Raw genomic sequence first — 50,744 nt, 5'->3', positions numbered from 1 at the left:
ATGAACACCTATACTCTCACATTTTCATACAGTGTGACTCACCTTAATATTGTCATTGAAGCTAAAGTCTTATTGACCAATATCAAGGGCCGTTAGACATAATATGTCTACCGTGTTAGAATATGAGAGAATCATCGCTTTTCAAAATTAATCTTTTTACTATGTTGAAAGTTGAAATTTGATCTAAATAAAAGATTAGTCGCTTTTTAACTATTATTTGGTCACATTATTAGGATGAAATGAAAATTCAATTCTTTATATTCAATCAATAATAAGTTTACATACTAGCAATATTACAAAAGTTAGGATGATTCACACTTGGTGCAAAAATATTGGCAAGTGAGATTTCGATGCGTATTGCGAATGAGCAACATGGTTACGACTATATTACAAAAGAGACTGGTAGTGATGTTGGTCGATTAATTGTTCTCGAGAAGCCTCCACTGTTTGTGAGACACATATATTTTAATCTTGTTCTAAATTTCTTTTCTTACCATTTAAAAAAATAATCTTAAGTAATCACTTTGACCACGATGTTATTAGGTAAAGAGACTAGAATCATAATTAAACTAATCAAATACATTATGTATTTTCCCTTGAACCCAAGTTTTAACTTTTGACTTATTTGATTGGGTTTTTGTAAATATTAATTTTAACATTAACATAAAATATAAAAAAACCAAAGTCAAATAATGAAAGTTTGAAAGTGAAAGTTGGTAAAGTTATGTACCATCATTAACAAACAACTTCACTTTCAAACATTAACCTAAAAGGCCCACCCTTTTTTTTTTTTGACCCGAAATTTTGATATTCCGAAAATCATATTAAATTTCGATTAAATTTAAAATTAAGTAATCTAAATTGAAACAAATCTCTTTTAAAATTATTTTCAATATTTATAAAACTTAAACCCAATAATTAATAAGGTTAAATTAACTATATATGCCGTTTTTTTTATTTGGGGTGGGTTTGGATGGGCGATTGGGTGCGGTACGGTGCGTTTAGCTTACTTTTTGTCTCACGCTACAGTATCACTACAGTATCTAATCTCACCACCACCGTTGCTTTTACACTAACCACATGTAAACGCACCGCCCATCCAAACTCACCCTTCGTCTTTTAGGCCGTCTCTTTTACGTTTAAGAAAATAGACAATATTTAGAGAGAGAGAAAAGAGAAAACCCGTCCATCCAAATTATGTAAAATAAGAAAGAACAAAGAAGACAATAGTTTTATGTATTTCACGCGTGGAAGGGGAAGCAGGACGTGGACCACATTGCAAAGTAATCAATCTCTTTGTTTCTTTACTTAATCCCTCCAATATTTCCACATGTGGTCATATTTGTGGCAACTTTTTGCATGTGTTTGTTCCTTTGTGCTATTGTTCACTTGATATATCGGTCCGGATAAATAGATTAAATCAGTCTATGAGTAAAATCGTTCGAAATCGGTAAAAAGCGAAAATTAAAAGAAATTTTTTCTTTTTGGGTACAAGAAGCAGGATAAAATCTTAACTAGACTAGGCGAGTCCAAATCATTTCAGAGCAGTCATCATGTAGCATTTGAAGAGAAAAAAATTTGTGATGAATTGATTTATAATTTTTTAATTGTTTATTTAATTATTGTTGGATTAAAAATCGAATTAGGAAGAGGCGATTTAGCTGATTCGACCATCAATTCGATTTTTAATATATTGATCTTGACTCAACCCTTGCACTTTGGGCTATGTAACTTAGGTTATCAGCATTGCATATCCTAAGGCCTAAGCACCTAACTGGTTTATCCGTGTAGTGTTGTGTTTAATGATGTTTGAATCAAATCGGTTAGATCGTGAATTGATCGAGATATGAGTCTAGAAAATGATATTAAACTGATTGAATCCGAAATTGATACAAATCGACTAAAAAATCGGTTGAGTCGACAACTGAACCATAATTTTTTTATTTCTAATATTTTCTAATCAAATCGATTAGATTGACGAACCAATAGCCCACCGATTTAGATATAAAATTAGTGGTTGTGCTATGCTTTTATAGCATATGTCCAAAAAAGTTAATGTTTACAAAACCAGATCAAATTAAAAACTATACATCAATTCAAAACAATGTAAAAACAATGTAAAGAACTGATTTATCCCATGAACTAAAACGAGTCAATTAAACCAATAGTTAAATTGATTGACTGGATTTATGTTTTATCAATTTATTTAATTTAAATAAATCAAACAGATCGAATCGATAACCAAAGAATTGATTAGTTCGATTCCAAAACATTAAAATAAAACTGGGTTTTTTATATATAAAATCTGACAATCATAGACAGCTCAAAAGGATGTTTCATATGTCTATCACACAATTTTCTGGGTTTCTTTTTCACTTTGGTACTAAAAAGCCAGTGAAAATATTGTATTTTTGTACTGTATTTGCATGTATTATGGTAATATATTTTCATTAGCACAATACAAACCAGTGAAACTGCACATAATTCAACTTAAAAGCTACTAAGAGTTTTTTAACTTGAAATTAACCAAAATTTATTGTCCCTTTTTTCTTTTGTCACCCTTAATATTAGTGATATGCAACTAGGATGATGGTTGCAGTAACGATGAGGACGATGCGAGAGGCTCGTGAACGACAGAATTCGAAGAAATCGAGATCGGGTTGCCTTCTAACTGCAGCATGACGCTCCCTAAGATCTCCGTCAATAGTTTCTTGAACTCATCTTCTTTAACCGCTTTCCCGTCGTCCGCGTTTATCATGTCAAAAGCCTCAGCAACGACCTTGTCGATCTGGAGAGATTACGATAACTTTTAGTTAAGTTTACAGCTACGTCCATTGTGTAGAAGATTATACATGTAATATATGTCATTTGCATGTAAAAGTATTATGGAGGTCGAGTCTGATTATATTTTGCCCTATCAACTAAAAAAATAGACAATTTAGTTCATATACATTAGATCAAAAAGTAAATTGGTCCTTCTATTAAAAGTTTTATGTACTTTTACTGTTAAAAAATTATCCTTGTACATCAACATGAGGTACACGTGGCATGCCACGTCACTATTTAATTATTCTGTCAATCATGCTAGTTTTTAACAGTAAAAATAGATAAAAAAATTTAGTAGAAAGGACCGGTTTGCTCTTTGATCAAATGTACAATAACTAATTTGCCTATTTTTTGAGTAAAGGGAACAAAATGCAATATTACACCTAGTACAAGGGTCTCTATAGTATTTTTACTTTCATTTGCATTACCTGTTCAACTGCACCTATTGGAGGTAAACTGGCAGATGGTGCCACTACGTCTAGCACGACGCGCAAGTACTCCTTTGATACTTTACCGTTACGATCTTTCGGGACATTTTCTAAAGCCGTATTAAGCAACTGCGATCACGAAAAGACGCAAGGATCGATTAGAAACAGTAGCAACACGAGAGGATTGCGTTTCTTTCATAAGTCTTAACATATATTACCTTGTCTAGTTCGAACTTGTTGGATAGTAGTCTTTTAATGCCGCTCCCATCGAAAGTGTTCTCACTATGGGCGACGATTACGGGTTGTTCCTTGAGATTTTGAGCCACACGTTCCGCAACTTTCTTGAATTCTTCCAAGAAGGTTTCTTGGGAAACAAGTTTCTCTTGATTGTTGCCATCCCACAATTGCAAAGCCGGTTCGATTATGTTACTTGTAACCTAAGCAACCAAAAACAAGCCACAAACAAGTGGGAAAACACAATTCCCTAATATATTACAAATTGAAGATTTGAACTATTCATGTGGAAAAAAAGTTAGATTACCCAAGAATCCGGAGAAGGCGGCATTCCTTGATCGACCGTAAGTTTCTCCAAGGCCTTAACGATGCAATCACGCATCGGTAGTACAGCATCATCCGACACAATCTGCGAAAATACGGACAACATCTCCACTTCATAACTCGGACCGTTAATGAACTCCAAAAGATCTTCACCGTCGATACGGAGGATCACGATAGGGTCTCGCTTCAAACCCGCCGCCATACCTAATAGAATATCTGAAAGAACCTCTTTAAACTCGGTCTTGCTCACTTTTTCTTGTTTCCCTTGAGTGAATTCATTCAATACCTGGGGAAAAAAATGTCCTAATGTCAGCTTCTATATCCCATTACCGGTCTGATGAAACCATCAGACGCCCACCCCCGCCTAGACCAAAGCCTTCAAAAATAAATTGATAAATTACACATTGACCCCTCAAAAATTAAAAAAATTTATTAATCCCTTCAAAAATTATGAAATTATATTTTTAACTTCTCGAAAAATTTATAATTCGATCCTGACCCCACCCCTGCCTAGACCAAAGCCTTAGGCATGGGAATATGGCTCCATTGTTGGTGTACATTACTATAATTATATCTGCAAATGGTTAGCAAGTTAGGTGTGCAAAAAAGTTAATTCTAGTCCAAAATTGAAGGAATTATATTCATTTTGGTCCCCACTAACAAGAGTTCATTTAATTAACTTAATTGGACCCTCAAAAAATATATATTTACATATACAATTATTACATATATAAGAGCAGCTTGACTTTTTCTTAAGTGACTTATATGAACAGCAAAGTTTCAAAACGACAGCAAAAAGCTTCCACACCATTCGTCACAAAGGAAAATAAATAAAAGACCAAGTGGGGAAAAAGCTAGAAAGTCGACCATAACACCGACCCTGTTGAACCATTGGTTCTCTCGAGCTACCTAGAAGCTAGAAATGGCAATGATCCCTTTATTGAATGGTATAATTCCATTTTTAGTGTTTCTCTAATATAAATAATTTAAAATTAATCTTTTTTAACCTTTTCTAGTGGAAAAATTATAATTTTGTCCCTTTATTTTTTTTAGTTTCATCCCAACCCCTCACATAATTCACAACTTATCCCCCCCCCAAAAAAAACATAAAATTATGGTTCAATCCTCTGGAAATTGAAAAATTACAAGCTCATACAATAGATTTTGACCGTAACGAACCGAACACCGGTCCTCAAAGGCAAAGCAAACGACTAACAGATATAGAAGGGGTTCATATGCAAACCCCTTTATGCCTTATGGCATGAACATGCGAAGCTATTAAAGCTGAAAAAAGAAAAAGAAGCAGACTACAAACGAAGAAAAGAAAATGGGAAATTTAAAAGAGAGACAAAAGTGACAAACCTCAGAGTAAATATGGTCAGAATCAGGTGAAGAACCTTGAGCAGGCAAACCGAGAGCAGCACCAATATCAGCCACAGCAGGTTGTAATTCTTTCACAGAGAGGTGACCATCACTGTCTTTATCAAGCTCTTTGAACTTATGGTCCACGAAACTAGTGAACACCTCTTGGTTTTCAACCAACTCCATTATATCCGAACCGTCTAGGACTTGCTCACTTTTCTTCTTTAAAGAGGATGTGTTTGTCGCCATTAAATTCACCCAACTGGTTTCCTTGTGAGTCTTGTGATTTAGCCCAAAGGAGTAGGGTTTTTTGTATTAAGTAGAGATTGAGTAGACCCGTGAGTGGAACACGAGTTAAAGGTGATGATGGGAGTGGGGGTTTTTTGGGGAGGTGAGTGAGTTACCGAGTTGAATGTTCTAGTTTGGGTGAGTGGGACACGAGTTGGATATTTGGGGTTTAGCTTGTTATATATATAGAGAATAGATCTGGATGGGGAAAGTGTGGTTTTTTGTTTTGGTTTAATCGAAGTAAGTAAAAGATAGGGCATGCTTGGTTTCATTTTCATGAAAAATCAAACTTTTTGGGTTACTTTAATTACGAAAACAATCATTCTTTTCCGGTTAACGAAGATTAATCTTCTTATTTTTAACAATATTATTTTTTTGATTATTTTAATTTAATTCTTCCTTAAAACTATAATGTGATTAATATTATTTAAATTAATTGAGTTGATTGAACTTAAAATCAGCTGCTATATTGATTTGAATGTAGAAGCAAACCGCTTGCAGCCGCGAAGCATAGTATAACCTAAAATCATAAATTTTAATTTAAATCCTTTATAATTTTAAATTTTAAATTATTAATAAAACATATGCTATTAAAATAATGAAATTATCGTAAAAATATACAATTTAATTCTTCCCAAATTTTCTGACTCCACTACGGACTGCTTGTAATCAATAAAATTTTAGAAACCAAGATAAAAAATATCAGTGATTGAAGAGGTTTTAATTTTTAATTTTTATGTTTTAAATAATTAATTATTATTAGACTGGTGGTTGAATCATTTAAACAAAAATTTAGTGGCATAATCAATTCAACCATTAATTTAATTAAAATATTGAATGTGACTTCCTACTACATCCGAGGCTTGTTGTTTTTATTATTGATAAAATCAATAATACGGTAAAAAAATAGTAAATTGACGTTAGAAAATTCTTTTAACCCATAATTTCTTGTATTATGATTGTCAAAATAATTATTTTTCAATTAAATAATAATAATTTGGCATTCATCCAAAAGCAAGAATGCCTGCTACAACTAACAAAATCATGCAAGCCATATATAAAAAGATAAATTAAATTATTAAAATTAAAATCTAAATTAATAATTGAAATCTTTTATTATATTATAAATTAAAATAATTAATTCAATTCAAATTAGCAAATAAAAAAATCAAATGTGATATTTTGGTATTTGTCCATATTAATTTTGGTTTTCGATTTTCAGATTTATTCTAGAAAAATAAATTTTATTTTATAACTTTTGAATATTATTTAACATTAAAATATTGTTATTTTCATTATTATAAATATAAAATATTTATTTTATATCATAAAATTATAATTAATTATATATTAAATAAAACAAAATTCGTTTCGATTTCGAATAATTATCTAAATATCTGGTTTGGATTTATTTTTCGATTTTTCTTACTTAATCCTTTTAATAAATTTATAGATTAGACACGTGGGGCGGTTAGGGAGCCTCCAAAAAATGAAACAAGATATTACATTTATATCTGAACAGGCGAGCGAACCACACAAAAAAGTCCAATCCTCGACCCAACCTTTTGCTTTTAGAGCTTGTCGGCCCCTACCTAAATAATGACACGTGGATATGTGGACCCTACTCCGCTTAAGCTTTTTGATTTATTGGAGTCTGTATCCTGTCTCCATCAATGCTACGTGGCCACCATCTGATGGTAAGACATTTATTCAATTTTATCTTTACATGTAATGGAAACGGATTCAGCGTATAAAATTACCCTCTGTTTTTTTTTTTTAAATAGGACATTTATCACCAACAATTTTGTATAAATTATCCTGCATATTTTAAATAATAATTTAATTGAAGTTTAAAAATAATTTTTTCCCAATTTGATTACTTAAATTTAGATTTACTGTTCAATTTGATACCAAAATTAAACAATATTACGTGACCCAATAAAATTATAGATTTTTATTGGGACAAAAGATAAATTTAGGTACCAAATTGAAACGAAAAATTTAAATTCCAAACTGAACATTGAAGCCAAAATCAAGTACTAAATTGGACTAAAAATACTCAGGTATCAAATTGAACATTGAAACCAAATATAAGTACCAAATAGTATATCAACATTTATTAATATTGTAAATTATCAGATTTTTTATCAATTACTAGTCAATTTAAATATTAAATATTAATTAAGATTTGACTTTGTGAATATTTGTCTATTTATTGTATGAATAGCTTAATTTGATATGTTAAAGAAATAAACTGTGTTGATGAAATTTAGAAGGTTATATCTTTTGTTATTATTATCCCGTTAGAATCAAATTGTTTGTGTAATAGGTATATATTTATACTTTATTCGTGTGTTTTAAATATGTTCGATGTCACATTTGAATCGATTTTTAACGCTCGAACTAACAATTAAGTTTAACAATATGACTTAATTGATACAATACGTTAATGCTCGATGACTAAATTAAAATATTTTAAGCATTTAAATCATAATTTAAAAAGTTTGATGGGATTAATTCTATATAATATTAAAAACATTGGATTAGTTTATATTTTTTTAAATGAAATATTACTCAATACAAACACAATAATACGTAACAAAATAAAACATAATATACAACACAATATAATATTATTTGATCGGATCAATGATTGGATTGAGAATTGATTGAAGTATCAATTTGAAGAAAAGATTGAACCATTTGAATCATACTAAAAATTGTTCAATGGGTGAATCGAGTTGGTTTTAAATTTTTGTGTCATTTTAATTAGATTAGTTTTGAATTTTCGGTTGTATTTGGGTATTTTAGATTTATATTGTTTTGGGTTCGGATTAGTTTTAAATTCATGTAATTCAAAGTTAAAATTTAAGTTTTTTTCAGTTTGGTGCATTACATGCTCAAATAATTTTGGATTTTAGTCTTCTTTTATTTTAACCATTTAGAGTATAAATTGTTTGAGTTAATTTTAAGAGGTAAATTCATATTAATCTTTTTCTCTCTTAACTTTACTTTAAATTATTGAATTTATCATTATTAAATAATTGTTTAATTGACATTAATATTATTATAAATTTGTGAAAATCATGGATTCAAGTGAAATTAAATGAGTAATAACTTTTCATGTGTATATCGTTGATCAAATAATTACTCAATTGACATTAATATCATCATAAATTCAGTAGAAATGGTAGATTCAATTGACATTAGTACTATCATAAATTCGTAGAAATGGTGGATTCAAGTGAAATTAAATAAGTAATATCTTTTTGAAGTAATTATAATTATTTGATGTTACAATCTCAATTGGTTTTGATGCTCACATGGCTTTGCTCAAAAACCCCACTCTTTTTCCCACACTTTTTCATCATTTTTAATCATCCACCAAAATTTTGATAAAACAAAAAGAAACCAATCTTGTAATTTGATAAATAAAAATATATTAAAATTGGAGTTTATTATGAAATAAATAATAAAAAGAATAAAAGAATAAAACTCACACCTGCAGTACACCACTAGTTTATTTTTTGTATTTTTGTTGATTCATAGCCCCAATGCACGCACACCAGGTGGCAGTCAGTAACTATTCAAATAAATAAATGACCAAATGATGAAGTTTGATCAATAAAATCTTAGCATTGATATATTAATTTTTTTGGAGCTTTCAACTGATTTTGTACTATTAAATATAACAACAATATTGATGTGTTTCAGTACCAATTTTGCACTACCATATTTTGTAGTACTAAATATTGTAACAATATTGGTTTGTTTCAATATCAAATAAAATAAATATTTTTTATCTTAAAAATAGTATTCATTGTTACATTGTCAGGGAGACATATATATATTTATATTTTCTTTAAAGAATATTAATATAATTGGACAAAAATGTTTGGACATACAAACAATAGGTATGTGACCAATGATCGTATCATATCACATTGATAATATAAGTTGCACCTACCATTTGAAGGATTATCTTGAAAACTTTTATTATTATGTTTTCACTTCTAGTGATTATCGCTATGTCACTTATCGCGTCCATGATTATATCCTCTAAACTATTTTTAATACTTGCATTCTCTTTGGCGAATGCAACAGACCTAGTAAGGTGGACTTCTAAAGGTTTCCAATATATTCTTTGTTTAATCCTCAATTTAAGATACATATAAATCTTCAAGGAGTTGCGCGGTTAAAGTCAATGTTGAAAATTTAGGTGACGCAAGTTTGAATCTTTTGGTGGATTAAGAGTTTTTTTAAGAATTTTGTGTGGGTATATGAAATAACTTAAAAAGAAGAAAGTTTAGAGAAAAATCGTGTTGATAACATGTTATGAAATAAATAATAAAAAGAGTAAAATAATAGAAAATAGGAGAACAAAAGAAAACATATTTTTTATTGTTCAATAGCGATGTCTACAATACTTCTTCAAAATTTATATTTATAATCTCTACAATACTTCATGAGGGAAAGTTACATTTTTCAATAAAGGTGTTCATGTCGGTTGGACTTGTTTGAGTTGGATTTAAATTTAGTATTTTCAACCTCGAGTCCATTTGGTTCAATCTGTTTTACCATTCAAAAATAAAAATATGTAAAAAGATAATTTACAAAAATATATAATATTTTTATAGGGGTTAAATATAAAAATTATACATGAACTTTGATTTTATACGATTTTAAAGATTTGATTCAATTTTCACAAATCACTAACAATGTTATCGAATTAGCCTCATTTTATCTTGATATATTACATACATAAACAATTATATCAATCCAATATGAAAATAAATGTATGCATTGAATCAAAATTAAAGTTTCATGTTTATATACTGAATTACAATTCAAATTTCATGTGTATAATTGCACCAAATCAAAATTCATACATTAAATTACATATTCAACCAAAATTCATGTATAAATTTGATATATATATTTTATAATTAAAATTTTAAAAATATTTTTATTATTTTAAACAGTGAAATAGACAATTGGGTATTGGTAGGCGTGCAGTAGGGGCATGTCCATGTGAGTAGCATGTTGCGCAGCAAAAGCTGACCCTTTGGACCCGCTGCTTTTGGGTATGACGTAAGTGGAATTTGAGCTTTTTTTGCATTATTTGATAATGTTGGTTATTATTATTTTAATTTTATATCAATTTTGAGTTTAATTTTTTTTAATTCAAATTATTTCGAGTTTATGTCATTTTAAGATATTTATTGGGGCCATTTTTTATTCGAATTATTTGAAGTTTGAATCATTTTAAGTGAAGATTACTTTGGGTTCAAGTACGGTTTGAGTTGTTGTCTTTTTTTATAATAAGAAAAAGCATAATAATTTTTTGGCCCTTTAACTTTATAAAATGTTATTTTAGCCCTACATCTAATTTTTGTCTCTTTTAATCCTTTAAGTGGTATTTTTTGTCAAATCATCCTTAAAATAGATGGAAAAATTAACGTATGTTAACTTTGCTAACGTAGAATACACATAAATTGTCATGTGGATGACACATTAACATTTAATATATATTTTAATAATTTTAATGATGTTTAATTTTTAAAAATAGTTTTTTATAATTTTTATTTTTAAATTTTAAAAAATTAATTAAATGCTAAAATGTCATTCACATGTATGTAACGTCAACAAAATTAATAAAACATTAATTTTTTATTTATTTTAGGGTGATTCTAAAAATAAATTTAAGGCTTAAAAAATGAAATATTAAATGAATGGCTAAAATGATTTGAGCCAAATAAATCATTATGCGTAAAAAAATTAGATTATGTTTGGATTCAAATTAATTGAGTCACATTCCATGGTAGAACATAAGATAAGCCACCCTAAAAAATTGAAAATTTGTCACTAAGCCATTCAAAATTTTTAAAATTTACTTAAATCTCTCATTTAAAAAAATTTAATTAAGCCCTCTAAATTTTTTTGACAATTTTCATTAATTTCCTTAAAATTTTAACTAGACCCCTTTTTCTGAAATTTCTCATTAAACTCCAAATTTTTTAAAATTTTTAATTAAATCCCAAAATTCTAATGCCACGTTTGGGTCGAAATTTACATGTTTGCATCTTCATCAATCAATCATACATGATAGGAACAATGGAAAGCAAACATTCACAAACTCAAGAACCAATATTGAAGAGAGTTATGTATATGATTCAGAAGCCAACAATTTTCATTATAATTTCAAACAATAAGCTATCTACATTTTACATTTCTTACATCCTAGAAATAAAAATAATCTGAAATCTGGTTAATTAACTTAAGCATTTATGGTTTTGGTTTTCATACTTGAGTAGCCATGCAACCGAGAAGTGAGATCGATAAAGGCATCTTCGTCACACGGGATCGTAAGACCGCCGATTGGGTGATTGAACCCGAACTCTTGCTCGGCCCGACCGAGCAAATCTAGAAAACAAGGGTGGTTTAAGTATGAAATAGGAACCACAAACCTTGTCTTCTTCATTTCTCCAACATAAACTGCAATGTGGCCTTTGGGCACATGTAGCTGGTTCCTTGATTGGAACTTAAGAACTTGCTTGGCATGAAGGATCATTGAAGGTAAATGGATACCCATATTTGATTTTTGAAGGTTGATGAAAGTGTATTTTGTAATTGGAAAAGCTGGTTGGGTGGTGTTTGTATTTATAGGCAAGTGTTTAAGTCTTGGGATGAAATTGGAAAATTTTCAACATAGAAATAATCAAATATGGACCCACCTTTTGGAAGAATCACATGGGGTCTGCCTTATTAGATCAACTATTTATAAATCTTAATTAACAATTAAAGACCCAAGGGGTACAATAGATGGTCAATTTTGCATGTTGTTAATGTGATGAGGTTGTTTTTGAATGATAATTTTGAATAACATCAACATTCATGTGAGTGCAACCCCCATTGCTTTCTCTACGATCTCATCAAATACGTCATATAACATTGTGTAAGCCATTGATGATTTTGGTTATGTTTCGAAAATTTTAATAGTCTATATTTGAGTTTTATTATCTGCAAATGTTATGTATGAATATTTTTTTTAAATTTATTATGGGATTAAGTATTATAATGTATGAGTCTTGTTTGGACGTATTTCGATTTTTAGATCTTACCGATAACTCAATTTGGATTAGACAGCACTTAATAACGACTTTGGTTTCTTTACTTAATTTTTTTTACCTCAATGCCTAAAACTACTTGTAGTCCTCTAACTCATAAATAAGATGATAATGTATATTATTCAAAAAATTTCAAAAACCTAACCAAACTTCCCTAACTACCAACTTGCCATGATTTTATTTTTGAAATAAAAAAAAAAAAAGTAAAACATGAATCTCAATGGATTCTCGGATCTAGAGCAACTGATATGAAGAACATGCCCAAAATACTTGGAGAATATTCCTTTTATAATTATAGAGATAAATATACAAATCAAATATGCTCTAAAGATTATATTCTTTCTACATTTGTAATTTAGTACTTTACTTTTATTTTAAGAAATTTAAATTTGCCGATTGAGTCTTAACTTAATTGGTATGTGTATTATTGTCTATGTAGGAAGACGTGGGTTACTTCGAGTAAGTTGAAGTGCATTATCCTCCTAATTTTGGGTAAGCAATGTGTAAAAAAAAAACAAATATGACTAGAACCTATAATGAGATGTATTATGAATAGTTTAGGTAAATTCAAATTTTAAACTTTTTTAATTATTTTGAATTTTAAGTTATCTTTAGTCGAGTCATTTTGAGTTTAGGCCATTTAAGTTTGTTAATCAAGTTTTTCGAGTTGGATCCTTTTAAGTTCTTGTCATTTCAATTTATTTGTTCGGATCATTTTCAATTTGAGTTATTTTGAATTTTAATCATTTCAAAATTTGATTAATCTTATTTAAAAAAAAACCAACATCGAAAATTCACAAAACCAAAAATTTCATTATCATTTCATAACAAGTTATGTTAATGAAACTAAAGCTATCTACATTTACATTTCTTACATCCTACAAAGGAGCAGAAGAAACTAAAATCAACTAAAAACTTCTAAAATCTGGCTTAAACTAAGCATTCATGGTCCTCATATTTCAGCAACAATGCAACCGAGAAGTGAGATCGATAAAGGCATCTTTGTCACACGGGATTGTAAGACCGCCCACCGGGTGATTGAACCCGAACTCTTCCTCGGCCTGACCGAGCAAATCTAGAAAACAAGGATGGTTCAAGTATGAAATTGGAACCACAAACCTTGTCTTCTTCGTTTCTCCAACATAAACAGCAATGTGGCCTTTGGGCACATGTAGTTGGTTCCTTGATTGAAACTTAAGAACTTGTTTGGCATGGAGGATCATTGAAGGTAAATGAATACCCATATATGAAATGAAATTAAAGAAAAAAGCACACACTAAAAACAGTATTAACTTGATGAAAGTGTGTCTTGCAATTGGAAAAGCTTGTTGGGGTTTGCTTTATATTTATAGGCAAGGGTTCTAATAAAATAATCAAAATATGGACCCACCTCTTGAAAGAATCACATGGGGTTGCCTTATTAGATCAACTATTTATAAATCTTAATTAACAATTAAAGACCCAAAAGAGATCAATGGATGGTCAATTTGCAGGTTGTTCATGTGATGCGGTTGTTTTTGAATGATAATTTTTTATTTAAAAAAAAAAATCAACAATCATGTGTGTGCAACCCCATTGCTATCTCAACAATCTCATCAAATACGTCATATAAGATCGTGTAAGCCATTGATGATTTGGTTGTCTTAGTGAAATTGAGGTTTGCGGGTTTTATAACTTATGTTCGAGTTTTATTATGTGCAAATGTCATGTATATAATTTCTTTCAAATTATTATAGGTTTAAATTTTACAATATGCAAATGTCATGTATACATTTCGATTTTCAATAGGTTGTGCTTTATATTGAATTACTTCTAGTTTTAATTTCGGAACAGATGCAAGAAAGCATAGAAAACTAATGAAAACAAAGAAATCTCCACTTCTACTCCAAATTAGGCGGAGGGAAGGGTAAAATGGGAGGAAGAGAAGATGAGGCTGGGAGAGTGGTGGTGAATTTTCTAGTTTGTTTGTTGACTGGTGCAGTGCAGATTTCGGCAAAGAAAGGTGGAAAGGGGAAAGATCAAAGATGAATACCGGCGACTGGTGTTGAGAATTGTTGCTGGATGGCGGCAAGCACTGGATCGAGGTCACAACGAAGGGGGAAGGGGAAGGGGAAGAGGGTTTTTCTTTGTTCGGGATATGAAGAAGAGAAAGATTGAAAAATGTTTTATCGAAAAAAAGGTAATACATTTTATTAAAAAAAAGCCTCATTTTCCCATGTTTTGAATAATGATTTACTGTACGAATTCGTTTTCCACCAAACAAACATGGGAAAAACATTGTTTTTCGTTAAACCTTTTACAGGTAAATAAACGGACTCTTATTAATGTTTTATTGTAAATTTCGTAATAGGAATTTTAAATATTAATCATTCAATTTAGATTAGGAAGCATTCTTTTGGGTATGGGTTTTTTTTGGCTTAGGGGTCCATTTGCTTAGATTTAAATTTTAGTCTCTATATTTTGATTTGATATAATCTGATCTTTTTCAGAATTTATGATTGTTAACAAAGGCATCTTCTCGGCAAGGAATTGTCAAACCACCCATCGGGTGATCAAACCTGAACTCTTCCTCGGCTCGCTTCAACAAGTCCTTGAATGATGGTTCAATACCATGATTGGAACTACGAACCTTTTCCTTGGTGTCTCCCCAACATAAACCGCGACGTGGCCTTTCGGGACAATATCGGCCTTTTCTCGTGTAATAAAAGATTGAAGCTTGAGAATTTGCTTGGCGCCGGAGATCATCCACGGTAAACGAGCACCCATTTAATGTCGTCTCTAGTGTGCTTTTTGGATAAGAACATGGAAAGCTAAAGAGATAAAATGGCTATATTTATAGATATATTTTTTTAATGATTGGTAGTACCACAGTTTTCAATATCCACGAAAGCCCGGCTTTGAGTTATTAGATTAACCCGTTGACTAAGATGTATAGGATGAGTTGATTGATTTGATTTTTTATTTAGAATTTTTTAGGTGATTTTGGCGTTTGAATGTTTTAAGTTTGGATTATTTTGGGTTTGAGTTATTTTGGATTTGGATTATTCAAAATTGAGATTTTGAGTTTTTAAGGTTAAATTATTTTAGGTTCAAATCATTTTAGATTTTGATTATTTGTTCAGGTTTAAGTTATTTCGAGTTATTTGTTCAGCTCACTTTAAGTTTGGGTATTTTATATTTCGATCATTGGATGATAGATTTTTTAGTGATTTCAGTTAGGGTCAATCTCAAGTTTAAGTCAATTTTATGTTTTAAAAATTTGGGGTTCAGATCATATTGAGTCTGAATTATTTTAAATTTTGGTCATTCGAGATTGAGGCTTAAGTCTTTACAGAATTCATTTTATTGTATGTTCTGATGACTTCAAGTTCATATAATCTCGAGTTATTTATTCAACTCATTTCAATTTCATATCAATTCGAAATCTAATCAAATCAGCAAATGTGAGTTCTTAGAGGACCCACTGTAGTAATGAATCACATGGCTTTGCTCAACCCCTTTTTGGAGCCATATATTGCCCAACTTCAATGTATATCTTATCTACAAATCTAAAAAGTTGGACCGAACCAGTTGTGCAGTAGCACCCAGCAGCTCCTACGTCCAATCAAACATGCTCACTCCAAACGTTGGTTAGCGATTATCATTTATATTCGACTTACTGTCTATAAAAATTGGTTAAATTCCACAATTAATCCTTGTACTTTGCAAAATTTGTAGATTTAACCCATATATTATTATTTGATCATTTTTAATCCCTATACTTTTCAAATTTTAAAATTATAGTCCTCACCAATCAATAACTATTAAATTCATTAAATAAAGTTATATTATTTCTAAAATCTGATACACAAAACATATTATCATATGTATAAATCCATGTCAACTTATTATTTCCATATATTATTCACTAAAACCTAGTTAATGGAATAACGACCGTCATTTGTATCACAATAGAAATTTTAGAATTCAAAAGTATAGGGACTTAGAATGATCTAATTGGAGAAAACAGATTATATCTATAATTATCGACATCTGTAAGACTAGTAATTGAATATAACCGCATTTAATTTAATTGCTAAAGTATAGAGACTAAAAGTGGCCAATTCAAAAATATAGAAACTAAAATTAATCAAATAAAAGTATAAAAATTAATAGCAGAATTTAACCATAAAAATTAAATCAGTTCGTAGTTATCTTTTTCAACAATATATTTCGAAAATTCACAGCAAAATATTCCAATTGACGGTTTGTTTTTCTTCCGAAAGTGAAAACAAGACAACGACATGTTTTGATAGTTGATATGTATTAATTGGTAGTGCCAAATAACAATGACTGAGATATGTTCGCCGGAATCTTTAATTATTAGAAATTATTAAAATATTATAAAATTTAAATGAAATAAAAAAATTATAGGAAAATTTATATAAATTAATAAATATTATAAAATTTTAAAAATTATTACTCCTTTTATGAATTTTAGTTAATTTTATAAATTTTCCTATAATTTTATTTAATCATTTTATTAAGTTATATATATTTATAACTTTTTTATAGTTTTTTTTAAATAATTTTTTTTATAATTTTTAAAAATCAATTAAGCCCTTCACGTAAGTCTTTTTCACTTCAAACACCACATCAACTAGCACATCTTGAAGGTCTGACACTGGCACATCTTGAAGGCTTTTCAGACAAAAGCCTATATTTTAAAGGTTTTGATTGCTAATTTTCATTTTAAAAGGAAATAAAGTATATAATTAATTTTAAGAGGGGTCAAAAATAGAAAATTATCATTTATTCAAATGACTAAAAAACTTAAATTGAATGATTAATACTTAAGGGGGACTAGTAATAAAAATTTCCCACTTTGACCGGGGAGTTGCCTACCCCAGCCTCCAAAGTTTCAGCTTTGAGCATATGTTAAAATTATAACCGTGCATACATTGGTTCCCAACAGTTCGCTCAAAACTTGGTTCAACCCTTTTGTCTGAACCAGTATATCAGCCGATCCGGTTCGCTCAAACTGTTGTTTTCCTTTACGAGTAACAGTTCACGTTGGCACCATCAGAAGGACCAGACAGTCAGAAGCACGACGATGGCAATGGCGCTTTTGTCTTGCATGTAACATGTTTCATTATCAAAATAGGCCATTTTTGATACACTACGTAAATCCTGAACTCAAATTTAAAAGGGATAATCAACGACGTGGCAACACAAAACATGCCGGAAAAAGACTACTCTTATCTCCTATCATTTTCTGTCATAATAATTTGCTTCATAAATTAGATCATCTCATGTGAGTAAACTCGGTGCTTTTTTTTTTTGCAATAAGATCCTCTCTTATGTCATGTCTCTACTGTAGGAAAATATATAATAATTTGAACTTGGACTTATCAGAGATGTTCCAAAGATAATGATATAGTAAACAAGGTCCTTTAAGCTTACACTTCATCGCCATGCATAAAACTTGAAGATCCTTTCACTCACATTCAACATTCAAAATCAAGAAACTCAATCACAGTCCCTAAATGTCAATGATATGATTGAAGAAGTTTGAAACGTATTGTTTTGTTTTAGCTCGATTTTCTAAAACTCGTGGTTGATAATCTCAACTCTTACCAGAACGAAAATGACTAAACAATAATGAACCATTGCAGACCAAGCTAGTTTAGTACGTAGAGGAAAACAACTCTGCAAATTGTCAAGTCCAAGTTCAATGCTTTGGAACATGATGAAAGTGAATCATCAATATGAACTTAAGACAGTGTAAGTCTTTGATGTCGAAAATGCATTGTAATTCAAAACAATGGGGTCGGAAAATTGGTATTTCAGACATGGTTTCACAAGTTATACATTGCATTTTCTTAAGTTTCTTTGGGAAGGTAGAACAGGATGCTTTGTAACAGATAAAACAGAACCATGTGAAACTTGACTAAATCTCTTATATATTTAGGTACTAAAGATTCCATTTTAGCTCAAGTTTAGTTTCAGTCTTAGTTAAGCTTTTCTATCACTCCTACCCTAAGATGTGTATAGTTGAGTTTGCTCAGGCCAAGCGAATGCGCCACCGAAGCATTTCATCAAGAATTCGGGATCTGTTGGGGATGAAAAGCTTTCCAGAAGGCCACATTGCAGTATATGTAGGGGAAACCAGCAAGAGCAGATTCATGATTCCTATATCTTTCTTGAACCATCCTCTATTTGAAGGCTTATTACATCTGGCTGAGGAAGAATTCGGATTCGACCATCCGGGTGGTCTCACAATTCCATGCAGCGAAGCATATTTCATCAGTCTTACAAAAATGTATTACATTAAACAATGATAAATAAAGGCAGTCTTGTACATATTCAAATCAAGAATGATATAAAATTTCTACTATTCTGTAACTTGACTGCAATTTGAGACTTTTATTTTGGGTTATAAACTAAATAAATTTTAGACTGATATTGGAGACTACTCCTATGTCCTATCATTTTCAGTTACAATTTGCTTCATAAATTTGACTGCAATGCTTTTTTTGCAATGAGACCTCTCTGATGTCATGTCCCTACTACTGTTGGAAAATATCTAATAGTTGGAACTTGGAGTTATCAGAGATGTCCCAATGATAATAGTATAATAGACAAAGCCCTTTAAGCTTACACTTCACAGCCATGCATAAAACTTGAAGACCCTTCAATCCCATTCAGCATTCAAAATCAACATGCAAGTGCAAAAACAATTAGTCCAACCTGAATAGTCAATATATTCTATTCAAAGCTTTGTTTCAGATCAGGAAGCTCAATGATAGTCCTAAATGTCTGATATTATTGCAAAGGTTTGAAACGTATAGGTTTATTTTAGCTAAACTAGTCATCAATAATCTCAGCTCCTAACGAAATGAAAAAGACTGGACATTGAAGAACCATTGCAGAAGATAAGTAAATATTGAATGACTGTGAGCAAGGGGTGATCAGATGGGACCGAGAGACATTGCAATTTTGCAACAACCAAGCTAGTTTAGTACGTAGGGGGATCGACTCAGCTAAGTTTCAAGTCTAATTTCAATGCTTCGGTAACTATCATCAATATGAACATAAGACAGTACATGCCTTTGATGTCGAAAGTGCATTGTAATTCAAAACAAAGGGGTCGAATAATCCGTATTTTGGACATGGTTTCGCAAGTTATACCTTGCATCTTCTTAAGTTTCATTGGAAAGGTAGGCCAGAGTGCTTTGATACAGACAAAACAGAACCATGTTTAAGTCTCTTATACATATATGTTTCTATATATAGGTTTAGGTACTAAATATGCCGTTTTAATTCAAGTTTAGTTTCAGTATTAGTTAAGTTCTCTATCACTCCTACTCTAAGATGTGTATACAGTTAATTGGGTTAGCCAACGCCAAGCAAATGTGCTAGCGAAGCATTTCATCAAGAATTCGGTCTTCGTTGGGGACGAAAAATGTTCTGAAAGGCCATATTGCAGTATATGTAGGGGAAACCGGCAAGAGCAGATTCATGATTCCTATTTCTTACTTGAATCATCTTCTATTTGAAGGCCTATTAAATCTGGCTGAGGCAGAATTCCCAAGTGCCACAAAGTATGACGTAGGCTCTCCTACTTTGAGGAGACCTTAGGCAAGCGCCCTTCCCAAGTGCAATAGAAGTCACTTACCTAGGCCATCGGCCATGATGATCACTATCGACCCTGTCCAGGTAAGTATGTTGCAACGTTGCTAGCTGCTTCTTATTTATATGGCCTTGGTACTGTTCCTTTCGTATGTACTTTCCCTGTGGAATTAGTGATTCAACATAAATTTGACATGGGTGAGTCAGAGTGGAGATTTATGACTTACAGAGAAAACTACCCGGAGTCCTGAGAAATTATACTAGTTGAATTTCTCATTTTCACTCACTGCAAACTGATTGCATAAAATATGTATATATGGTAAAATTGTGCTTTATTAATCCTTTGCTGACATGAAAATTAACAAGTTATTTTCTCTGTTATCACAGTAAAGAATATATGTATATATGGTGTGCAAGGTTTTTGAGTACAAATCATTAATATTCCATAGCAGAAAACAGCTTCAATCGCATTGAAATGAATCTCAGATAGCAGAAACAGAGAGGATTTCAAGTTTTTCTTCAAAATTTTCGAAGCATTCCTTCTCTGCAATAACGGAGTTACACAGTGGAGTACTTTAATACATAAAATTTGCATATAGCTATATAATTCTCTGCAATGACATGACTTACAGTGGTGGAAATTTCTGGGTTTGGGGTTTCAAATCAAAACCAATTTATCATTCTCCTTATTAGTAATTACCCCAGAAGAATAAACACTGTAATAAATTAATCAATTTCATGATTTACATTAGTTTGTCAATTAATACAAAAACAGGAAGCAAAATTTTGGATCCTTAAAGCTCATTTACTAATCTCAATACCATACACTTACAGTGGAAGATTAAACTGAAAAAAAAAACACAATGAGAAACCCACGTAGGGAGGAGACAAATTACAAAACATCATTTTGTCAGTTTGAATGCATGAAAACTGTCAACATGATGTACTTTTGTCCTAGTGCTAGGAAGTTGTAATAATTGATATTAAAACTTGGGGTCCAAAAGGAGACCCCAAAGCTACTAATTTTATAGTATCCACCCACTGATTTTCATATCCATATATCTCTGGTAGTTTTTGTTGCATGTTCCTTATGTCAGTGACTCTCAGTTATGGGGCTAGTTTCCTCTATATCCCGTTACTCATGCATCAACATTTATGGGGTATTATTATTATTATTATTTCTTTTCTCTTTCTTATAATGATTGCCTTTGAACTTGGCCTCTTTTTGCATCGCATATACCGCAGAAATTTTATACTAGAGCGAGAAATGAATTTCAAATTTTGAGGGGATCACTTAAAACTTTATAATTGTTGAGTATCTAAAGGAAAATTTTACCAAAGGCCCCTGCATACCCGGTGCCAGCCTTATGCATATATGCATTTTCATGGTAAAAGGTTATTACTCACTGACAGTGCACGAAATCGTGTATCAAATATTCATATATATTATCAAAGTGTTTAAATAATGAAACCCACTGTAAAAGCTAGCTCATATGGGACATCAGCTAACCACAGTTGAAAAGTATATATATAAGTAATCAATTGCTACTGTGGATTTCTTGTAAGTTGATGTCAAGTTTGTAGTATGATTGGCATCGTATATTCCAATGCACCGCCCTCTGGTTTTAAGTCTTAAACTGCTTTGGGAGTGAGCTTGTATGGACAAGATGAAGCAACTGGCGTGTACTGCAACTTGGCCAGAGAATAGAGATAAGGTGAGGACAAGCCACGTTAATTATATATATACATATATGCAGAAGTTCCAGTTGCCGAATGCCAACAAGATGGTGACAACATAGAAGCCAAATTAAATGTGTTTGTTGAACTTGGAAATTATGGCACTTTAATGTCTCCATACTCAGTAAATGCAAACATTACCAGCCTTTTGGATAAAACTAATATTTGCTTTACTAGTAACAGTTCATGTTGGCACCATTGGGGACCAGAAAGAAGTACAATGATGGCAATGGCACTTCTGTCTTCTATGGAACAACTTTAGTTATTAAGTAGACCACTTTGATTCAGTGCATAAATCCTGAGTTCAAAATTTGAAGGGACGATCCACGTAGGGAAACAACTCTGCAACCTATCGGTAATTGCTGAAAATGTTTCATCATCATAAACAGAAATAGGTTGCCGAAAGTAATAGAGGATTTTATTCCTGAAGGACCTCATTTAACTATTTAAATACATCAAAAGCTTTGATTTTGACCTAAAAACAAGTTAAACTTCCAACTGTAAATTGAACGGGGAATCGCGAACGCAGGCCCCCACTGCCACAAATTATGACGTAGGCTCTCCTACTTTGAGGAGACCTTAGGCAAGCGCCCTTCCCAAGTGCAATGTAAGTCGCTTACCTAGGCATTAGCCTTGTTGATCACCCATATACCTCGTCCAGGTAAGTATGTTGCAACGTAGCTAGCTGCTTCATATTTATACGGTCTTGCTTATGTTCCTCTCTGGCGTCCTTTGGATGTGGGATTAGTGCTTCTTATTTATTAGGCTATAGGACTAGCTAGTTCTTCATCACGTCCACCGACTACAAACGCAAGGAAATCCAAACAGGAACCAAAAATTGGACCCTTCAAACTCATTTACAAATTTCAGTACCATATAGTTACAATGCAAGATCAAACTAAAAAAAACAAATGAGAACCCCACGTAGGTTCAACTTCATTATGAGCTCATTGAATCAGGCATGCATAGTACGAGAAGTGAGGTTGATGAATTCGTCTTCAGCACAAGGAACCATAAGACCACCCAATGGATGATCAAACCCAAACTCTTGTTCGGCTTGATTCAACAAGGCCTGGAACAAAGGGTGCTTCAAGTATGATATCGGGACCACCAATCTCTTGTTCTTCTCTTCGTCTCCGACATAAACAGCAAAATGGCCTTTCGGGACATTAACTGAACTCGATGTCCGATAAGAGTATTGGTGTTTAGAACGTGACCACCTTCGTATAGTTTGCTTCGCATGAAGCATCATCTCAGGCAACCGAATCCCCATTTTGAGAGTATTGTAAACAAAGATAGTTCTTTTTTTACCTTTCTGGTCATGGTCTTCAGGTTCCTAGTGCTATGTAGGAAGTTGTAATAATTAATATTAAAGCGTGGGGTCCAAAAGGTGACCCCCAAAGTTACTAATTATAGAAGATCAGCCCACTGTTTTTTCACCTCCACAGATACCTGGTTCTTTTGTTGCATGTTCCTTATCATGTCAGTGACTGTTTTCTCTAGATCCAGGAAATCATGCATAAAGTTTCATTGGTTTTTTTTTCTTCCTTTTTTCTTCCTTATAATGTTTGACTTTGAACTTAGCCTCTTATTGTTCTTTGAATTGCAGTAGATGTATATATACATGTTGCATACAATTATCCATTAATAAGTTTTTCATTTAAGAACCAATGCATGTAATAGGTAAAATTGGTGCCTAATATATGGAGGGCGGTTAAGTCAGTCAGTCAGTCAATGCTTTTGTATGCATGGCTAGCCGCTGCAAATTGTATGTCAGTCAAATTGCTGGGCTAACGCCAATCCATAAACAAATTAAATCCGTACATCTTGTATTCTTAAAAGTTAAAACCCTATCCATATATTGTATTTTCCATTTTGTTCACCATTTAAATGGTTAAGGATCGGCCAAAGACATAAATGAAACACTAATATTTATAAGTAATTCGAGTTCGATTTTGATTCGGTTATTATTGAGTCGAGTTCGAGCTATAAATCAAATTAAATTTGAGTTTAGTAATACTTAATTTGAATGGCTCACAAGTAGATCTGTTTATGGACTGGGCCATCCGCTTAAGCTTGAAGGCTCGTATGAAAAAGAGAGGGTTTGGACAAAAATATGATGCTTGAAAAATGGGTTTGGATAAAATTTAATGCCCATTTTCTATATGGGTCGGGCCTTGGACAATATTTTTTTTGCTTGAGCCTAGCCCGATCCGAATATATTATGTTAAAAAAAATTATATTAATTATATATTTGAATAATAAATATATATTTATATTAAATCACTAACTCAATAACAATTAAACCCATTACCTAAAACCTAAAAAAAACTTACCCAACTAAATAACTCAACCTAAAATATAAAATTTTAAAAATTATATTTAATATAATAAAATATTTATTATATTTATGGTAGTGCTTTTTAATATAAATACTTTTTAATGTGTTAGAAAACTTTTATTTTAGTGTTTTTAGTGCATTTAGTGTATTATATATATTTTTTAAAAATTATTTTTAAATAAAAACTAAACTAAAATAATCAAATATGGTCGGGCGCCCAGGATTTACTTTTCTTAAAATGGGTCGGGCTTGGGAAAAAAGTAATCCCATTTTTTAGGCCCGACTTGGAAAATTGATCTAGATACATTGCATGGACTTGACTCGAACCTGGATCAACCCGGCCCATGAGCACCTCTATTCACAAGGCTCATCAAGCTAAATTTTATATTTTTTATATTATTAAATTACATTATGCCCTTAATACATATTATTAATCCTAAGCTAAATTATGTTATAACCCTACCGAGCTCAGGTTTGAGCTTGATTACAAAAATTGGTAAACTACTTAATTGAGCTCGAGTTGAGTATGAAGCTCCAAATTTTGTATCAAGATTGACAATATTCATATTCAACTCAGTTCGATTTTACCCTTAGACCGGGCTACCTGTTCAAGTTCAAAGCTTTGCTTGAAATTTAAGAATGTTTCAACAAAAATATTAAGCTCGAAAAATGAGATTAAACAAAAAAAAATGTTTAAAAATTCAAAGCTCATGCCTCATTCACTTGTTACAAGTTTATAATATGAAATTTTCTTTTATATTTATATAATTTATACCATATTAAATTAATTATACTATATTGTAATGTTATCTTAAAAAATATGTTAAGTAGTTTATGTTTAGAAATTTAATAAATATATATATATGAAAGTAAAAATAGATATAATTATTACATGTTAAATAAAAATTATAATTATATTTTTAACAAATAAAAAATAATATAGCAAGCCTAGACAGGCTAGACTTAAAATTTTTTTTTAACTTGATCCTTGAACTCTTTTTTGGTCGATATTAATATTGGAGCCTGACGAATTTTACCAATTTAGCTCCCAAACTTTGATTGTGTTAAGGTGTGAGAGACGTAACACTTTGAGATTATGTTATGTTATCACTTAAAAAAATTAAAATATTATATAAATATTAAAAAAATACAAAACATATTAAGAAATTATAAAGAAATTTAAAAGATTTTCAGGTGAAGATGGTGTAGAATCTCATAGTGCCACGTCTAGGGACCAAACTGGAAAAAGATGCCAAGTTATGGGACTAATTGGTAGTTTATCCCAAAACATTTAATATTGGATTAATGTTGTCAGCGCAAAGGCATTTGGCAACTCACATGGCTTTGCTCACTTTTGCATCATCCTATCTAATTCTCCCTCGGTCCCTCCTGCCTCCTTGCTTCATCTCTCCAAACACCCGAAGCAACTTAAGCCTTAAAACAGAGGGCCGCACATGGGAATATAATTTTCAAGACCATACCAGTTCAAGTGTTCTTGCTGGTTTACCACCAAGCTACGATGCCAATCGATCATACTATTACTTTAACATCAACCCATATGAAATCGACTCTAACAATTAATTATGTGCACTTGCATGAGTTCCATGTATAGTTAATGGACTGTAACAAAACACTTCATCAATGAGTAAAATATAAAAGACAACATCGGAGGACTTATATATAAATTATACCGACACAGGGCGTAGCTAAGGGGCAGGGAGAGCTCTCTCTTGGTTAAGTGGGATTATATCATTTTTAGTCCTTTCAAATTATCAAGCTATTTTTATATTTGGTATATCGGGCACCAATTTCATCATTACATGCATTGGTTCTTAAATGAAACATTATTATTTGAATATGATCATTTAAAAGCCAGAGGGAAAAAGGCTGGTTTTTTAAAGTTAAAAACCATTTAACCTTGAGCATGAAATGCATTGAAAATGTATATGGACTGCAATTCAAAGAACAAGAGGAGGTCAAGTTCAAAGACGATCATTATAAGAAAGAAAAAAAAGAAAGAAAAACCCAATGAGGAACATGCAACAAAAGCACCACAGATATATATGGATGTCAAAACCAGTGGGCTAGTATTCTATAATTAGTAACTTTGGGGGTCCCCTTTTGAACCCCAAGTTTTTTGTATTAGTTATTTGAACTTCCTAGCACTAGGACAAAAGTACATTATCTTGATTTGTTTCCATGCATGCAAACTGATAAAATGATGTTTTGTAATCTGTCTCCTCTCTATATATACAGCCAAAGACCATGACCAGAAGTGTAGAAAAAAGAACTATCTTTGTTTACAATACTCTCAAAAATTCCTTATCAGTTGTTCAAATGGGGATTCGGTTGCTTGAGATGGTGCTTCATGCAAAGCAAACTATACGAAGATGGTCACATTCTAAACACCAATGCTCTTATCGGACATCGAGTTCAGTTAATGTCCCGAAAGGCCATTTCGCTGTTTATGTCGGAGATGAAGAGAAGAACAAGAGATTTGTGGTCCCGATATCATACTTGAAGCACCCTTTGTTCCAAGCCTTGTTGAATCAGGCTGAACAAGAGTTTGGGTTTGATCATCCATTGGGTGGTCTCATGGTTCCTTGTGATGAAGACGAATTCATCAACCTCACTTCTCGTATAAACCATGCCTGATTCAATGAGCTTATAATGAAGTTGAACCTTACGTAGGGTTCTCATTTGTTTTTTTTAGTTTGATCGTCCATTGTAATTTGTAAGTATATGGTATTGACATTTGTAAATGAGTTTGAAGGGTCCAAATTTTGGTTCCTGTTTGGATTTCCTTTGAATCCAAAATAGTATTTCCTTGCGTTTGTTTTATTGCCTGATTTGCAACCTGTTAGCAGTCGGTGGAAGTGAGAAATTTAACTAGTCCTATAGCCTTATAAATAAGAAGCACTAACCCCACATGGAAAGCACACGAGAAAGGAACACAAGCAAGGCCCTATAAATAAGAAGCAGCTTCATTACAACGTACATACCTGGACGGAGTCGATCGGTGATCAGAAAAGCTGATGGTTTAGATAAGCAACTTCCATTGCACTTGGGAAGGGCGCGTGCCTAAGGTCTCCTCGAAGTAGGAGAGTTTACGACATAATTTGTGGCAGTTGAGGCCTGCGTTCGAGCGGCCCTCGTCCGAGTTCAGTTGGAACCTTCCTCGGCTTACAGGATAAAATATAATCAACCAATTGGGCTAACAGAAACCGATACGATTCAAGCTTTTGCAATTATATTAGTGATATATATTTTTGTTCCCTTAAAGTCCTTCTAGGGATGTTGCTTATCAAGCCCTCCTCCTCGATCACTCCTTGAACTGCTCCATACCAACTCTTATTTGAAGATACTTTTTCAACAGTAGGGACATTATGAGGATATTATAGCAAAAAAGAGCTAAATCAACTCACTTGATTGGTTCTTGGTTCCATGCATCACTTCAATTCCTTATCCATAATTGTTAAATAAGGAACGAGCTGATTATGGTACTCAAGAAAATGGTTTCATTACAGAAAATGATAGGACAAGGGAGTAGTCTTTTCTAGCATATCATATGTTGCCACGTCGTTGATTGTCTCATCTGAACCTGAACTCAGGATTTATGCACTGAAACAAAGTGGTCTACTTGATGACGAAACTTGTTCCATAGAAGACAAAAGTGTCATTGCCAGCATTTTACTTCTATCTGGTCCCCAACGGTGCCAACACGAACTGTTTCTCGTAAAGGAAATATCAGTTTTATCCAAAAGGCTGATAATGTTTGCATTTACTGACTATAGAGACGTTAATGTGCAAAAATCTCCAATTTGAACAAACTCATTTAGTTTGGCTTCTATGTTGTCACCGTATTGGCATTTGGCAACTGCAACTTCTGCATATATATAATTCACATGGCTTGTCCTCACCTTATCTATTCTCTGGCCTAGTTGCAGTACATGCCAGTTGCTTCATCTTGTCCGAACAAGCTCACTCCCAAAGCAGTTTAAGACTTAAAACCAGAGGGCCGTACATTGGAATATACAATGCCAATCATACTACAAACTTGACATCAACCTAATAAGAAATCCACAGTAGCAATTGATTACTTATATATATATACACACTTTTCAACTGTGGTTACCTGATCTCAATATATGAGCTTTTACAGTTGGTTTAATTATTTAAACCCTTTTTTTTTATATATATGAAACATGACTTGGCTGATATATATAGATACATATAATGAATAATAACCCTATTACCTTGTGCATGCTGATGCATATATGCACAGGGGTGGCACTAGGGGCTGCCAGTGGCCTTAGTTTGGTAAAATTTTCCTTTTGATCCTCAAAAACTTTTAAGTTAATAAATAGTAAAATTATATTGTCTACCTGAAAATTTGTAATTCATTTCTAGCCCTAATATAAAGTTTCTGCTGTATATGTGATACAAGAAGTGGCCAAGCTCAAAGGCAATCATTATAAGAAAGAGAAAAGAAAGAAAAAAAAACCCATGAATATTGATGCATGAATAACCGATCTAGAGGAAACTAGCCCATACCTGAGAGTCATTGATATAAGGAACATGCAACTAACAAACCAGAGATGGATACGAAAATCAGTGGGCGGCTCAGACGGCTCTTCTAAATTTAGTAGCTTTGTGGTCCCCTTTTGGACCCCAAGTTTTAATATTGAGTATTACAACTTCCTAGCACTAGGACAAAAGTACATTATATTGATAGTTATCATGCATTCAAACCGATAAAATGATGTTTTGTAATCTGTCTCCTCCCTATATATACACCCAAAGACCAAGACCAGAAATGTAAAAAAACAAAGAACTATCTTTGATTACTGTCTCAAAAAATTCCTTTATCAGTTGCTCAAATGGGGATTCGGTTGCCTGAGATGATGCTTCATGCAAAGCAAACCATGCGAAGATGGTCACATTCGAAGCACCAATGCTCTTGCCAAACACCGAGTGCGGTAAACGTCCAGAAAGGCCATTTCGCTGTTTATGTGGGAGACGAAGAGAAGAAGAAGAGATTCGTGGTCCCAATATCATACTTGAAGCACCCTTTGTTCCAGGCCTTGTTGAATCATGCTGAACAAGAGTTTGGGTTTGATCATCCATTGGGTGGTCTCATGGTTCCTTGTGCTGAAGATGAATTCATCAACCTCACTTCTCGTATAAACCATGCCTGATTCAATGAGCTTATAATGAAGTTGGACCTACTTGGGGTTTTCATTTGTTTTTTTTTTTCAGTTTGATCTTCCACTGTAAGTGTATAGCACTGAGAATTTTAAATGTGTGAAAATTTTGAAGAAAAATTTGAAAGCCTCTCTGTTTCTACTATCTGATATTCAGTTCAATGCCATTGAAGCTGTTTTTCTGCTAATGAATTATACCCAGAAACCTTGCAAACCATATAATCATATTTTCTTTGCTGTGATAACAGAGAAAATAACATGTTAAGTTTCATGTCACCAAAGGATTAACTATCACAATTTATGCAATCAATTTGTAGTCAGTGAAAACGAGAAATTCAACTAGTATAATTTCTCGGGAATCTGTAGGTAATTTTCTCCAAGTTACAAATCTTCATTTTGACTCCACCATGTCAATTTATGCTGAAGTACTGATCCCACACAGAAATAACACACGAACGGAGCAGAATCAAGGCCTTATAAATAAGAAGCAGCTAGCTGCTTTACAACTTAATTACCTGGACGGGGTCGATGGGTTATCAACCAGGTTCATCGCCTAGGTAAGTAACTTCCATTGCACTTGGAAATGGCGCTTGTCTAAGGTCTCCTCAAAGTAGGAGAGCCTACGTCATAATTTGTGGTAGTGGAGGTCTGCGTCCGCACGGCCCCTGTCTATTTTCAGTCGAAAGTTTTACTCCAGAAGATAAAGCATATACTTCAAAGTTTTAGTTTGTTGCAGAATTGAACTCTTATTTCTTTCTTGTATTGAATATGGCTGCCTATTTCTCTAATTTTCTTTTTAAATGTAAATATGTTGCTGCGTCATCATTGTGGTACATAACTTCTATGACAACTTCAACATTTTTGTAAGACTGATGAAATATTCTTTGCTGCACGGAATTGTTAGACCGCTCATCCGATGGTTGAATCCGAATTCATCCTCAGCCAGATTTAATAGGCCTTCAAATAGAGGATGGTTCAAGTAAGATATATGAATCATGAATCTGCTCTTGCTGGTTTCCCCTACATATACTGCAGTGTGGCCTTGTTGAAAGTTGGCAACAATGCAGCAGCATGCAAGTGTCCAAGCAACAATGCAGCAACATGCATGCAGCATGCAAGAGTCCATTGTGTATTTTGGTGATTAAGAAACTTTTGTAACATGTGACTTAGTTTGGTTGTAATATTTTTTTTATTTTGTTCAGCAACATGCATGTATCAAGTTTCACTTGGTTCATTTCTTAATTGCCATAATTCATACTTGACACAATCCCAATTATTATATAAGCCCTTATACTTCCTTACTTTATTTAAACTAGTTTTAGCTCACGTGCTTTAATCTAAATAGAGATACTAAAAGTATATTCATAATTAATATTAAATAAAATCATTTATAAAATTTTGAATCACTTCATATTTTTATTTCAAAAAGTAAAAATGCTTTCAATTTAACTTTGTTTTCTACCAATGTAATAGAACCACTTATGTATATGGCATTTTTTGCTTATTCAAGTAATGAGATAAGTCAACTTGTTTTCTCCTAAAACATCCGATTCTTGCTTCTGTTTTTCATCTTTCAACACAAATTTTTTGTTGTTTTTGATCTTTGGTTTGGTTTAAAACTCAACAAATGGTATCAATAGATTGTCATCTTTGAGGGCGTTTGCTGTGTGTTGGTTTGTGTTGATTCTTTGAGTGATTCATGCTTGAAAGAAAAGAAACAGAAGCTATCTTTGTTGACTTGTTTGGTTGCTGCAAAAGGATGAGTTTTTCACCACCACCACCATCTGTCTTCGCTGGTGAGAACTATAACATTTGGGCTGTGAAAATGAAGACATATCTGCAAGCTAATGATCTGTGGAGTGTTGTTCTAGCTGATACAAAGCCACCACTTTTGAGAGCTAATCCAACCATAGCTCAAATTAGGCAGCACAATGAGGATTGTGCCAAAAAGTATAAGGCTATGTCATGCCTTCAAAATGGAGTTTCAGATGTGATTTTCACAAGAATAATAGCTTGTGACACTCCAAAGTAGGCCTGGGATAGACTTAAGAAAGAGTTTCAAGGGTCAGACAAGATCAGATAGCAATAGTTGATCAACTTGAGAAGAGACTTCGAGAATCTGAGGATGAAGGAGTCTGAAACCATCAAGCAGTATGCTGATAGGATTATGGCCACAGTCAACAACATAAGACTGCTTGGAGATGAGTTTAGTGACAAAAGGATAGTTGAAAAAGGTCATTACAACTCTTCCAGAGAAGTATAAGTAAAAAATCTCTTCTTTGGAGGACTCGAGGGACCTATCAGCTATACCTTTGACAGAGTTGATAAATGCTCTCTATGCATAAGAGCAAAGAAAAGCAAACAGAATGGAGGAGCATTTTGAGGGAGCCTTTCAGGCGAAGAGTAGAGAGAGCTCAAGCTACAAGGGGAAGAAGCCTTGGTTAGAAAAGAAAGAAAAAAAGGGAAGAATGATGCTACTAAAAAAAAGTTTCCACCATGCACTCATTGCAAGAAGTCCACTCATTTGGAAAAATATTACTAGTACAGGCCTGACATTTAATGTAGAAGCTGGAAGCAACTTGGCCACATTGAAAAGGTCTGCAAGAACAAGGCAAAATCACAACCATAGCAGCAGAATCAAGTTCAACCTGCTGAGGATGTCCAAGCTCAGGAGGAGCAGGTCTTTACTGCCTCTTGCTTTGCAAGCTCGAGCAAAGTCGGGAAGAATTGGCTAATTAACAGTGGCTGCGCTCATCACATGGCTTAAGACAAAGACATGTTTAAGGAGTTAGACACCAGCTTTGTGTCCAAAGTCAAAATTGGGAATGATGAGTTCATCGAGGCCAAAGGAAAATGCAAGACTATGATTTACACTCAGTCAGGTAACAAAACCATTTCATAAGTTCTTTTTGTACTTGATATTGACCAGAATCTGCTCAGTGTTGGCTAGTTGTTGGAGAAGAGGTACTCTCTTATTTTTGAAAGAAAGACTTGTGTGATCAAAGATTCTCTTGATCAAGTGTTGGTGATAGTGGCTATGCATGATAGATCTTTCATCTTAGATGTGAATCAGCTAGAAGCAAATACACATACAACTCTGGCTGATGAATCATATTTGTGGCACAAGAGGCTAGGGCATGTGAACTATAAGTCACTAATTTTACTACACAAGATGAGCCTAGTTTAATATATGCTCAAGATCGAGCCTAGGAAAGATGTGTGTGAAGTTTGTCAGTTTGGCAAGCAGACCAAACTGCCTTTTCCTATTAACAAAGCTTGGAGAGCTCAAGAGAGGCTCCAACTAGTCCATACAAACATTTGTGGACCTATGAAAACCTCCTCTTTGAATGGCAGCAGGTACTTTGCGTTGTTCATTGATGATTGCACCAGATTCTGTTGGGTGAGCTTCCTGAAACAAAAGTCAGATGTGGCTGACTTCTTCTGCAAGTTCAAGGCATTGGCTGAGAATCAAGCCAGCTGCAAGTTGAAGATTTTTAGGTTTGATAATGGGACTGAATATGTGTCTCAAAGGTTTCAGAAGATTTGTAATGAAGCTGGAATTCAGCATCAATTAACTACCATCTACACACCACAACAGAATGGTGTTTGTGAGAGAAAGAACATGACTGTTCTCGATATGGCCAGGTGCTTGTTGTTTGAAGGAAAAATGCCTAACCATTTTTGGGTTGAGGCTGTAAATACCTTTGTGTATTTGTTAAACAGACTACCAACTAATGCAGTCAAAAGCAAAACACCATTTGAAGCCTAGTTTGGACACAAACCAAATGTCTCACACTTGAAAGTGTTTGGATGCTTAGGCTATACACTGGTACCAGCTAAGAAGAGAACTAAGCTAGAGAAGAGGTCTATGCCTGGAATCTTTGTTGGCTACAGCAGTGTAAAGAAAGGGTATAGGGTCTTTGATCCATCCATTAAGAAGATTGTTGTGAGCATAGATGTGAAATTCAATGAGGGCAGTTGTTAGAAATGGGTTGGAACAGATGCAAGCTTGTCTGAGCAAGACCAGCATGATCTTGATTTGTAGCATGCTGAGATTGAAGTTGAAACTGAGGATGATTATGATGATGCACCTGTTAGAGGCGCTAGAACCTTAATGGACATCTATGAGAAGTGTGAAATGACCATTGTTGAGCCTTCTAATTTTGATGAAGCTGCAAGGGAGGGCTGTTGGAAAAAAGAAATGGAGGCTGAATTGAGGATGATCCACAAAAATGACATATGGGAACTGGTCGATAAACCAGCAAACAAAAAAGTCATTGGTGTCAAATGGGTGTTCAGGACCAAACACAATGCAGATGGGTAACTAAACAAACATAAAGCTAGGCTAGTTGTGAAGGGGTACAGTCAACAGCATGGCATCGATTTTTTTGAAACCTTTGCACCAGTTGCAAGGTTAGACACCATAAGGTTGTTGTTTGCCTTGGTTGCTCAAAAGCAGTGGAAAGTGCATTAGCTGGATGTTAAATCAGCTTTTCTGAATGGATTTCTCAAGAAAGAAATCTTTGTTGAACAACTTGATGGATTCAAGGTCCTTGGTGAAGAGCACAAAGTCTACAAGCTCAAGAAGGCTTTGTATGGCCTAAAACAGGCTCCAAGGGCATGGTATAACATGATTGATGCATACTTGTCAAGGTTGGGGTTCGAGAAGAGCATTAGTGAGCCTACACTCTATGTGAAGAAGGTTGAAAAAGAAACCTTGCTGATTGTGTCTTTGTATGTGGATGACTTGTTAGTTACTGGATGTAGAAGTGAATTGATTGAAGATTTTAAGAAGCAGATGCAAGATGTTTTCGAGATGACTGATCTAGGGTTGATGACCTACTTCCTTAGTATGGAGGTGAATCAAAATGAATATGACATCTTTATAAGCCAACAAGCATTTGCATTGAAGGTTCTAAACAAGTTATTCATGAAAAATTGCAAACCTGCTAGCACTCTTGTGGCAGAAGGAGAAAAACTATCCAGCAACAGTGACCATGCTTGAGTTGATGAGAAGAGCTACATAATTTTAGTTGGTTGCCTGCTCTATTTGATAACAATAAGGCCAGACACCATGCATGCAGTCACCCTTCTATCGAGGTTCATGCATTGTTGCAATGTAGCTCATTTCAAGGCCGCTAAAAGAGTATTAAGGTATGTAAAAGAAACCTTAGGCTATGGTGTGAAGTTTGAGAAAGCTGAAGAACTGAAGCTGGTTGGCTATTCAGATAGTGATTAGGCTGGCTTAGTTGATGATATGAAGAGCACCTCGGGCTACTTTTTCACTCTAGGTTCAGGAGTTTTTAGTTGGAGTTCTAATAAGCAACAGACAGTAGCTCAATCCACTGCAGAAACAGAGTATATTGTAGCTGCTACTGCTGTTCAAGCCATTTGGCTTAGGAAACTTTTAAGTGACTTGAATGATGATCAAGTGGAAGCAACAGAGATTAAAGTTGACAATTAGTCAGCTGTTGCAATTGCCAAGAATCCTGTGTTTCATGGCAAGACCAATCATTTCAAGATCAAGTATTATTTTGTAAGGGAGACAGAATTGTCAAAGGAAATCAACTTGATCCATTGCTGCTTGGAGATTCAGTTCGTAGACATTTTGACCAAGCCATTGGTTGCCACAAGGTTCGAGTACTTGAGGAAGCAAATTCGAGTCTGCTGCTTTGTAGCCAAGGATGAGTGTTGAAAGTTGGCAATAATGCAGCAACATGCAAGTGTCCAAGCAACAATGCAGCAACATGCATGCAACATGCAAGAGTCCATTGTGTATTTTGGTGATTAAGAAACTTTTGTAACATGTGACTTAGTTTGGTTGTAATCTTTTTTAATTTTGTTCAGCAACATGCATGTATCAAGTTTCACTTGGTTCATTTCTTAATTGCCATAATTCATACTTGGCTCTTAATTGCTCTTTGTTTTCTTCCTTTGCTTCTCCTCATCCCCAACAAATGGTATCATGAGCCCAAGACTTTGAGGGCTTATTTTTGCTTCTGCTGCTTGTTAAGAAAGACGAGAAGCTATTAAAGCCTGTCATATTTGAGGGCTGCTTGTAAAAAATACAGCAACAACTCACCCCTGTGAGACTCTCAAACAAGCTTGGGATAAGCTGAAGGAGGAGTTGATGGAGTATGTGCATGAAGACACTCCACAGTAGGAGAGAGTATGTGCAAGAAGAAACAAGACTGTAATGAACAAAGAAACAATGCAAGATGTGTTTGAAGGCAAGTTGTCAACCAAGGCTGTGAAGGAGGAAAAGACTCCATTTGATGAACAAATCTTTGGCACAAAAGATTGGGATAGTCAAGTGTGTAAGTCAGATTTGGTTGAGAATAAAGCCAAGGTTGAAAATGAATTGCTTGAGCAGAGTCAGCTTGAAACAAAGCATCTAAGGACTGCCAAGTTCAAAAAACTTGATGAATGATTGGTATTTGCAGCATGGAGTCCCATGAGGAGTGTTGAAAATTGGCCAACCATGCCGCTGTTATATTTTTGGTTAAGTGCATCAAGCTGGTAAACATGATGCAGCACATATGCTTGCTGTAACAGCAAGGTTGTTTAGTTACTTTGTTAAGCTACTTAGTTGAAAATGAACTAAGTTGGTATTGTTTTGATGTTTTTAGGTGCTGATTGACATAATCAGCTTGTGTGCAACTTAAGTTTTACTTGTTTTAAAGTATGATTAGTGGTAGTAGGTAGTATTTGGCGATGTATTTGGCTATAAATGTATTGTTTTTTCTAGTTGAATGAATGAGCAAAATGAGCTATCAGCCATAAGCTCCCTTGCTGCACATTTGTGAGCAAGTAAAAATATTTCTTGCCTCTTGCTTCATTGTTCTGTGCTCTCTATTTTCTTCCTTTGCTCCTCCCCATCCCCAACAGTGCTAAACTAGCTTGGTTGTTGGAAACTTGCAATGTCTCTCGGTCCCATTTGTTTGCCCCTTGCTCACAGTCATTCAAGATTTGCTTAACTTTTGCAATGGTTCATCATTGTTTAGTCATTTTCGTTTCGTTAGGAGACTGAGATTATTGAAGACTAGTCTAGCTAGTTGAGCTAAAATAAACCTATACGTTTCAAACTTCTGCAATTATATCAGTTACATTTAGGACTATCATTGAGTTTCCTGATTTGAAAACAAAGCTTTGAATAGCAAAAATTGACTATTCAGGTTAGACTATTAGTGTTTTCATTTGCATGTTGATTTTGAATGTTGAATGGGAGTGAAGGGTCTTCGAGTTTATGCATGGCGGTGAGTTGTAAGCATAAAGGACTTTGTCTAGTACACTTTTACCTTTGGGACATCTCTGATAATTCCAAGTTCCAACTGTTAGTTATTTTCCAACAGTAGGGACATGACATGATATTATTTCAAAAAAAAGAACTACATCTAACTTGATTGGTTCTTGGTTCCTTTTTATGGATGCATCACTTCAATTCCTAACCAATATTTATAAAGTATCTTCTATCAGTTCCTTCTTGTCTGCAACTAATTTCCTTTCCATAATTGTAAATTAAGGAAGGAGCTGATTGTGGTGCTCAAAAAATGATTTTATCACAGAAAATGATAGGACCTAGGAGTAGTCTTTTCTAGTATATGGTATGTTGCCACGTTGTTGATTGTCCCTTCTGAATCTGAACTCAAGATTTATGCTCTGGAACCAAATGGCCCTACTGGATAATGAAACTTGTTCCATAGAAGACAAAAGTGAGTGTCTGGTCCCTGATGGTGCCAAGATCAACTCTTACTCGTAAAGTTAACAATAGTTTTTATCCAAAAGTTGGAACTTCCTGAGAAAGATGTAATTGAAAACCAATTTTTCCATCGAAAAGAAAGTTGGTAGTTGCAGTAAATGCCACTTGCTTCATCATGTCCATAAAAGCTCACTCGCAAAGCAGGTTAACACTTAAAAACTGAGGGCCGTACATTGGAATATACGATGCCAATCATACTACAAATTCCTTACTTATATACATATATATATACTTTTCAACTGTGCCAGCATCAACTGTTATCTGTAAAGGAAACATCAATTTTTATCAGCATATATATAATTCACAAGGTTTTATCTCACCCTATCTATTTTCTTGCCTAGTTGCAGTACATGCCACTTGCTTCATCTTGTCCATACAAGCTCACTCCCAAAGCAGGCCACTGCAATTCAAAGAACAAAAAGAGGTCAAGTTGAAAGGCAATCATTATAGGAAAGAGAAAAGAAACAAAGAAAGAACCATGATCTTGTTGCATGAATAACCGGATCTAAAGGGAACTAACCCCATACTGAGAGACACTGACATAAGGAACATGCAACTAAAACAACAGAGATATATGGATACGAAAATCGGTGGGCGGATATTCTTAATTTAGTAGCTTTAGGGGGGGTGGGTTCCCTTTGAGACCCCTAGTTTTGATATTATTACAACTACTACCCCAAAGACAAAGTACATGATATTTTCATGCATGCAAACTGATAAATGATGTTTTTTAAGCTGTCTCCTCTATATATATACACACCCAAAGGCCAAGACCACAAAGGTAAAAAAAGAACTATCTTTGATTACAATACTCTCAAAAAATTCCTTATCAGTCGATCAAATAGAATGGGGTTTCGATTGCCTGAGATGATGCTTCATGCAAAGCTGATGAAGTTGGCTAGCATGCTGCATGATGAAGTGAGCCAGCATGCTGCACCACCAGCCAACATGCAGATCATGAAGATCGAGGAAAGCAGAAGCTGCTTCAGCAAGCTCAATCAATCCAATTCTTGTTTATTTTGTAATCTCTAGTTAATGAAATGTAATTTAGTTCATTTAGAACTATGTTAGGTAGATGACTGATGTAATTTGCAGACTTATGAGCTGTTAAGGCAGCTTTGCTTGTATGCACAAGTTAATTACTTCAAGTTTCAATGTATAGTGGTGTTAGGTAACAATTAGGTGAATGCTTACTGTTTTTTGACAAGCTCAGTGCTTGGTTTATGTATTGGCATTATGCCATTATTCATTTTATGAATGAAATCAGATTGTTCATCAATATTCTCTCAAGTTTCATTGCTTTTCTTCCTCAAATTTATCTCAAATTTGGTTGTTTGCTCAGCAAGCATCGAGACTTGCTGCACAAGAGTGAAGTCAGACTTGTTTTATTTCTGTTCTAACACCAACAAAAGCAAACCATGCGAAGATGGTCACTATCTAAGCACCAATGCTCTTACCAAACACCGAGTGCTGTAAGCGTCCAGAAAGGCCTTTTCGCTGTTTTTGTGGGAGACGAAGAGAAGAAGAAGAGATTCGTGGTCCCAATATCATACTTGAAGCAACCTTTGTTCCAGGTCTTGTTGAATCAGGCTGAACAAGAGTTTGGGTATGATCATCCATTAGGTGGTCTCATGGTTCCTTGTGCTGAAGATGAATTCATCAACCTTACTTCTCGTATGAACCATGCTTGATTCAAGGAGAATCTACGTGGGGCTTTCATTTGTTTTATTTTTTCAGTTTGATCTTCCACTGTAACTATATGGTACTGAGAATTGTACTCGGAAAATATACACATATTTTCTTTACTGTGAAACCAGAGAAAATAAAATGTTAATATTCATGCCAGCAAAGGATTAACAACCACAAATTTACCCAAAATAGTACTTCCTTGCGTTTGTTTTGTTGCCTGATTTGCATTTGTAGTCAGTGAAAATGAGAAATTCAACTAGTCCCTTAGCCTTATAAATCAGAAGCACAAATCCCTCATGGAAAGAACACACGAAAGGAACTCAAGCAAATCCTTATAAATAAAAAGCAGCTAGCTACGTTGTAACATACTTACCTGGACGGGGTCGATGGGTGATCAGCAAGACCCATGTCCTAGGCAAGCGACTTCCATTGCACTAGGGAAGGGCACTTGCCTAAGGTCTCCTCAAAGTAGGAGAACCTACGTCATAATTTGTGGCAGTGGGGTCCTGCGTTCGCGCGGCCCCTTTCCAATGGCAGTAAATGGTTTTCTTTATATTGACGGCAATATTATTCTTTATTATTAAAACCAGCCCTCGTTGAAAATTCATAGGTTACAGAAATGAAGAATTTGTATCATTATTGAATTTAATATTCCGTTTGGATTATATAGGTTGCTGCATCATTGTTATGGCACATAACTTTAGCTACCATCTACGAAAACTTTAACAATCTGTAAGACTGATGAAATATCCTTTGCTGCACGGAATTGTGAGACTGCCTGTCGGATAGTTGAATCCGAATTCTTCTTCAGCCAGATTTAATAGGCCTTCAAATAGAGGATGGTTCAAGTAAGATATAGGAATCATGAATCTGCTCTTGCTGGTTTCCCCTACATATACTGCAATGTGGCCTTCTGGAACATTTTTCATCCCCAGCAAATCCCGAATCCTTGATGAAACGCTTCGGTGGCACATTCTCTTGGCCTGAGCTAACCCAACTCTACACATCTTAGGGTAGGAGTGATAGAAAAGCTTAACTAAGACTGAAACTAAACTTGAGTTAAATGGCATCTTTAGTACCCAAACCTATATATAGAAACATTTCAATCCTTAAAATTGGATCGGATAGTTAAGTATCACATGGTTCTGTTTTGTCTATTACCAAGCAATCTGTCCTACCTTTCCAAAGAAACTTAAGAAAATGCAATATATAACTAGTGAAACCATGTCTGATACATGAATTATTTGACCCCTTTGTTTTGAATTACAAAGCATTTTTGACATCAAAGACATACAGTGTCTTGAGTTAATGTTGATGAATCGTTTTCACCATGTACCAAAGCATTGAACTTAGACTTAAAGTTCGCAGGGTTGTTCCCCCTACGTACTAAACTAGCTTGGTTGTTGCAAACTTGCAATGTTTCTCGGTCCCATCCAATTGTCTATTGCTCACAGCCTTCCAACATTTGCTTAACTTTTGCAATAGTTCTTCAACGTCCAGTCACTTTCGTTTCATTAGGAGCCGAGATTATGGATGATTAGTTTAGCTAGTTGAGCTAAAATAAACCTATACGTTTCAAACTTCTGCAATTATATCAGTTACATTTAGGACTATCATTGAGTTTCTTGATTTTGAAACAAAGCTTTGAATAGAATATATTGACTATTCAGGTTAGACTATTGTGTTTACATTTGCATGTTGTTTTGAATGCTGAATGGGATTGAAGGGTCTTCAAGTTTTATGCATGGCGGTGAAGTGTAAGCTTAAAGGACTTTGTCTATTATACTATGATCGTAGGGACTTCTCTGATAAGTCAAGTCCCAACTATTAGATATTATCCAACAGTAGTAGGGACATGACATCAGAGAGGTCTCATTGCAAAAAAAGCACTGAATCTACTCACTTTAGATGATCAAATTCATGAAGCAAATTGTCACAGAAAATGATAGGACATAGGAGTAGTCTTTTTCTTGCAACGTATCAAAAAGTCGTCTGCTTGATAATTAAACATGTTCCGTAGAAGACAAAAGGACCATTGCCATCATCGAACTTCTAACTGTTTGGTCCCTAACGGTGTCAACATGTAACTGGTACTCGTAAAGGAAATACGAGTTTTATCCAAAAGTTGAAACTTTCAGAGAAAGATCTCCATAGAAAAACAAAGTTAGCTACTGAAATGCCTGCAGGTTAAACTTTTACCTCTCCACCATTAGTTTTAAACTATGCACAGTTAAAACACAGTTTAAACACATAAAGTTGTAAATTCTGATAGGTGCTGTGTGGAGCTGGGAAAAGGCTAATAATTTTTGCATTTACTAGGACAAAAGTACATCATGTTGATAGTTTTCATGCATGCAAACTGATACAATGATGTTTTGTAATCTGTCTCCTCTCTATATATACACCCAAAGAGCATAACCAAAAAGGTAAAAAAGACCTTCCTTACTATTGGAAGAACGATCTTTGCTTACAATACATGGGGTTTTCATTTGTTACTTTTTTCAGTCTGATCTTCCACTGTAAGTGTATAGTACTGAGAACCGTAAACGAGTTTGAAAGGTCCAAAATTTTCGTTCCTGCTTGGGTTCCGTTTGAAGGCAACAATTCTGAGAGTTCCATCTTCGAATGAATGCCTTGAAAAATTTGAAGGAAAAATTGAAACCCTCTCTGTTTCAGCCATTGAAGCTGTTTTCTGTTATGGAATATTAATGATTTGTGCACAAAAACATTGCACACTGACACCATATAAAAATATTTTCATGACTGTGATAACAGAGAAAACAACATGTTAATTTTCATGTCAGAAAAGGATTAACAATCACAAATTTACCCAAAATAGTATTTCCTTGGCGTTTATTTTGTTGCCTGATTTGCAACCTGTTTGTAGACTGTAGTAATTTGCAACCAGTTTGTTTTATTGCCTTATAAATAAGAAGCACTAATCCCGCATCGGAAGTACTCAAGGAAGAAACACAAGCAAGGCCTTATAAATAAGAAGCAGCTAGCAACGTTGCAATATACTTACCTGGACGGGGTCAATTGGTGATCAGCAAGGCCCATGGCCTAAGTAAGCGACTTCCATTGCACTTGGGTAGGGCGCTTGCCTAAGGTCTCCTCAAAGTAGGAGAGCCTACGTCATAATTTGTGGCAGTGGGGGCCTGCGTTCGCGTGGCCCTCGTTCAATTTCAGTTAATTGGTTTGTAAAATTATGATATTCAGTTATTAAGAAAAAAAATAAAAAATTGAGAAAATCAACTTTATCAAGTGTTATACAATGTTTATAAGTTTTAAGTTAAAAAAAAAATAAAATAATTACAACTTGACTTAATCTTGTAACTAACTAGCAAGAAAAAATGTCTTAATAGGAATTATCACTGTTTCAGTGCAAGTTGACATCTTGTAGAGTAAGGGTTTGCATGTATAGGTTCGTCTAACATAACTCGCACTTTTGGATACTTCGCAATTTTGATTAGCTCGCAGATTTGTAAAGCTCATAGTCTTGAGTGAGCTCGCAATTATGGTGAGCTCGCAGACTTGTGATCAGGGCTCGCCAACGCATAGATGGTCACTTCGCAACAATTTGAGCAATTTGTAAATCATTCTTGAATAGATTGTATTGTAAGGCTGCCTTTGTTCCGCCGACAAATTCCGAATTCTCGATGGAAGGCTTTTGTGGAGCTTTTGCTTGGGCTTGGTTAACCCAACTGGACTTAAAAAATGTCAATCTTTTGGAACCTTATAAAATGGATAGGATATAGAGCTGGATGCCATTGAAGAATGTTAAGGGAAACACAAATATGAGAGAGAATTAGTAAATGTTTCACATGGTTCTGTTTTGTCCAGTAACAAAGCATACTGTCCTACCTTTCCAAAGAACCTTAAAACAACACAATGCATAACTTGTGAAACCATGTCTGAAATTCGAATTATTAGACACCTTTGTTTCGAAACAACAAAGCATTAACATTTATTAGGCCAAACGGTTTCAACATCAAAGACATCTCAGGCATTTTGGTTACTTACTCTAAGCATTGAACATAGACTTAAAGTTATGCTCACTTGTTTGATTGTTTCCACTACGTACGAAACTAGCTCGGTTGTTACAAACTCGCAACGTCTCTCGGTCCCATCTGAACTAAAAACATTATCGTCATGTCGTTCGTGTGCTAGAGATATATATATATATATATGCATGCCAAACTCGAACAGTTACTCGTAAAAGAAACACCGTTGTTATCTAAAACTCTGAAAATCGAAAAACCATCATGTTGATTTAAGCTGTTAACTGCTAAGGAACATATATAATTTACATGGAACATAAATATATATATATATATATGTATGTATGTTCCACAGGTGGTTGTTGCAGTGTTTTGTGATGTACTGCTGCTACATCTATCATCAACTGTTCAAGATTGTAGTAATTCTAACGAACTGTTCTTCACTACAAGGAATTGTAAGACCTCCCATTGGATGATTGAACCCGAATTCTTCCTCGGCTCGATCTAACAAGTCTTGAAACAGAGGATGGTTCAAGAAAGATATTGGAATCACAAACCTCTTCTTGTTGTCTTCTCCGACATAAACCGCAACATGGCCTTTCGGAACATTTGAGGTCGCCAACGTGTTCCTGGTTCTCGCCGATAGGGTTCGTTGTAGCTTTTGCTTCGCATGAACCAATCCGATTCCCATATTTGAGTAACAGTTTTCTAAGGTTTAGTGTTTTGATATGGCATATCCTAATCACACACATATATATATATATATATAACATATACATTTATATAGGAACTATATGCCATTGAAGAATGTTTAAAGAACATATCAGCTGAAGTTGAATTGGTTAAAATCTCACATGGTTTTGCTTTGTCTTTTGCAAGACAACCTCTGCTATTACATGGTCCTACCTAGAATAAAAAAATAAGTTTTTTGGCATGTCGAATTTAGCCCTCAACGTTTATATTTTTTGTCGATTTGATTATTATTATTATTATTTTGAGTTAAATTTGACTATTATTCTTCTAAAAGAGTCAAATTATTTTTTCAAGGAAAATTTTGATTAAAACATTAATTTTTTACAATGTTGGTGTGGCAATACAAGTGTACTTCATCTTGACGTCACACTATTTATTTCATATAAAAATGATTTAAAAACTATACAAATATTCAAAAAATAAAAAAACTTAAAAATATATATAAAAGTTCATAAAAATTTTAAAAAGAGAGAGCATGAAGTACATGTAAATTGCTATGCGGACTGTCGTGTCTAAAAGTTTAACGTTTTAACTAATATTTCTATTAAAAAACAACAATTCAACACTTTTGAAAATGATAATGGTCAAATTCAATTCTTTTAAAAGATTGAATGTCAAATTTAATTTAAAAAAGAATAAAGACTTAAACGGAGAATATATAAACATTGAAGGCTAAGTTTGATGTTATATATATATTTAATTGTACTGCACGATGACTTCATAATGCTAGTGATTTATAAACACCAAATAAAACTCATCTTAAAAATCTTAAAACACATCATTTATCTTATCTTTACACCAACTATCCAACATGTTGTTATTACAATGTCCAATGTTCTCTTGCATTTTGTCCCCATAGCTTGTCTCAAGAAACCATTAAATTAAAGACAAGATAATCCATATAGAACTAAAAAACTTGGTCAACTTTGAACTAAAGATCATTTCAATGGTAGATGTATGCATTGACATTTTAGATACTAACATGAATTTATTGCAGAAACGCAACTTGAATTGAATGCAGAAAATTTCCCCATTGATGAAAACGTGTCGGTTTCCACCGATGAAACTAAGATTTGAAAGTTTACCAATTATATATATATATATATATATATATATATATATTTATATATAGTTTTTGGGTTTGTGGTTTTGCATAGTTGGGTGGATGTTCGTTTTCTTCTTTATTAGTTGACTGCTCCAAAAGCACGAGGGACTGTCTAACAATTTCGAGGAGATTCATGGCCGATTGCATTTGGCTGTAGTTATTATCCAGCTAGTGTGAATATGGATGGACCAGTCCAACAGCATGTTAGTAGTGTTAGAAATCCCACGTTATTAAAAAACAAATTTTGTAAAGGGTTTAAATATTACATTCTTCTTAAGTTCATTTGTTCAGAGTTGATTAATGGATCTTTGGTGGGGAAGATCAGGACTTATAATTTTGAGCTTGAAGGGTGGGAGAGCGGTGGCAGGGGAGGGAGACGAGAGGTAAGAGGGAGAGAAGGATGAAAAATGGCACAACCAGCTCTGTTATGTCTATGATGGAAAATAGATTGGTGTAAATACTCATTTGGTCCCTATCAACTTTGAAAATGAATAAATTTGTCTCTCTCAATTAAAATTACAAAATAATTTTTAAAACTTAAAATATTTATAGAAGTTCCAAAATTTATATTTTTAAAAATTCCAAAGAATATATAAAGAAAGTTAAAATTTATTTTTTAAAATAATAATTTTGGGAACCTAAATAAAGTAATTAATTATTCAAGTTTATCATATTAAAGTATTTTATTTTTTTTATATTTTTCTTTGAACTTTTTTCAAATATATATGGTTTCAATTTATCTTCTCAAACATGTAATTAGTTATACTGTAATAAGATTTTAATTTAATATGTTTAATTTTTTAAATTAACTCGAACAATTTCACTCCATTCGACTCGACTCAAATTTCATTTCACTCGACTCAATTTAAAATTTTTTCAAATCGAGTTAAGATGATAAAATAGGACTTTTCAACTCAATTAACTCGAAAATTTTTCAGTCAACTCAATCGAACGCTCACCCCTAATAACTGATTTGTTATTTTTTGAAAGTTTAGTGATTGAGATGAAAATTGAGTGACTGTTGGTGTACTTTACCTTTTTTTTTAATGAGAAAGTGTTGTAAGAAAATACATGTGGTAAAAAATTCGAACCTATTTATTATCAGTAAATTATTCGAGTATTATTATCTAAATTTGAGTTTGAATTAAATAATATTATCCGTTTGATTTTAAATCTGCAAAAAACCCGAATCAAATTCGCTAAAATTCTTTTCTTACAATATATAAACTCAAAACTATAAGCATTCTATAACAAGTGGATTCAAATATCTGAATTTATTATCTAAATAAGCAAAGCGGATTGAAATAATAAATATATGAGATATCTATCCAATTCATAATAAATAGTAATTTTAAATTTGATCCGAATATTATCCAAATAAATCAAAATCCAAAAAATAGTACTTTTGAAATCCAAATTCTTAAAGAAACTAATTGAATATCTACAAATATCTAAATTTGCAAATCGAGGGTGACATTATCAATCCAAAATTGGCACATGATTTGTACAAAGAGACCTGAATTGCCCTACCATACCACTCTCATACATTGAATCTCGTAATCCAAATTACAAGCTATCTTTTTATACATTGAAGCTTGTTTTCCGGGAAAACAAAAAACAAAAAATGCAGTCATTGTACCTTGAATTCTCCGATTCCGGCCCATATCTAGGGGCCACCGGTACTGTTTTCTTGTAAGAGAAAAAAACAGCTGTTTCACTCTCAAGTTCAATCATTCAAAGATTGAATCAACTAAAGGAAATGAAAATCTTTTCCATTTCCGATCATATGGGAAACTTTTAAAAGAATGGTCCAAATTATTTTACATATTTGAAGTTTAGTCCCTCTACTCTTTTATTTAATAATTAAAATCCTAATTAAGTTAGAAGTTTTGGGTTCTAGAGTACCGAGGTTCGAGTCTCATTATGTGCAATTGCGACGTGTGTATGTCTAAATCTGTCTATGAGTCGAGCTTGGACAAGGTTTTTAATGTACCGACTCAACCCGAATTTAATTTAAATAATGAAAAATATTTTTAAAACTTCAAATATATTAATATTAATCTAAAAATATGTTTTAACATTTTCATTAAATTTTGAACAATGAAATGGGCTTTTGGGTGGGTCAAATCGAAAATGGGTTTTGGCTTGATTTTTTTTGAAATCAAGTTGTGGCCCGATCCATGGATAGATCTCTATATGTCATGTGTGGGTTTTGTAGGTCCCTGTATGCCATATGCTTTATATTGATTTGATTTTACATTATAGTTGGTTGCGCATTTATTTATACTTGTAAATGTATTGTATTTGTACTCATGAAACTTCCAAAAAAAAAATAAATTAAAGTCTAATTAATAACATTGTCAAAGGATTTCTCAATTAAATTAGAGTATGTTGCATTTTTAAAATAAAAATAAATTACTCATTTATTCAACATTACACGTGGAAGGCTAAGTAAGCAAATAATAATATTGAATCCGGGGTTATAACGTTATTCACCATTGTTTTAGAGAAACAAAATGAAAATCGATACAATCTTTTTCCTTACATGGCTTCCATGTAGACCTGTCCATAGGCCGGGCGGCTCGGCCCGGCCCGACGGCTCGTCCGAAATATGGGAGGGTTCGGATAAAAATATAGGTCTGAAATATGGGCTTGGGCAAAAAAATGAGGCCCATTTAAAAAACGGGCCGGGCCTCGGACACCACTTTTTTGGCCCGGGCCCGGCCCGAATATAGTAAATATATATTTTTTATTTTTATTTTTATTTTTTAATTTTAAAATACTTTTAAAATATTTTTATTTTTTATTTTTAAAATAATTTTTTAATGTTTATTAAAAGATGGGCCGGGCCGGGCTCGGGCTTATGATATTTTCCCGGGCCGAGCCTAGGCAAAATTTTAGGCCCATATTTCGGGCCGGGCCCGGGCCCGGGCCTAGGAGGCGGGCCAAAATTTTTTACGGGCCTGGCCCGAACCGGCCCATGGACAGGTCTACTTCCATGTGACTTTAAATTGGACATGCGAAATGCTACATAATTAGAGGCGACGCCGGAGGCCCCTTAAAAATTGAAAATTTTCAATTCAATCCCTTTAGAAATAATAAAATTACAAGTTAATTCATGATAAAATTACACTTTGACCTCCAAAATATAAAAAAAAATTGTTTAGTCCTTTAAAAAATTATAGAATTCTAAATTTATACATGATAAAATTACATTTCGGTCTCTCAAAAATTTTATAATTCAATTCCGGCCCCCCTAAATTTTTTTTTGACTTCGCCCCTAAACATAATCCAATTTAATGGATGTCCTTTGAAGGTACTATCCATTGAACTTTAATTATTAACTCAGAAGAATGAAGCGATTAAATCTTTGAAATTATAAATAAATGGACTAAATTTCAAATATGCGAAAAATATAAAGATCAAAACCAAAAATAAACCTAGAAGAATTTAGAATTCATTTGATCATATTAAGTTTATGATTAGGTTATTAGCTGTCTGTTTTGAAACAATAATTACATGTTCTATCCTATTTGCCATAAATGGCTTATCAATTTAAACAATGAGAAATCAACCCCATTACAAATTTGCAACATACAGTCTTGCACAAGGAAGTGAATAAAATAAAGTAGTCATTGTCAAAAACACCATTGCCAGTTAGGTAGGTTGGTCTGTTTTTCTTATCTGTAAAAGTATGGTACATGTCTTTGCATTATAGCACTAGTAGATTTTGGTTTTTATAAGACATGTACTTTTGAAAAAAAGTGTAAAATTGTTACTTTTATAAGGGTAAATTATTTAGTTGGCCTCCCAATTTTTTAATCGCTTTTATTTTGGTCACTCAAATAAAAAACTTGCAATTTGGTCACTGCCGTTACATTAATTTATTGTGTTGGGTGGTGCAAGAGATGATGCAGTTGCTAGAAGCGGGGAGCAAAGGAAGAAGAAGAAGAAGAAGAAAAATAATTGTGGAAGCAAGGGGGTGGCTTGGAGGGAACAAATGGGTTGAGGAAGAAGATGATGAACAATAACAAGGGTTAAAAAAACTCCAAAATTGATGGCATGACGTGCACAATCATTTTTCGTTAAGGATTAATTAATGGTTTGGTGACCAAAACGATAAATTATTGTAACGATAGTGACTAAATCACAAGTTTTTTTTTATTTGGATGACCAAAATGAAAGCATTTAAAAAGTTAGGTGACTAACTATGTTAATTAATTAAAAAGTTGATAATGTCATGGGGACGCGATTTCGCGGTAGGGTTTTTAGGGTTTTTCGGATTTTTAGGGTTTTGGAGAGAAATTAATTAATTAATTAAAATTAAATTACGTTTTGTAATTAAAATTTATTAAATTTTAGGGTTTAGGATTTAGGATTTCGTAATTAAATTAATTTATTAAATTTATTAATTTATTAATTTTTTGGATTAGGGTTTAGGGTTTCGTAATTAAATTAATTAAAATTTATTCAAAATTAGATTACGTTTCGTGTTTATGGGTTTTTAAGATAAAATTAAAGCATGATGATTTATCAGAAGGATTTTTGCAGTCGAGCCCACGTGTCCACGTCAGCAAAGGGCGCTTTCAAGGCCACGCTTTGTTGCCACGTCAGCAAAGCGCGCTGATGTGGCCACGCTCTGCTGACACATCCCCTGACATCGCGCTGACGTGGACACGATTTAGGGGAAAGGGCTCATTCCGATAAATAATAAAATATCGGGCCCATTTCGATAAATTTAAAAAAAAAGTTGGATTTTTTTGGTAAATTGCCCAAATATGACCTAACATGTTCACTTGACTTTTTGTAGTTTACAAGGTTTGAATAGTTGTGTTTAATCCATCTCTATTTGGTAAAACTATCATGAAAGCTTTTGTATTAGGAAATATATTGCATTTTGTTCCTCTTACTCAGAAAATAGGTAAATTAATCTTTGTGTGTTAGATTAAAGAGCAAAATGGTTGAAAATTTTATTCATTTCTACTTTTTAAAATTGATATAGTTGACAAAATAACTAAACAGTTACACATGGCGTGCCACATGTACCTCACGCTGACATGTAGGAGCTGATTTTTAACAGTAAAAATGGATGAAATTTTTAACAGAAGGACAATTTGCTTTTTGATCTAATGTACAAGACTAATTTATCCATTTTTTTTGTAGAGGGGACAAAATACAATTTGACTCCTAGTATAAAGCTAGTTGTGGTGAGCCTTGAAGGGCCAAGATAAAATTTTAAAAAAATTGAATAACTCAAAGAAAATTTTTACGATTTGGGTTTTAAAGAAAATACATTAGTCTCTATTAAAATTTTTTATATAACTTTTTACACTATTTATGATCTTTTAATTTTTAAAGTGGAAGATATTACACGCTTAAGCACGCTCGAGTTTATATCCTTTAAAATATTATAATATTATTGATACTAATCGAATTAAGAATGGATAGTGAATATTTTCATTTTAAGGCCTATCATACATTCATTCAAAGTTTGATGCATGGTGTTGTTCAACCCAAAAAAAGAAAGCTAAATAATGTTCACCACCGACTAAGTTAAATTGTACTACTAAGAATTGTATCATCATATTCACATGGGGTGACGCACATTTTATCCAATTTTGCATTATCAATGATCACTTATAGGTTATGTTATTAGATTTCGAGATAAGTGTTGAAAAATACACCTAATTACACACACACACACACACATATATATATATATATATAATAAGTAACTCACTTGTGTTTTACTTACAAAAATGCACTAAGAGATGGTTACTAATGGAATAATATAAAATTCTAACTTTATTGTACATACAAACTAAACAAACCTAAGACATATAAGAGTTAGCCACTATAACACCCTTTACCTGACCCGATTGTCGGGTCCGAGCTACAAGATGCCATAGTTGTTGTCAGAGCAACTACAATAAATTATATAGTAAAAATTCATTC

At 33.3% G+C, this 50,744-nt stretch overlaps 8 protein-coding genes and 6 non-coding genes across 14 annotated transcripts; 7 read left to right on the top strand and 7 right to left on the bottom strand.

Moving 5' to 3' along the window:
* Positions 1-2,421: 2,421 nt before the first annotated feature.
* LOC105795382 (uncharacterized) lies at positions 2,422-5,661 on the bottom strand. Its single transcript, XM_012624988.2, has 5 exons — positions 5,175-5,661; positions 3,796-4,098; positions 3,473-3,691; positions 3,255-3,383; positions 2,422-2,788 (listed from the first exon to the last, which is right to left on the bottom strand). Exons 1-5 carry the CDS (start codon positions 5,421-5,423, stop codon positions 2,582-2,584), a joined length of 1,107 nt encoding a protein of 368 aa, XP_012480442.1. The 5' UTR covers positions 5,424-5,661; the 3' UTR covers positions 2,422-2,581.
* A 5,970-nt stretch (positions 5,662-11,631) lies between these two features.
* On the bottom strand, positions 11,632-12,088 carry LOC105796235 (auxin-responsive protein SAUR23). Its single transcript, XM_012625810.2, has one exon. It carries the CDS (start codon positions 12,052-12,054, stop codon positions 11,740-11,742), a length of 315 nt encoding a protein of 104 aa, XP_012481264.1. The 5' UTR covers positions 12,055-12,088; the 3' UTR covers positions 11,632-11,739.
* A 1,294-nt stretch (positions 12,089-13,382) lies between these two features.
* Positions 13,383-15,337, bottom strand: LOC105795381 (auxin-responsive protein SAUR23). The gene has a single exon (XM_012624987.2). The coding sequence runs from the start codon at positions 13,831-13,833 to the stop codon at positions 13,549-13,551; it is 285 nt and encodes a 94-aa protein (XP_012480441.1). The 5' UTR covers positions 13,834-15,337; the 3' UTR covers positions 13,383-13,548.
* A 4,796-nt stretch (positions 15,338-20,133) lies between these two features.
* LOC128040032 (U1 spliceosomal RNA) lies at positions 20,134-20,295 on the bottom strand. The gene has a single exon (XR_008194692.1). It is a non-coding gene; the product is annotated as a U1 spliceosomal RNA (small nuclear RNA).
* Positions 20,296-22,335: 2,040 nt separating this feature from the next.
* LOC105796045 (auxin-responsive protein SAUR21) lies at positions 22,336-23,262 on the bottom strand. The gene has a single exon (XM_012625687.2). The coding sequence runs from the start codon at positions 23,208-23,210 to the stop codon at positions 22,893-22,895; it is 318 nt and encodes a 105-aa protein (XP_012481141.1). The 5' UTR covers positions 23,211-23,262; the 3' UTR covers positions 22,336-22,892.
* Positions 22,446-22,606, bottom strand: LOC128040307 (U1 spliceosomal RNA). Its single transcript, XR_008194963.1, has one exon. It is a non-coding gene; the product is annotated as a U1 spliceosomal RNA (small nuclear RNA).
* A 3,353-nt stretch (positions 23,263-26,615) lies between the features above and the next one.
* LOC105796044 (auxin-induced protein X10A) lies at positions 26,616-26,933 on the top strand. Its single transcript, XM_012625685.2, has one exon. The coding sequence runs from the start codon at positions 26,616-26,618 to the stop codon at positions 26,931-26,933; it is 318 nt and encodes a 105-aa protein (XP_012481139.2).
* Positions 26,934-27,272: 339 nt separating this feature from the next.
* Positions 27,273-27,434, top strand: LOC128040318 (U1 spliceosomal RNA). The gene has a single exon (XR_008194974.1). It is a non-coding gene; the product is annotated as a U1 spliceosomal RNA (small nuclear RNA).
* Positions 27,435-29,070: 1,636 nt separating this feature from the next.
* On the top strand, positions 29,071-29,624 carry LOC105795369 (auxin-responsive protein SAUR21). Its single transcript, XM_012624977.2, has one exon. The coding sequence runs from the start codon at positions 29,159-29,161 to the stop codon at positions 29,474-29,476; it is 318 nt and encodes a 105-aa protein (XP_012480431.1). The 5' UTR covers positions 29,071-29,158; the 3' UTR covers positions 29,477-29,624.
* Positions 29,625-29,989: 365 nt separating this feature from the next.
* LOC128040021 (U1 spliceosomal RNA) lies at positions 29,990-30,150 on the top strand. Its single transcript, XR_008194681.1, has one exon. It is a non-coding gene; the product is annotated as a U1 spliceosomal RNA (small nuclear RNA).
* A 4,406-nt stretch (positions 30,151-34,556) lies between these two features.
* LOC128040002 (secreted RxLR effector protein 161-like) lies at positions 34,557-34,946 on the top strand. Its single transcript, XM_052628973.1, has 2 exons — positions 34,557-34,713; positions 34,774-34,946. Exons 1-2 carry the CDS (start codon positions 34,557-34,559, stop codon positions 34,944-34,946), a joined length of 330 nt encoding a protein of 109 aa, XP_052484933.1.
* A 4,349-nt stretch (positions 34,947-39,295) lies between these two features.
* LOC105795370 (U1 spliceosomal RNA) lies at positions 39,296-39,457 on the top strand. Its single transcript, XR_008194786.1, has one exon. It is a non-coding gene; the product is annotated as a U1 spliceosomal RNA (transcript).
* A 2,490-nt stretch (positions 39,458-41,947) lies between these two features.
* Positions 41,948-42,108, top strand: LOC128040237 (U1 spliceosomal RNA). Its single transcript, XR_008194895.1, has one exon. It is a non-coding gene; the product is annotated as a U1 spliceosomal RNA (small nuclear RNA).
* A 1,223-nt stretch (positions 42,109-43,331) lies between these two features.
* LOC105795372 (auxin-induced protein X15) lies at positions 43,332-43,634 on the bottom strand. Its single transcript, XM_052628739.1, has one exon. The coding sequence runs from the start codon at positions 43,620-43,622 to the stop codon at positions 43,332-43,334; it is 291 nt and encodes a 96-aa protein (XP_052484699.1). The 5' UTR covers positions 43,623-43,634.
* Positions 43,635-50,744: the final 7,110 nt, after the last annotated feature.

The sequence above is a fragment of the Gossypium raimondii genome, chromosome 3 (assembly GCF_025698545.1).
Source record: "Gossypium raimondii isolate GPD5lz chromosome 3, ASM2569854v1, whole genome shotgun sequence".
NCBI lineage: Eukaryota > Viridiplantae > Streptophyta > Magnoliopsida > Malvales > Malvaceae > Gossypium > Gossypium raimondii.
This window is presented reverse-complemented; position numbering and strand designations above follow the sequence as displayed.

Coding starts and splice junctions, on each gene's coding strand:
- LOC105795382 (XM_012624988.2), bottom strand. CDS start 5,423: ATGGCGACAAACACATCCTCTTTAAAGAAGAAAAGTGAGCAAGTCCTA. Junction 4,099..5,174: donor CTGACCATATTTACTCTGAG/GTTTGTCACTTT, acceptor TTTTTTCCCCAG/GTATTGAATGAATTCACTCA. Junction 3,384..3,472: donor ACAAGTTCGAACTAGACAAG/GTAATATATGTT, acceptor TCGTGATCGCAG/TTGCTTAATACGGCTTTAGA.
- LOC105795369 (XM_012624977.2), top strand. CDS start 29,159: ATGGGGATTCGGTTGCCTGAGATGATGCTTCATGCAAAGCAAACCATG.
- LOC105796044 (XM_012625685.2), top strand. CDS start 26,616: ATGGGGATTCGGTTGCTTGAGATGGTGCTTCATGCAAAGCAAACTATA.
- LOC105796045 (XM_012625687.2), bottom strand. CDS start 23,210: ATGGGGATTCGGTTGCCTGAGATGATGCTTCATGCGAAGCAAACTATA.
- LOC105795381 (XM_012624987.2), bottom strand. CDS start 13,833: ATGGGTATTCATTTACCTTCAATGATCCTCCATGCCAAACAAGTTCTT.
- LOC128040002 (XM_052628973.1), top strand. CDS start 34,557: ATGCATGCAGTCACCCTTCTATCGAGGTTCATGCATTGTTGCAATGTA. Junction 34,714..34,773: donor GCTGGTTGGCTATTCAGATA/GTGATTAGGCTG, acceptor TTTTCACTCTAG/GTTCAGGAGTTTTTAGTTGG.
- LOC105796235 (XM_012625810.2), bottom strand. CDS start 12,054: ATGGGTATCCATTTACCTTCAATGATCCTTCATGCCAAGCAAGTTCTT.
- LOC105795372 (XM_052628739.1), bottom strand. CDS start 43,622: ATGGGAATCGGATTGGTTCATGCGAAGCAAAAGCTACAACGAACCCTA.